Below are 72,089 nucleotides of genomic sequence, written 5' to 3'. Positions count from 1 at the left end.
GCCTTGGCTTAAATTGCGAAATTGCATTACTTGGAAACATCATAATCATTACAAGGAACAATAACTTATAAAAGATCAGGTAAAAATTCATCAACATGGTGACCAAGGATCTCTGTTGTTTGTTTTTTTTTTAAAAATAATTTTAGTATGATCGTAAAAGGAAAGATGTTAATGATAATAAATAGTTTGGTACACTAACATATAAAGTAAAGAGTAATCATACACACTTACTTGTTTGTTGCATAGAATAAGATGATAATAAACATAAAAAGAGTGAGTAGGATGAGATCTTGTTGAACATGATTTTTAAATGAAGACTCGAAAACTGCAATGAAGAACCTGCAAGAAAATTTGCATGGTTAATTAAAACTTGCAATCTGTGTGGAAAATACAGGTACTATGCAATATTTTCCGTTTAGGGAAACCCCAAAACAAAAAAAAAAAATTCTTGAACCCGCGCCCCAATTTCTGTAAAAGGGCCGTAAATCTTAAATGATTTAAAATTGTTGGTGATAAATGGAGAGTAAATAAAGCTAAAAATAATAATTTACATGTTTACACACTTGCAATCAAATATGAGTGAAGCAAATCAAGTTAATTTATTATTAAGTGCCCTTGAAATTCATATTTCTACAAAGGGAATCCACCTTTTTATCCCGGTTAGTCATAGTTAAAGGGACGAGAATGGTACCAACTAATCCATAAAGCGAAACAAATTTAATAATTCATAATTCAAATACATGTATTTCTGGCCTGGAATCTCCTTACTGGAGATTTTGACTGCATTGAAATTAAAAATAAGTATTCAACAAATAAAAAAAAATGCAGAAAAACAGCATGAAATATACTATAACAATTTAAGTTAGTATTTAAAGGGACGTAAAAAGTCGCTTGTTTTTAAAGTTCTGTTTGTAAACAAAGAACATGGAGCGGAAAGGTAAATAACAGGTTTTCAATATATACTCTGTTATGCTTACTGCACTTCATTTTCCAAATTTTAATCAACTTTGGTTAAAAGTCATGAAAATCAAATGTATATTACGACTTACCGTAAGAAAACGGACTCTCTTAAAGCTGAATTGAATTAAAAACTAAACGTATCAAAAACAAAACGAAAGTATACCTGGAGTTTGGGGGATCCCAAGGTTATAGGTAATCTAGTGTAATATAAAAGGTGAAGCTTACAAACAGTGTTATTATCAGTCTCACAAACCAGTAAGTAATACAAATCATAACAGGGCAAAAACACAGACCCATTTTAAAAATTTGTTGCTGTATCATATACGAGGGTTGATCAAAAGTTATGTCACAGTGTCCATATCTTTTATATTTGGCGTTCATTCAGTAATGTTTAACTGAATTTATTTTATAGATGTTTAAAACATAGAACATAGGGGGTGTCGCCGTGTCACAACCGAACATCACAGATTTAAGTGTACCTTTTTTTTTTTAAGAATTAAATGGACAAACACATTAAAAAACATCTTTTAAAAGACCTAATCAAAAAATATTAGATTGAAGATAAAAATTTACATTATTTTCTAGTTTTAAGTTGAAAATTATGTAGCAAAATTGCTATTTCTAATCAAAAACATCGTTGTTTTACTCCGGTGCATTAAAAAAAATCCAAAACAAACTGTCATGCATTTTGCTTTGTTCTTTTTGGGTCGATTCAGCGAGATGAGCTCAAATCGAAGAAATTGTATCCGTTTACTGTTCATTAAACGCGTGTTCACGACTGACAACCGCGTCAACATTTAGGAAAATCATCACTGTAGGGGACAGAGCCATGATACCGAAATAAATTAATGGTTTAGAGTTCAGAAGTAGGCGCTGAAGTGGGCGGGGGTATTTTTTCCAAGATGGGAGCTTGCGTCATGTATATAGGTGTGGTACGTCTTTTTTAAACGTGGTTTTTCTAGCCTGAAAGTGTCAGGATCTTTATTTTAACAACTTTTAAGTGTATTTAAAGAAGATTCAAGATTTTAAAATTTATTTTACATTTAACAAGCCCCTATGGTTTGACGTTATGAAAAAGACAGAATGCTAGACCGAAATGTGATATTATAAGGATAAATAATACAAACTAACTTTTTTCAGAAATCAGCATTATTTCTCATAGACTTACATTTAAATTGACAACCTGAATAAAGTTTACCAAGTAGAGTTGGAGAATTTTATAAGATTTTGTCATAAATGTAAAAAATTGTGAAAAATATTGTATGGAATTATATAGAAGGCAAAATAAAATCTCAAATCTAAGCACCAAGGAAAACCTACGATTTCTTTATATTTCAGGGATTTATTATTTATGTTAATACAAAACAAAATCAGTCAAAAAATATATATCAACCCGCGCATCCATTTTTATTTTTTGTTTGTGGTAAGTACCCTTAAGTTTGTCTTGTACTACTGTTCAATACGGAAGCCCGCTGGTGTCACGTAGGAAAAATATCTTATCTGGCGGCCGCCACTTATATATCTGGAGGCCGCCACTTAATATCTGGCGTGTGTTTTCGTCTATGAAAGATATGGAGAACAGCACTGAAGCATTAAACAAGGCAAAATTGGAGCAGAAAGAACACAGACCTCCAAAACACCAGACGTGGGATCAGGTGCCATGGAGGAGTGAGCATCTCCTTTCGACCTGTTACAACTGCCGTGTGTTCCTATTTATGATCTGGATATAACAGAAGCATCCATCAACAATTCAGTGTGTACACAATGGCTTAACAATTACTATACTTTGACATAGCATGCATTAAGGCTTTCATATTTCACCGATACATTCCTTGTTACAAGACTTTCCTTTGGATTTCAATATTGACCTTTTGACATTGATCTTGGAGTTTGACTTGCATTTGAGAAACTTCAGTCCTTGCCATAAACTGCCATACACGGGGATACGTGTTTCACAAACACTTAATTTAGATATAGATACATATAACTTTGTATATACATATTCTGGTATATTTATTTTATAATATTGAAAAGGAACTCTACGAGGGCTGTTCAATAAATAATGTCCTCGGTTCTCAGAAAGAAGCAAACGACGCTTTTCAATGATTAAGTCTTCATGATTTTATTTATTGATCTATTTTAATTTAAACTCATGTCCGTAACATTTTTTATCAAATTTCTGATTGTTTTTATAACTCATTTTTGGGTATGACCCTTAGTATACTGGAAAATGGCAGATCCAATGATTTCCTGGACTTGTTTTTCCTTCTGAAAGGTGTTTTTTTCAAGTTTGGAAATAGAAACAAGTCAAAAAGTCAAAGATCTGGCAAATAGTGTTAATGTGAAAAAACATTAACTTTCTGTTTATCTCGAAAACCCCTTTACTCTTCAGGGCATGCAGGTTTGGACGCTGTCATGAAGAAATTCAAAGCAGTGGACTCCTGATTCTGGGTCCTTCCTCTAATAAACCTTTCAATATTTTTTTGAAAAAAAATTGCTTTTTAGACTCCTCCAGATATTAAACTGTCTCACCGAATACGAATTTGAACAACAATACCACTAATATTTAAGAAAATTGCATATATATCTGTCTTTGTGCTCTTGCATAACTTTGCTTTTGTCAGACCTTCGCCGTTTTTATCAAGTACATCTTATGGTAAATTTTGTTTTGATGATTTTACGCAATAGATTCATGTTCCAATATCTGTTTGAATATAAAACAAATGTGGATAACAATTACTGATATTTTAAAATAGTTGTTAAGACTTTTGTACACACTGTCGTTTTCACTCATTTTTCAAAATATAAGGTGACCTTTGAGTACTAAGCTTTTTTTTACTGTCAAACGTTTCTTAAAAACAGTGTAAATTACTCCCGATATGATGTCTATCAAATTTGCTATGTGTCTTAAAGTCAATCATACATCATCAAATATTATTTGTTGAAATTTGGCAAACAGTACATAAATTGTTATAATTTTTGTTGGCAAGGAAGGTACCATTTTTGATGCCCATTATATAATTTTTTATTATTGAAATCCACCTGCTCATTTGTCTATAAAACGGGCATTAGTTGCTGTAAATGTATATAGTTATATACGGGTACTTATTTGATACGGGTACAGTTTTCATATTAGTTGATTTGAGATATACTTCGCTCAACAATTGTTTCAGGATTAGTTATATTATTATTTAGCTAATAAATAGTCTCTAATAAAATACTGCCAAAAATCCAGATAATGTTAGCGTTCAATATCTTGACGTTTTATTGAACGCTAACTTTGTATTACGTATATAAGTATGCCCGAAACATTCCGAAAACGAGCGTTCAATATCGAACGCCCCGTTGTAAACAAAAAAAACGTCGTCTTGTCAAATTGACACATGTGAAGTATGAAAGCCTAAGCACCAAGTTTGCAATAGCTGTGTTCAAGATTAATAAAGTCTGGTAATTTATTGCAAAAGTTGTTCAAAGCCCGAGGTCAAAATTGTGGTTTTCAAAGTAAGGTCTAGTCACAATGACATGAAGTATACTGGTGTCTCATTATATCGCGGTACTTAAAACTTTTGCATAAAAAATGTAATTCCAATTTTTTTACTTTAAATCTCATCAAATGATAATCATATACCAAACCATGGTCTAACTTTTTGATGTCAAATTATTTCCCAAGCCTGCCTCGTTTAATTTGTAGTCTATATTTAAAACAGGAAGTCTTATTTACCTCCTAAATTGGAGTATCTCATAGTATCGCGGTATATGGGAAAACATTGAAACTTGTGGTTGACATGGACTTCAATTCTTATTTTCAATTTTCGATGTAATTCTACATTAAAAAAATAAACAATTATACAAACTAAAGACTTTCAAAACATGAACTTTATTATGGATTTTACTAGATTATAAATTCAATGGTCTAAATACATGTATAATAAAAAACGGAAATGGAAATTTGTAAAATTACGTTTTATTTGAATAAAAATTTTTCCGACCCATGTTCCATCTCTTTAATTATCACAGAAATTTACATTCAGACGACAAGCAGATAGTTTTCTCCACAAAATTGATATGAGCTATGTAACTGATTTTTTGGAATATACCGCGATACAATGGAACCCGCGATATAATGAGAATCGAGTATACATAATTGAAATATGAAAGGCAAATCATGATGAGGTTTGACTTGTAAAATATTTTCCATTTTCTTTTTCTTTTAGAAAATATTTGTTAAGTTAGAGATAAAAAATAAAACAAAACAAGGATAACAATTGGTTTTATAATTATGAATGATTGCATATTTCTTTTATTTTGAACTATACTGAATGGTAGAAACGCAGGGTAACATAATAATATGCAATAATTTTTTTTTTTTGAAACACATAAGCAAAAATTACGAAAACTGACCGAATGAGAATCTTGGTTTAAAACTGACAGAAATCGATTGTGCGAGTTTGATTTTTGAGCTGGTCAACTTTACGTTTTCTTCTCACTGTCGCTTGCATGTGCGCACGTCGTTTGCCTATCTTTAGGCGTGTTTACCCACATCCCATTGTTGACAAGTTTAGTCAAGACTTCCTCGCACACAATCACATTTACCCACTCACCTAGTCTTCATAAACTCATATTTTTTCCTATTGAGCGTCTGTGGAATTATGTGGATGTTAGGGTTCGAAATACCCAAGCTGGTCTCATTCAATTTAGGACTGTCTAGTTGAAAGGGCTGAATAAAATTCGTATTTGAAGGATAAACATTCTGATGAACTTCATGCAAAGAAGAATCAAGGCTATGACAATTATACGCGAGGGAGAATTTGTGAGAATTTTCAATTTTCACTTTTTTGGGGGTATCGTCATATGAGTTTCAATAACTTATGAATTATAAGCAGGATCAAATGAAAGATCATTCTACATGCAATAAGATGGATTCTGACTAGGGAACTGTTAAGATCCTTTCGACCCTTCAACCAAAGGAATCTCATTGTAAATATCGCTGGTAACAGCAAATTCTGCTATAAAGGAATCTCATTGTAAATATCGCTGGTAACAGCAAATTCTGCTATCGATAGCAGAATTTGCTGTTACCAGCGATATTTACAATGAGATTCCTTTGGTTGAAGGGTCGAAAGGATCTCAACAGTTCCCTAGTGCTTTACCGTTTCAAAGCACCGCATTTTGGAACACTTGCTTCCCATTTTTATAATGGAAGAATTCTGAAGACGAAAATCTGCAATTCAGGTATTTTGAGGATAGATTTGTGAATGTGAAATCCAGATATGTAAGTGAAACAGCCACTATTGAGTACTTTCGGAAATCAAGAAGGATTATGATTGATTGATTGATTGTATACTGTTTAACGTCCCTCTCCAGAATATTTCACTGATATGGAGACGTCACCATTGCCGGTGAAGGGCTGCAAATTTGGGCCTATGCTCGGCACTCAGGGCCATTGAGCAGGGAGGGATCTTTATCGTGCCACACCTGCTGTGACACGGGGCCTCGGTTTATACGGTCTCATCCGAAGGACCGCCCCATTTAGTCGCCTTTTACGACAAGCAAGGGGGTAATGAGGACCTATTCTAACCCGGATCCCCACGGGAGAGAAGGATTATGAAGAAGGATTATGAAGGATGGAAGAAAATCTGCAAATATGGCCATGGCCATTCAACTTAAACGTGCATAGTTTCTAATTGGTTCAGTGTATTGGCATCTTAGGAAGTTGCCGCAATATTAAATATGATCTGGTTTAAATTATAACGGGCTATTTCTGTGATGATACAGTTTTCGCTTTTTGTGTTTATAAGAAATCCATCAAAAGGCAAGGGGGCTTTTTGGAGCGACTCATAGAAATAACGTAATCTGAAAATAAATACTAGTATTCAGCCATGCATACATCGATTTAAAAACTTGTAGTAACAAGAAAACATTGATGTAACCATCAATTGTTGCTTAGGAAATAAATAAAATTTAAACAATGGAAATGAGTCTTGATCATCAAACCGGTTCGATATGTGTGAAAAAAGGCATGCGTATAAATGATGGAGACGATAGTCGAGAATATTTTGAAAATTTATAGTCGGATGAAAATCGAACAAAAACGATACCCTTTTAAACTTTATCAATTCCTCAAGTAAATGTTGACTGCATAAAATATAACTTGAAACCAGACATTCAAAAATGTATTTCACTTTAAGAACATAAAACACGAACTGTGTAGAGTACGTTTTTATACGATAAATAAAATTCAATGTTCTTAAAAAGGGACCTGTCGTTTTTTCGATAGTAAATATTTAGTAATAAGCAACTTTAAATATTAAATATGCAAAACATGCATACTTTTACAGATTCACTTTCTGGAAGTAAATATATTGTATATCTCGTAATTTATAAAGGGAAAGAACATTCTGATCAACAATCTTTTAAATGTTTAGAAAACCTTCAATTCTAAATCACTTCTCCCACCTCAATCCCCATACACCAACACTTAAACATATATGTATAGAGCAGCCCGGTCCTCCGGGCTGCAATTAATGCAGTTTGAAGCTATAGTAAAGCCAGCGTCCGACTAAATCCCTTGTGACACCCAAGTAAACATTCACCATCGGACACTGGGATTTGCGAACAATATTACATGTACGAGGAGAGGTGCATGTATCAGCACAGATTGCGAGAGAAATGTAAGGATACCCCCTGATATTTTGGGAATCAGTAAGTGCAGATTGGCCGGAGCTGGGAAGATGAGACTGGCCTCGGGCCGGACCGTCATATACAGCGGGGATGAAGAAGTACATGAGGAAGGAGTTGCCATAGTGATCAGCAAGCAGGCAGTTAAGTCAATCATGGAATTGAGAACCATCAGCAAGAGAATAATAACAACATAATTTTATACAAGGTACAGGGGAGTGTCTGTGATCCAAGCATATACGCCACATAATGAAAATGTAACGGTTGATTTTGCGCATATATAAAGAACGCGAAACGCGCACCATACTTTATAAACCGATATTCTCTTTATTGAGTTTCTGTCTTTGTGCCAGTTATTTAGCCTTGTTTCGTCTACCCATGATGCTTCTCACTACTGTGCGGAGCATCATGGGTAGGCAGGAACCAGGCTAATCTACTCTCTGTGCTGACGCCCCTGTTATGAACTGAACGGAACATGTTCGATTGAGTTTGAGAGTGATGCATGTTACGGTAAGAATGTTTGTTAATCTTGTGTTTTATTAAACTTGAACTATACTAAATATTATATCTTTAATATAATAAATACCGGTATCTTGTTTATTTCAATGTAGAGACCACACGTACAGTTCTTAAAATTTCATGTATGAGTGACCGGGTGTGGCATCGCCATATTTTGGGGGTACGTGTTCAATTGGATTTAAATTCATATACTGATTAATTCTTTTATTTATGTTTGTGTGATCTATTGGTAATGTGTGTATATATTTTTGTTTGTTGTAGATCATTGCCAATTTGATAATTTAATTTCAATAAAGAACCATATTGGAAATTGACTTTTGTCGTTACAAAAAGGAAGAGGAGGAGGACCAATTCTATCACAGGAGACCTTCGATAAATGCATTAAGAATCAATGTCGTGGGGGATTCAATGCCAAGAGAGAGAGTGACAATAACAGGTATGAAAGATCTACGAGTATCCAATGATTGTGAGCATAAAACAAAAATGGAGAAAGACTGTGTGGATTTTGTGAGACAAAAGGACTTGTAATTACAGGAGCATTGTTCTCCAATACAATACATACACATACAACATGGGTGTCTGCTTCTGAAAAAGCGAAATACCAGAATCTTCACCTCATTAGTAGTCAGTGGAGGTCATCTGTTCTCAACACCAAGGTCTATAGGGGTGTGGCGAAATCAAAGAATACAGTATAATTTCTTAAACAAAAACTGCAGCTGGGCGAATTTAAAACAGGGCAAAATTAATTGTTTGCATGTGTGAAAAGAAAATAAAGCAGGGCGAAAATAACCCTGTATACTGTATGGAAGAAGGAGAAGGTGCACAGAGATTGATCTTCAAAATTTCCAAGAGAGGCAACTTACAGGATTGCAGCAACTGAAAGGGATGGCATCGCTGCTCCTAGCCACCAAAGCACTCAGCAGAATCCTCATCAACAGAATATAGGCTAGAGTTGACCACACATCCTTAGAAAAGAGCAGACAGAGTTCCGGAGAGGGAAAGGGGTTTTTAATCAGAACTTCATCTCTGGAAAAATTCTGGAGTAAGTCAACGAGTAGAATGCTATCCTGTATATTCATTTTGTGGACTTTGAAAAAGCTTTCGACTCGGTAAACAGAGACAGTATTTGGGTCATCATAAATAAATATAGAATTTCTAAAAAAAAAAAAAAAAAAACTCTTGAGAAAGGAGACGCAGAAAGCATCAATTGCGATTTGAGGAGGAGGAGATGGAATTGGATCAGACGTGTGTTGAGAAAGGATTCCACAAATGACTACATGTGTTGTGGCCCTCGGATGGACATCTGACGGGAGAAGGAAGCAAAGCGCATGATGAAGGTGGGGCAAAATAATGCAGGCTGGAACTCTTGGGGAAAATGGCAAGCCGTGTAGCCTCAGACCGGCCCCAGTGGAAGAGAGATGTTCAGGTCTTGTGTGTCTCCTGGCACGGAGAGAATTAAGGTTAAGGCAAAAAAAGATACTGACATAGTAAATGACCAACCGTTAACATACGTCTCATTGAACAAGGAGGACCCAGACCTGTGAACACCATAAAATTTGCTATAGGACGCAAAATATAAAAGTCGGTGACATTGTTCAAATCCTCGAAGAGAAACTTCAGATTATGTGGAATATAGGGACCTAGCTGTCGCGGAATAACTCATATGAGGGGGAGACGGATTTGTTAGAGCTAGCATTTTTTGGAAGGCTTACAATGGACTTACCAATAGACCAATTTTATATCCAAAACAAAAAATGAAAACGAACTTCAAATATACCGGTAATCCTCTCATCGATATCTGGTAATCACAAATTATTCTTAGGTTAAGGGGATTCCATTTTATTTAACTGAAAGGCCACGCTCTATTCCAGTGAAAAATTAATTTTAAAATTAATTTTAGTTTTTTCTTCTCAAGAACCACTGAACCAGGAAAGGTGTGACTCATGTGGAATCATCCTCAGGTAGAGTAGATTCAATTTGTTCCAAATCATGACCCCCGGGGCCACAATAGACGATAAAAAATTTACATAGGAATTAATAGGAAAAATCATTAATAATTAGATCAAAAGATATTACTGTTGTTAAAATGTCTTTTTTTGTAAAGTCAACCCATCGTTAGCTCGTTTCTACAATTACAAGAACTTAATTTGAATAAAACACTATTTGAGCATTGAGCTCACTAAATGATACTCCCCGCCTCTCATATGATTATAATGGCAAAGTCCATGTTTTGCTGTGGCCGGGAAACCCAAAATATGTGTCGAATCAAAAAGTAAAATAGGAGGTGCACAATGGCAATATGTAATAAAGATTCTGTGAAAGTTTAATAAAGTTTCACTCAGTGGTATAAGAGGAGTTGCGGATAAGAGATGGGTACTCCAAAGCGTAACGGACAGACGGACGGACGGACATACCGATTACAGTATATCCCCCTACTTTTCAAGCGGGGGGGGGGGTATAATAAAGCGGCTGCCTTCAAAATCAGAAAAAAAACACTAGAGGTACTGTGAGCAATGAGCTCACTAAATGATACCCCTGTCTCCCATATGGTTATAATGGCAAAGTCCATGTTTTGCTGTGGCCGGGAAACCCAAAATATGTGTCGGATCAGAATGTAAAATAGGAGATGCACAATGACAATATGTAATAAAGATTCTATGAAAGTTTCATTAAATTTCACTCAGTGGTATAAGAGGAGTTGTGGATAAGAGATGGGTACCGCAAAGCGTAACAGACAGACGGACGGACATACCGATTACAGTATACCCTCCCGATTTTCAAGCGTGGGTATAATAATGTACTAACAATTAGTATGAAAAACGTCCGTCAGCATTTGACTCAATGATAAATGTATTTGCTGACAAGGTATTTGTATCGAGTAGAGAACTTGCGATATGATGACTTTAAACTAGAGGTACTGTGAGCAATGGGCTCACTAAATGATACCCCCCGCCTCCCATATGTGTATAAATGGCAGTGTCCATGTTTTGCTATGAGAAACCCAAAATATGTGTCGGATCAAAAAGTAGAATAAGAGGTGCACAATGACAATATGTAATAAAGATTCTGTGAAAGTTTCATGAAATTTCATTCAGTGGTATAAGAGGAGTTGCGGATAAGAGATGGGTACCCCAAAGCGTAACAGACGGACGGACAGACATAACAATTACTATATACCCTCCCGCTTTTCAAGCGGGGGGGGGGTATAATGAGACTGTTGATATTCTTGTTTCATCGACTTGTTTGTCAATAATTTACCTCGTTTTAGAAATTGTACTTACGTAGAGCATGCTCCGTATGCAGGTAATGAAGGTATATTGTTGCATAAGTTAAAAAGGTTGACGTTTGAAAAGTTAAGATTATTACGTTTATCATAGAGCTTGGTTGTTTGTTAGATTGTAACGTTGGTTGTTGTTGGTTGAGTAAAAAACTGACTGACGTTTTTAATACTAATTGTAAGTCTATTATTTACATACTGAATTAACAACGGATTTTTCCGTTATTTCCCGATAATGACAAGGAGCACACGGCGGGTGTGACCGGTCAGCGAGGATGCTCACTTCTCCATGGCACCTGATCTAACCTCTGATGTTTCCGAGGTCCGTGTTTGCTCCTCCTATTTTGTATTGTTTCATGAACTTTGATATTGAATACTGTTAGTTATTTCCGTATCCTTCTTATAACATTTGGATAGTTATGCTAGGTTTTTCACATTTCACAGGTGTTTTTCTGGTGACAATTAAGATCACCCTTTTGAATATTTGACCTTGGTGTTGGTCTACTTTTGAAAAACTTCAGCCTTGGTCATATCCTTTGAATGCAATTATGTCTTCTATGTTTCACGGGTGTTTTCCTTGCGATAATTGTCGTCTTTTACTTTATTGATTGTCAATAGACGTTTGAACTATTTTCTTGGAAAAAAAAACCCTGTAACATTAGTGATTCCTTGTAAACGGTTGGTGCAAAGGCTTTTGTATTTCACAAATGCATGACTTGTGATAAGAACTACCGATGAGTATTAACAGTTTTGAGCTTTTGTTCTGGCTTTAGACTTGACCATGACCAATTTTTGAAACGCTTGGACCATTTTATAACTATTGAACGTTTAGTGTCATTAACTATCATGCAGATATATTTCTTTAAAAAAATTTTGTTCTCTTGTCCTTTGAGTTTCACTTGCATTTCAAATTAAATTTTCGCCTAAAGCTACGTGCAACTTTTTATTTCACTAAAGACCCCACATGGGATATGTTAGTACAACAAGAATTTAACAATTGAACAGGTAAACATGTGAACAGTTAACATGATGAACATGAAAAAGATCTTTGACATGAACAGAACTGATGGGTGTAAAATTTAAAAAAAAAAAAATAAAGTTTATATCGTGGGAAGTTCAGGCACTAAATGTTTTAAGAACAGTTTTACAAAACTTAGCTAAACCTATTAGTTCATATAGGTATATCAGAAGTATTCATCAAATCATAAAAAGATATTGTGTTTGGGTTTATGTAAATATTTTTAGGTATAAATTTCTGTCTTTCATTCTTAAAAAAAGGACACTTGAATAAATAATGAAACTCATCACCAAGTATATTGTTATTGCAGAGGCAGAGGTTAAATGTCTCTTAGATCTATCAATACAATAAAATCTGCCAGCTTCAATTGGCAAATTATGACTGACACAACGAAATTTACTTAAATATAATCTAAAATCATTTGGTAACACGCGAAGACATCAGTTTTTTCACACATTTTCTTATATTCCCCTTATTTACATACTGTTTGTATCTTTACATTATCGTTAAAGAGGCATCGATTGAACTGCAGTTAAAATGGATCCTCCCATCTGTAGTAGATTCTATTGTTTAGTATAAGACACGTTATTAATTTAAATAACAAGTACAGAGACATATGTTGAATATTACACTTATATATTTATTACATTGCGTCATGCTCTAATAATTAGTCCTTCAACTAGTATATATAGGTGTTTTTATCGCCATAAGAAATGGGGATTTCTTCAGTAAAATACCCAACTGGGTAGCAAAGCAAACTTGCCTACTCAATAGCTCTATACAAACTGAGACATTGAATTTGTATATTTTTTAAGCGTCTTATGTCATTAAATGAGGGTAATATTATAAATAGACATAGTCTCATTACCATTGTGGCTTTAATTTAAGGGGGGACCTATGTCCGAAAAGTCTTTGTGTGAAAGTTTCAAAACTTTGACATTTCTTTCATGGCCACTTGCTCTTAATTTTTAGGTATCAAAAACCATACCTTTATGCGCTTATTTTTACACAGGAGCGCGTGCAAAAACAGTTTGAAATGCTAAAAATAGATTATTTCAGACAGTGCTTTTCTACCATAAATATGCGCTAAAAAGAATCAAAAATGTCAAATTACATTCAAAATCATCAAGTATTTAAATCATTTGACTTGTATCTTTAAAGTGAAGGCAAAATCATTGTGATTCATCTCGCATGAAAAATTGAAAAGGAGCACAAAGTAAGTGTTACCCCATTTTTCTTGTCGTATTTTATACAATTCCGACATGCATAAAAGGTAATATCTTAAAAAGTCTTTGTGTGAAAATGTTGTAATTCATATTTTTCGAAAGGAATCAATTATCTCTTTATTTTAATAAAGAAAAAAGTATACCTTTATAATAAAATAAACGAGAAATATGAAGTTTTCGTTATTTTCATACTCTTGTGTCATAAATATTGACCTTTCTGCACTAAGACAAAGGTAAGTAAGCACTGACAAACACCTAAATATAAAACTATTTTGCAGAAAACAAGTATTTTGTTTAGATTAGTAACAATCTACACTGATTAAATCTTTTCTTTTTGATTCCAATCATTCTGTCCCCCCCCCCTCCCCACTCTTCCCGTCAACAACCAGCCCCTATAAGAATTAACCTAGGAATTACTTTATAAAATTATATATTAATGTACTAATCAATAAGCAAGTATAGGTACAAATACATTTCTTAATTTGTTTTTTAGTTTTATCGAGAAAATACATTCAATTAATGGTAAACATAAAATTAAACATACATTTCCTTGATTTTAAGCCGCTTTCTTTTATCTTTTTGCACTTATATCAGCATATTATCGAGGTATTTTCTCACAACTGAAATTGCTATGAATCCAAAGGAAGAGATTTCTAATATTAACAAACTCCATTAATCAAATAAAACTGCTATTAATGATGTATAAATTTTCTTTTTGTAAATTGTGTAAGTTATTAATTATTAACAATGTTATCACAGTTGCAAAAGTCAACAATTAAAAACAAACGTCGCTATTGTGACGTCACATAACGCTGCTTTGACGTAGAACGACATAGTTCCCCCCTTAAGAAATATGAACGTAAGTTTACTTAGACATGAAAGTAATATGTAAAGTAACTGTCCAAAATTAAATTGATTAGAGATGAGTCATCTTTATTATATTCATTTTACAAAGACTAGTACTGTTGCAATTTCTTACTATTTACTAGAAAAAAAGGACAATATCAATATAGAATGTTTGCATGACACATTTTTAATTTTTTTTTTAATTTTAAATGTATACATTAAAAAAAATAACAGTTTCAGAACCTAAGAAAATCAACTTTTTGGAGAAAGAGAACTGTCTGTCCCAAGACAAAAATTCGGAAGTACGAGGATTTTGTTAAGCATTCGAAAACGTCTGTCTGATCGTATTTCTTAATTTGCATTCTCCGATGCAATATAAAGTTTTATTTGACGTATCCTCTCCGATTTATTTCCCTTGATCGCAATTTTGTTGTTCAAAGTGGTAATTTCTCCTCTTTGTCTAACCAAATTTAAGAGGATGTAGCAAAAATATTCGATGGAAAATCTTAAGGAAATTAAAAAAATATGAAAAAAGAGGCTTTACAAAATGTTTATTTTTTATAAAAACAATGATTTCTATCCCACAATGGCTGGTAAAAAAATTGGATTCTTTGAATAATAAAGGAATGTGAGCATGTTGACCTCCAATGGCGGCGAACGGGAAAACTTTTAACTTGCTAATTTAGGCCTACTGAAAACTATAATGTTTCCTCTAAAAGAAAGGTTTGCCTGATCTTGACAAAGACGATATCAACGATGCAGTAGATACCCTTGTTGTCAAGCATTTACCGGGCAAATACATTTTTTTAAATATATTTTTCATCTTATCAAATTTCTAAATTGAAACGCAATAGTTTAACATTTCTTGTATTTTATAGGTATACCATACAAAAAGACAGACAGACGTTTGGGTAGGGCCAAAACTAGATATAACTATATCTTCTGTAACTGTATCATATAAAAGTGTTGGAGAATTAAAACCCACTGCCTGAAAATTGTAAAAGCAAATACCTATTTCATATTTCGGATAAATGTATAAATCAACATGTTTTGTCAAATTCTGATGCCAACGTATCTCATCTTATTGCAATGATTAAAGTTTCTCAAATTTAAGACTAAGAAAATTTCTGAGAAATGTAGATCTTGTCACAGAAAAAGCACAAGTGAGATATGAAGGCCCAGCACTTCCAATTCAAAGATAATGGCCAAGGCTTATAATTATCAAAAGTAGGTTAAACCCCGAGGTCAAACATAAAAAGTCAGTATTTCTGATTCCCTAAAGAAGCTCTTGTCACTAGTAAAGAAAAAAAACCATTAATGAAATAGAAAAGCCCTAGAACCAGCTGTTCAAAAGTAATGACCAAAGTTAAAATTGGTAAGAGTGGTAAAATTTTGCAAAAGTTGGTCAAACTCCAAGGTATGTTTATAAAGAAATGACTTGACACAAGGCACAAGAAATTCACGTGAAATATAAATTTCACAGATTCAATGGATCATGAGTTTTGGGCAAAGTAAAATTTTGTGGTCAAACAGAGAGACGGGTGGACAAATAGCAAAAAAAAAAATACCCCCGAATCTTCGACTATAAGAGTATGAGGGTGTGGGTTATACTCCCTGATGAACTTACAAAAATCAAAAGAAGAACTTTAAAATTTTAACAAAATTTAATAACAAAATTAATTAACAAAATAAACAGAAATTTTAACAAAGAAAATTAACCGAAAAATGTACAATATAAAATAAATTGAAAATGTCTTTGTTAGTTTGTCCTGGTCTACGCCAGTCAGTGAGCATGTCCCTTGGTATGAACTGGTCCCGTCTGCCCTGGTCCTTCCGTAAGTGCGGAAATCCTTTAAGAATAGAATTTTCCAGTTTCCTTTTTGTATGGCTGCACGGAACAATGTTAATGATAAAGAGCTGCATGGCACACTGGGTTCCTCTCAGGTTCCAGAGACAATGGTTCGACGCCAGGCTCAACACTTTACAATGTCTTTGAAAAGAAACTAAATATTCAGAATTATTTCCAATTTCACAATATTAATAATTCTCAAACTTTCACAATGTTTCCTTCAGATAATGACTTTAAATCTTATCATAAAAATGTTTCACGTGGGTCACTGCAGAATTTATAACTCACAGAACTGGTTTTAGAGATGTGTCGTATGGGCCGCCATAGTTCACTCACACACGCTACGGTCTCTGTCCCACACCATAACATGGAAATGGCTACTCTCTAATAAATAATTTCAGTACCCGACAGTTTACATACTCTGTAACATTCTGTAGAGAGACTTTAAGGCATGAAAACAATGCACAAGACCCATGGTGGTTTTCTATGGACAGGCCCCCTGGTAGCACTAGACGAACACGTCTATCGGCTGATGTTTTTCCCGGGTACTACCCAGAGCACGCTTTAAGGTTTCGTCAAAGGTCAACATGTCCAAAAATTTATTATTACAATAACTCCAAAACTATGTGAGGTATAAAGTTAAAACTTTTACACTTTATAAATTTTTCATCGATTAACAGATAGAAAGTATCACTTGATAAAAAAAATACTTAGAAAAAATATTAATTGAGAAAAATTCTTCTTAACAATACATATATTTTCAAAAAATACACCTAATTAATTCCGTGCTCTTAGTGAAAATCGAAAGAACTTTAAAATTTTAACAAAATTTAATAACAAAATTAAATAACAAAATAAACAGAAATTTTAACAAAGAAAATTAACCGAAAAATGTATAATATAAAATAAATTGAAAATGTCTTTGTTAGTTTGTCCTGGTCTACGTCAGTCAGTGAGCATGTCCCTTGGTATGAACTGGTCCCGTCTGCCCTGGTCCTTCCGTAAGTGCGGAAATCCTTTAAGAATAGAATTTTCCAGTTTCCTTTTTGTATGGCTGCACGGAACAATGTTAATGATAAAGAGCTGCGTGGCACACTGGGTTCCTCTCAGGTTCCAGAGACAATGGTCCGACGCCAGGCTCAACACTTTACAATGTCTCTGAAATGAATCTAAATATTCAGAATTATTTCCAAATTCACAATATACCTTTGACGAAACCTTAACTTTACTATTTAAAGTAAAACGAGGGGCTCCCCACAGGGCTGCTATGTTACCATTGGAACTAAAGGAATTTAGGGGCTCCCCACAGGATTATTAAACAAGTTACCAGAAGGGTGAACCAAGGGAATTTATTTACAATATAATGAAGAATTCCAGTTTGCTACAAGAGGCACTAAACTGAACACATAGATTGTTTTACTCTTATACATAACAATTATAATGGAGGGCAAAGTTTCATAATTTAAAATTACAGTAGACATCGCACACAACTTTCACTGGCTTGAAAGTAAGCCATTGAAAATCATGACTTTACCTCTGACTTGTAAAACACACACTCTTTAGACTTTTCAATGTAAAAAAAAAATGGAATATTCACTGAACAAAAAGAAGTTAACTCACATTTAACAACTATTCACTCCAATCGATTGTTCCATTGTGTTTTTCATGGGATATACACAGAGAACAATATAAATATATAATATCATAACAGTAACTTGATCCGAAGGGTCGTATCACGTCGAGTTGACAGATCTAACGAGACGCGAAGCGTCGAGTTTGATCTGATGATCCGCGCCTGTCAATGAGACGTGATACGGCTCTTCGGATCAAGTTACTGTTATAATGATAAATTTATTATATACCCCCTCATAATTAGCAAAATATAGCAAAAGGAAACTTTAGAGATCAATTGCATAACATTTATCCATAAAACAAAGCATAATAACAAGGGACTTTTTAACGCGCAAGAAAAATAACGTCATGTTTCTGCGTACTACGTCATCAGTTTCATAGCCTGGTCCCCTGCCTCACCCTTGCCAAGGCAGGAGACGCGGAGTATACGAAGCAAAACAGGGACAGGTAACCAGACTATCAGTTTCAGAGAGTGCTGATATGGATTCAGAGAACAACATGTTGGTGATCCGGAAAATCGGATCACGACGTCACATGATAGCGTAAATTCAGCAGTAAAAATTGGGTGATACACATTTGGTATATAATAAATCTACATATAAATCTCATAATTTGGAAATTCTTTGATACAAAAGTTTAATATGATAAAAGCGTTTGCATCACTTGTCAAGAAAAAAGCACATGTACATGTATCAAACTGACGCCAAGGATTAATATTATTAAATTCCTGTAAACCTAAATAGAAAAAGAAAAAACAAGAGGCCCATGGGCCACATCGCTCACCTGAGAAGCTTTGACCATTTTGTTCTTTACCAGATTTCCCCCTTGTAATATATATTCCAACCCCACCCTACCCCACTGATCATAATTTAGTCATTTTGAAATCTATACTACCCCAGAATGCTTCCATGTGCACATAAGTTTCAGCTTTTCTGGCCCAGTGGTTCTTGAGAAGAAGATTTTCAAATATTTTTCCTATATATTTCTATGTAAAACTTTGATTCCCAATTATGGCCCCGCCCTACCCCCAGGGTCATGACTTGAACAATTCAGAATCTGCACTACCCTAGGATGCTTCCACATAAGTTTCAGCTTTTCTGGCCAAGTGGTTCTTGAGAAGAAAATTTTCAAATATTTTTCCTATATATTTCTATGTAAAACTTTGATTCCCCATTGTGGCCCCGTCCTTCCCCCGGGGGTCATTATTTTTACAATTTAGAATCTACACTACCCTAGGATGTTTCCACATAAGTGTCAGCTTTTCTGGCCCAGTGGTTCTTGAGAAGAAGATTTTTTAATGACCCCAGCCTATTTTTGTCTTTTCTTGATTATCTCCCCTTGTGAAGGGACTTGGCCCTTTATTTTAACAATTTAAATTTCCCTTCCCCCAAGGATGCTTTGTACCAAGTTTGGTCAAAATTGGCCCATTGGTTCTTGAGAAGAAGTCGAAAATGTGAAAAGTTTACCGACGGACAGACAGACGGACGGACGACGGACAAAATGTGATCAGAAAAGCTCACTTGAGCCTTCGGCTCAGGTGAGCTAATAATGCAATTTTTGTCAATCACTAGACTAGCAAATTCATACAAATCCGAAGAAAATTTTAATCATACAAAATTACTTGAAGTCGGAATATCTGATATATTGAAGGCCCACCTTTTTATGAAGTATAAGTGAATGCATCTTCAAAACATACAACTGCCAAACCTTGTTCATTTCTCTTTGGTGTTGTTTTTTCTGCTCAGTTTTCCACCATTAAGAGCTGATTGTCTGAGCACTTTCATTTTAAGCTTTAGATTTCGAACAGTATCCAACATAGATTGATTCCATCTCAAAACCCGTTCGCGTTTAAGATTTTTGAAAATATATTTTTTAAAACTATTCTGAGACAGTTTGAATCATATTCTCTTTCATCCTAACTGGAACCAGTCATATTTTAAAAGGAAATTCAACATTATATTCATCTCGCCATGCTTATTTAGATATGTAGTTATCTTCAAAGTGTGAGCTACACAATAAATGAAAATATTTATTTTTAAAATGCTTCAACGTGATACAACGAAATTGTTATTGTGCGGTCTATCTAAAGTAGTTTTCCCAGTTTTCCCAGAATGCACGGCCGCGAAACCGAGCATGCGTATTCAAGGAATTTGGACTAACGTACTCGAGCACTAGCAAAAACCCATGACCAATATACACAACTTTATGATATATTTTCTGTAAGTCCAAAAAGCACTTTTTATTTGTGTTTAAAGCTTCCTTGAAATTTGACAATTTGAAAAAAATGTACTGTTTAATGCATAAGTAGACATTTTGATTAAAAGTTTCATTGGAATGTCTTCTGTAAAAAAAAAAAAAGCGTATTAGTGCTACTTGAAAACTTTCTACAATTGTATTTTCTAATTTCTTCACTCTAATCTGTAATTTTACACTTTTTACACATTAATCTGTACATTTTACACTTTATTTTAAACAATCTGTACTGTAATCTGTTATTTAATCAAACGGTTGTTTCGTGATATTAAACCTTTCACATCTGAAAATAAGTATAAAACTGAGATGTTCACAATTGTTTGCATAATTTTATTTTACTTGCACATGTATTTATGATAAATAAGGATGGGCGATTTATGCATGGGTCTCGTAATTTTCCCCAGCAAAATATCGGGAATCTACGGAAACGTATAACCGCCTCGTGTTGTTGTATTAGAACGCGATATTATGATATAAAAATGTCGTCAAATACAATAACTTCTAGGTTTGCGATTTAATTATGACGACAATCTCTGGTGAATAAACCTTTTCTACGGAAGCGTAAATGGCTCTACACTTGTTGTGTTATGACTTTGTATATTGTCTTTTATTTTATCGACTTATCAACATATAATGTGTTATACCTCCTTATTTATGCCCATATTTATGTTCCCCAAACGGAGTTTGGGAACATACTGTTTTTATTTGAATTGTATTGAGGTGTATTTACATAATTGGAGGCAACTTCTTTTTTTCAATAGATCTTATTGCTTTAACTTTTATCGACTGAAATATTATACTAATTTTCAAATATCGATCTTAACAAAATATTTATTCATGTCAATATAGTATTGTCGATATGAAGAAATAATTATGAAGTTATATCGATATATGAATATTTTCAAGAGAAGTCAGAAAAAGGTGTTTTTGAATTAACTTGGCGGGGGCGGGAATTCTAATGAATCTTCACTTCACTTGGAAAGCTTATGTACCATATATTTGCTATTTTGCACGATTATAGGCTGAAACAAAATTCAAAAATATTTGAAAAGTGGATATGGAGAGACATCAAAAGTTAAATTATATGCATTGTCATAGGAAATTATTATACCCATCATTTTGAAGAGGGAATCTGATATATTCTATCATGGTTCACTGCTTATATCTCTTGAGTTCAATGGGGATTGTAAATGCTAATGAAGCGAATTCGAAAGTACCTAACACTATTATAAAAGTAACACTGTTTATAAATGTACTTTGTAAATATTTGATGTTTTTCCACTCTATGGTATACATAGGATCTGACCCTCCACAGTCTTGAAACTCTCCCCCACCCCACCCCCTGCATAAAAATATAATAACACCAGATCTGATTGCTTTAAATAATATAAAATAATTTGTGATTTCAGCCAATCTGTATAAGCTTAGTCACAAAGTTTAAAGGAGGAAAGTATAGTGTCAGCCAAAATAAATTGATAACAAGAAAAACACCCCAGTGATTAAATAATCTAACTGCGAGAATTTTCTTAAATTTGGGGACATATCAGTGGATCTCTGCTGTACTCAGAGTTTTTGAGTTTTTTTATAGCTGGATGAGGGGCACAAAGATACTCCTGTCTCCCCCTCTTCTAAAGTGGTGATCGGTGCAACAGCCCACTATGGATTATAACTTTCAATTTGTCTCCATCTCCCTTTTTGATATACTTTTTAATTTGATTCAGCCTTTAATCGTACATGCTGACATGATACATACATGTAAGCTTTCACTGAATCCCGAGTGAAGTGAAGGTTCATTGGAATTCCCGCCCCCGCCAAAATAATTCAAAAACACTTTACTCTGACTTTTTTATCGCAAATATTCATAAATTAAAAGTGATATAACTATATATACATATCTTTATTTTATCATGTCAACAATATTATATAGATATGGTTAAAAATTTTGTTTTAATCAATATCTGAAAATCAATACAGTATATTATTTCAGTCGATAAAACTTCAAGCGATAAAATACAAAGTTATAACACAACAAGTGTAGAGCCATTTACGCTTCCGTAAAAAAGTGATATGTTTTAAACGACTAATACACTTTGATATTTCCAAGTTGAATTCCTAAATGTCGCACATAAGATAATGTGTAAACATTATGCCGCTTAAATTGAATATCGCAGACAATAATGCAATATAACATACTAGTCTAGTATATGAAGACTACGCTTAGACGACTCGATTTAATCAAAGAGAAAAATTTAACAAAATTCGAACAACTTGTAACATCAGATTTATACCAGATACAAAATTTTATCAGTCCACTTTGGGCGACTGGAGGAGAAAAAAAAGATTTACAAACAAAAGAAGGAGGGGGATCCAATTGATAAAACAAACATGATCTTACGTAATATAATGAGACTCGGAGCAGTTGATAAAAACGAATATAAGAGATATACTGAATATAAATGTATATTCACTATATGTTATAATTATTTTATACATGTAGTCAAGGGCAAGCAACTGGGAAAAAGTACATATATGCATATTAAAATATTTTCAATTAAGGTAGATTACGAAGGAATCTAGCAATTGATCTAAGGATGTCAGGGTCTTCATTAGTCATGACATGAGCCAATGAAATTGATTATCATAAGATAGCGAGTGAACAATTTTACATTAAATTTTACAAACATTTATGAGTTCAAGTCTTTGTACATTAAGATAAAAAACAAGAAAAAAATGAATTTCATCCTAAATATAACGTATTGCACTGAATTGATGTCTGATTTAAATAAAATAATTCAAAAAGTTATAGGATATCTTGCAGGCTCTTCTCTAAATAATAAATTTATTGAATGCTGCTTCAATGGACAGTCACTATATCTGGTAATACTTGTCCACTATTCAATGCAAACTATGAAAACGATACCTTTTATCATGTTCTTAGCTTGGAGAACATATACAGACATATAAGCATCAACTATTTTCGTCTGATGTGATGCCATGAATTAAATATGACCTCAAAATATTGTAAATTCAAAATTTCAAGAAAGTTATATGTTTTCTTTGATAATTCAATTGGAAAAAATCGAGCACACCTCTTCACATACTCTATTATATAATAATATTTTAACATTATGTGTAGATTGATAAAATAATATAATTATTTGCATTTTGTCCTCTTTCATTTAAAGATAACACACAAGCTCATTAGTTAGTGCTGTCACAGACACAATTTGTTTTCCCCAATCACGTTTTGATTTATTTGGTAAATTCAGATTCATGTTATAATTTATACAATCATATACATTCTATGAAGTTGCTCTTTGAGCTCATTTAAAAAAGCATATTCATAAAGAATTACATACTGCAAGTTTCTTTTTGTTTATTCTGAGAAAAAAGATTGCATGAAGTTTTAGATTTTTATTTTTAAAATCTTTTTTTCAAAATAATCTATTTCGGAGAATGAAAATCAGGCACGTAGCTACGGTTTTCAAAGAGTGTCCAGAGTCCTTAGAAAAGCTCACACTCAGAAAAAGAGGAAAGCATTGTCTAGACATGCACTACGGGCCTGCAAGTAGTGCTCTAACAATTTCAATTATTTTATTTAAATCAGACATCGATGCAATGCGATACGTTATTTTAATAAATCTGATGTTACAAGTCGTTCGACTTTTGCTGATTTGTCTCTTTGATTAAATCTTGTCGTCTTCGCGAAGTCTTCAAATATGTTATATTGCACTAATTTCTGCGATATTTTATTTTAGCGACTTAATATTTACACATTATTTAAGTGCAACATTTAGGAATTCAACTTAGAAATATCAAAGTGTATAAGGCGTCTAAAACATAGCAGAAAAGTATTATTCATCAAAGAAAGTCGTCATAATTAAATCGAAAAACCTTGAAGTAATTGTATTTGACATTTTTATATCATAATATCGCGTTCTAAAACAACAACACGAGGCGGTTATACGTTTCCGTAGGAATCCGCTCTCAATCCAGTATATTTATTTACTTCTACTATATTTTTTTTTCTAATTTGCAGTTCAGATTAATGCAAGTTTTTAGGTCTATAGATTATGATGATATAAGATATAACATTAAATCATTTTTTAACGTAGCAATAAAGAACCGTCATTGAATCAAAGGATACAATGCCCTGTTCGCACGGAGAGTTTAATTCGAATTAAACGTAAAGTTACTGCGAATTAGCTTCGCTTAGCGTTCAAACGGAGAATTTAATGCGAATGATGCCCTGTTCACACGGAGAGTTTAATTCGAATTAAACGTAAGTTTACTGCAAATTAGCTTCGCTTAGCGTTCACACCGACAATTTAATGCGAATTAGTTTAACTCGAATTAGTTTATGCCCTGTTCACACGGAGATTTTAATTCGCAGTAAATTAATGGGAAGTAAACTAATGCGAATAAAACTAATGCAAATTAAATTGCGTTCACACGACAGCTAATGCGAATTAAAATTTTACTTCTGCAGCCCGGCGTCAGCAGGGCTTTTATGACGTCATTTGCAAATCACGTCATCTTATGTTGAAGCAGATCCATTTGACATAATGGCAAATGTCTGTAATACGGAAACGTATAACCGCCTCGTGTTGTTGTATTAGAACACGATTTGATGATATAAAAATGTTGCCAAATACAATTACTTCAAGGTTTGGCGATTTAATTATGACAACAATCTCTGATGAATAATACTTTTCTGATATATTTTAGACGACTCATACACTTTGATATATCCAAGGTGAATTCCTAAATGTCGCACTAAAATAATGTGTAAAAATTGTGTCGATAAAATTAAATATCGCAGAAATTAGTGCAATATACTATATATGAATATTTCGCTTAGACGACTCGATTTAATCAAAGAGCAAAATTCAACAAAATTTGAACGACATGTAACATAAGATTTATACAAGACACAAGATTTTATCAGTCCAGTTTGGGCCCCTGAAGGAGCAAAAAAAATTTACAAGCAAAAGAAGGAGGAGGATCCAAATTATAGAACATTCATGATAATGTGAGCATTTAATAAAAATGTATGTAAGAGATATACTCAATATACATAAATGTATTGTATATGTTATAATAAAATTATAGTCAAAGGCAAGAAACTTGGAAAAAAGTACATTATACTAGCAAGTGATCTAAGGATGCCAGGGTCTTCATTAGTCATGAGCCAATAAAATTGATTATCATAAGATAAAGACTGAGTATTTTTACATTTAATTTTACGAATATTTATGAGTTCAAGTCTTTGTACATTAAGATGAGGACATACAAGGAGAAAATGAATTTCATCCTTAATATAACGTTATTGCACTGAATTGATGTCTGATTTAAATAAAATAATTCAAATAGTTATAGTATCCTTGCAGGCTCTTCCCTAAAAAATAAATCTCATGAATGTTGCTTCAAAGGACAGTCACTATACATTTGGTAATACTTGTACTATTCAAACTATGATAACGAAATCTTTAATTATGTTCTTAGCTTGGAGAACATATGCAGAAATATATGCATCAAATATTTTTGTCTGATGTGATGTCATGCATTGTTAAATATGACCTCAAACTATTAAAAATTCAAAATTAAAAGAGAAAGTTGTATATTTTCTTTGATAATTCAATTGGAAAAATCGAGCGTACGTCTGCACATACTCTTATGTACTTTTTAACATGATGTGTAGATTGATAAAATGAACGAAATGATTTGCATTTTGTCCTCTTTCTTTCTAAAGATAACACACAGGCTCATTAGTTAGTGCTGTCACAGGCACAATTTTCCCCCCAATCGTGCTTTGATTTATTTGATAAATTCAGGTTTATGTTATAATTTATACAAACATATATTATAAAGTTGTTGTTGTTCTTTGAGAACATTTAAAAAGCAAATATATAAACAATATATAAAAAATTATAACTGTAAAAACTGCTAATTTATTTTTAATTAATTCTGAGAAAAAAAATCATTGTGTCAGTGTTAAATTCTAGATTTTTTTAAAAATTAAATCAATTTCGGAGAATGAAAATCAGGCCCGTAGCTACGGTTTTCAAAGAGTGGCTCGGGTCCTTAAAAAAGCACACACTCATCGATTTAATACAATAGTTATTATTAATAAATCTGATGTTACAAGACGTTCTAATTTTGTTGAATTTTGCTCTTAATTTGATTAAATCGAGTCGTCTAAGCGAAATATTCATATATGTTATTTTGCACTAATTTCTGCGATATTTAATTTTAGCGATATAATTTTTACACATTATTTTAGTGCGACATTTAGGAATTCACCTTGGATATATCAAAGTGTACAAGTCTTCCAAAACATGTCGGAAAAGTATTATTCATCAGAGATTGTTGTCATAATTAAATCGCCAAACCTTGAAGTAATTGTATTTGACAACATTTCTATATCATAATATCGTGTTCTAATACAACAACACGAGGCGGTTATACGTTTCCGTATATGTATAGGCATTTTAATAATTTACAAACTTTTCCTTAGTTTTTCACTCAAAAATAGCATAAAGTACCTATAGGTGACCACTGACAAGTGGCATTTGACTAAATTTTGCCATTACGCATGCGTCAGAATTTAACTCGAATTAGCTTCGCTTAGCGTTCACACGGAGCTAATGCGAAGTAATTTAATGCGCAGTAAACTAATTCGAAGAAAACTAATTCGCATTAAATTCTCCGTGTCAACGCTAAGCGAAGCTAATTCGCAGTAAACTTACGTTTAATTCGAATTAAACTTTCCGTGTGAACAGGGCATTACTGCGCATTAAATTACTTCGCATTAGCTCCGTGTGAACTCCAAGCGAAGCTAATTCGAATTAGATTTTGAGGCATGCGTAATGGCAAAATTAGGTCAAATGCTACATGTCCGTGGTTAAATTGAAGTATTTGTGCTATTTTTGAGTGAAAAACTAAGGAAAATAGTGTTAATCACTAAAATGTGTGTACAGACACTGTAACATTATGTCAAATGCATCTGCTCCTGCATAAGGTGACGTGATTTGCAAATGACGTCATAATAGCAATAATGACGCCTGGCTGTAGAAGTAGATTTTTAATTCGCATTAGTTTACTTCGCATTAGCTGTCGTGTGAACGCAATTTAATTCGCATTAGTTAACTTGCTTATTATTTGCATTTATTGTTAAATACAAAATCAGAGTTAAATTTTATTAAGCATGATTCATAGGCGTCGGAAGCAAATTGAAAGGGGGGGGGGGCTAAATCCCCCCAAAAAACCAATTGTCAATGCATATATTTTGTATATATTTGCAATTAAAAAAAATAAGGGGGGGCTAAAGTGTAAATTTCACAGATTAAAGTGTAAAATTTACACTTTATTTTGTAAAATTTACACTTTAATCTGTAAAATTTACAGATTAATTTTACAATTTATTTATAAAAAGTACAGGTATGATATTTTACGGGGGATGTATTGTTTCTGTATGAAATCGGACTCTATATAGCTAATTCAAGAGAAGGTTTCTCTCCGGAAAATTAAATCTGGTGTGGGATTTCCATAGGAAAAAACTACTATGAAGTAATTTCAGTGGGGAAAAGTTATACAATATGTACAGTACTGTTAATGAAGGTCTAAGCACCAACTGTTCAAAATTTTTAAAGTTAAAATGAAAATAGGCCGGTTTTGTAAAATCAAATAAAAATTACCCGGTATTCATATCTTAACTTTCTAAGAACCTTACAATTCGTGCGATATAAATGGTTAAATGGAATACTTTTCCAATTTACAGCAGTTCGTATTCCCTAAGAAATAAAATGAATGAAAGAGTAGGTGTCAATGACTTGCCTCTTGATGTGTATTGAGGATTGGTCAGTCTGATGTCACCCTCTGGAGTTATCGCTGCATTCAACTCTGTGGTATTTATTTCTGTTTCTCTACAGATTGGCAATTCAGCTGCGAGAAAAAAATATATAAATTCTTCACTCTGTAATAATATATCAGTTTACCTTTGATCAATTGTTCTTAAATTCTAACATTGTATCTTTATTACCTTTTCCTCGTAGGATTGTCGCAGATTTTTTAGTACACTTGAAAGTATATCGTTTATTTTCACTGTAAGTAATGCAGTCCATTTTTGTTCTATCACAGTTCTGCAGGTAATTAAGAGACGATGCATTTTCATTTCTATCACAAATTCTTGTAACCTATAATATTATACGTATAATACTCCAGTGTGTGAAGAAAAAATACATATTATCTCTGATTTTATTTCAACGTCAGTTTTCAATTATAGGTACCTTTTCCATTTTATTTTCACAGAACATCCCCTCGAATCTAAGTGGACAATCACACCTGATATTTCAAACACACCTGCGTTTGAAACAGGCGAATTTAGACCAGCGATGCTAAGCATCTCGGTAACGAATTTCCTCTGTCATACTTGATGTTTGTTGTCACTTAATGTTAGGACTAAAAACGAAGGACGTTTTCATGAGAAAGTCATAACAAATCAAAGCATAGGAATCTTAGAAGCCTTTGAGATTAGCGTGATGCATGTGGATGAACCAATAAAGGAGGACTTGTTTATTTTCGATACGAAACGTGGCAAGTTGCACGGCAATTCCGATCAGAAGAAAGTCATTGACGCATTGTGCTGATGTGTGTTTCTCGCTTCACCACTACACTAAAATTTTAAGTGAGAATGGGAAAGAAAAAAGAAAAGACCTGAGAGTATCCTGTAAAGTATTATGCTATATGCAGTCCGAACAGGGAAGAAAAGTCACGGTGCATTGACCATGTCCAATGATGATGTTGACAGTTTGATTGTTGATAGTATTTTCATCAGGTAATTATTTAACTATTCATTTTACTGAAAGTTATGAATGATCTACTGACTACGGATTTAAAAACGATGAATAAACGGTACAAGGATGTCAGGATGTGACTAATATCCCAACATTGCCAAAAAATAAAAAAAATGCATTCATTCAAGAAATTATGAACAATAAAATCCTTGCATTTTAGGCCTCAGAACAGGTATTCAATTGTTCAAGTTACCTTTTTAAATGAGGTTTCATTTTAATTAATATCTCCTTTTCTAATTAATAAAAAAGAGATACAGATTGTGCATGACAAGAACATTAATTTTCTTGATCAAGCATTTGCATTTCACTAATTCAATCTGTAAATTTTACAATAATTTCATATTGATTCTTCATTCATTATATTGGAAATTTATTCATTTTATTGAGTGAATGAAACTCAGTGCAATTCCTTATGCTATTCAAAAAAAATGCAATTCCTTAAATGTTATTGTAAAAATGAACACATGTGATTTCAGATCATGGGTCATTAATTGGAATAGATAAGAACCAAAAAAAAGTACTTCAGTTTTTCCTTAAAAGATTTGTGCCATCAATCAAAGTAGAGGTCATCCCATATCAGCTCAAGAATATTAAAGAAAGTTGGATGGATCAAGCTAAGATGTTGAACCAGACATGGCAAAATCAATGGAGATTTGGAGAAGAACTTCTGACTTGTTATACCCAATGCATATTTTTATATGTATATAGATTATAGAAGAAAATTTAATGTTCAACAACATCCTATCTAGTATATACATGCTGTTTTCCATATATTTAGAAAAGATGTGTATGCGATGATTGCAGTTCATGCTCTGCTTGTCCATCTTTGAATTTGTTTTCAGTAAAATAAATGTATACATCATAGGTATTAATTGAAGGTTGCTTTTGTCATGTTTGTCTATACTTACATGTAACAAGTTTCTTAAAAGGGTTTGTAAAATTGCAAGGAAATTAATACATGAACAATTAAGATTAATATTTTTATTCATTAAATTTTGTTCTTACCAGGACCTAATATGCTCAGATAAGTATTTCTGAAAACTGACAAGTTTTGTATGTAAAGCTGCAGTGAACATGTATAATTATATATCTACTGTAACAGTTTCATGACACTTGGCAATTGTAAGGTTCTTAATTTAGTAGGAATGATAAGACCAATTTAGTAATCTAATAAAATTAAAAAAATTTCACAAATACATGTAGTTTATTTTAAAATTGTTTACATCTATAATCTTTTAATTTTTTTTTCTGTATTTTGATTTTAAAAAGCAGAAAATTTTGTTATATTTAAATTATTATTTCATGGATATCAAGGAAATATATCTATCACTGTAGCATTGTTTCTTTTTCCCTGTTCTTGACAAATATTTATCATAATGACATTGTTATGTCATTTTGCAGAATTTGCCTTTTCTCTGAAATCAGAAGTACTCTGTAAACTCATTAAAGTATGAATTGATGTCACTTAGAATTCATCTTTATTTTGTTCTGTCTGATATTTCAATTTAGATTCTAAGACTATCTAATCCAATGATTGAGCTAATGTCCATGAAGTGTAGAAATAGGCCATCTTTAAAAAATGTTTGGTTGTCGGCCTCTCCAGACCGACTGACTAAAATGACCAGACTGAAAAATTTTTTTTCAATGCAGGGCAGTATTTTTTTTCTTTTTATTCCTCTTATCCCCTTTAAAAAATGTTGTTGAAGATTTTCTCACCTACTGACCCAATAATTTTACCCTGAGTCAAGAGAGGGCAAACAAACATTACTTTAAAGATAGCATTTCTACTCTTCGAAGTAAAGAAATAATTTAATTATAAAAACAGCAGCTTCGTGGATGCAATGCTTACAACATTTCACTCAAAAAATGGCATACATGTATAATGACAGTCACCAACCATAACTGAATAAAAATATTTTGCTACAAAGATGTCTAGAAGTTACTACATGTTGGAATAACTAATCAGCATGAGGTCAAATTCATAGGCTTTTAATTGGTTTAGTTGCAACATGTTCTGATGTATGTTTATATACATATACATGTACTTCTAAAGGTGTTGCAATATAATTCATGGACAATTTCATCAAAATATTCAGATGTAAAGATTGCCATAAATACTAGAGTTCTTCCATGGAATAATTTTTTAGGCCATCATGTAGCACAGGAGGCGTTTTATTTTGAATATTTTTGGCCAATTTATGCCTAAAAACAATATCAAAAATAACATTTAGTCTTTAACATTCACCATGACAAGGTGATATCAATGTTGTCTTTAAAAGTGTAGAAAAAGCCTGATTTTTATGTTCCGAACCCATAATATAGCCCCTGTTTCCATGGAAATAATATTGGGGACATACATATTTTTTTAGTTCAAATTAATGAAAATGATCAAATTAATAACTTCATGGATTTTGATGGAATTGGTAGATATGTAAAACGTTGGTTTTTATATTTTTGTTGCCATGGCAACGGTTTCACTTTATCAAGGAAAATTGAAAAATCTTCTTTTTTACCCAAATTTTCACATTTTTGATAAAGGAAAATTAAAAGTTTAAATATTAGAAGCATGAATTATACTAATTCCGGTCATTTTGATTATAAAAGTTTGAAAATTTATTAAAAAAATCAATTTTTTCAATGAAAATAATATTCGAGGTGAAATGTGAAATACGTTAAATTTGGCGTCTTTTACTCAAAAAATGAGACGGGCAATATCTTTGAAAATCATATTGAATGATGAAGCTAATCTCCCTGAAAAAATTGATATATAGCATGTATGCATATTAAAAAAAATATGAGTTGGAGGGAGACGCAAACCTTACCTTAAATCTGTACACTTTCAAAGGGTCTTTCATTTCCCTGAACTTATCAATAATAGATCATCAAAGGAAGGTAACTTATCTCTCAACTCCAGAGCCTACCATTAGACACAATGTGGTTATGGAAACACTCTGTTACTTTGTATGAAATCCTTTCACACCTACCTCACAAAGTGGATGGTCAATCTCTGATTGACCTGACATTACATCAAACAGCGCACTGGACACCTGAAAGGAATTGTCATTAAATTAGCTCAAATGTGGAGAGTATATTCGTATATTTACATTTCCAATGTCTTTGATAAAAGATAAAATTACAAAATGTAAATGTATTTTATTTCTACATAAAATTCACTGGTTCATCGATAGGCATCGTTAAACAAGAGGCCCATGGGCCACATCGCTCACCTGAGCACTAAGGGTAGAAAAAAGTAGAAAATGGCTTTCTATTGTAAAGTTTAAATCCAAAAGTAGTCCCATGACCAATCATGGATTTGCTATTTTTAGAAAATGATTTTTAAAGAATTTTCCTATATATATCTTTAAAAGCCATTTTGACCCCGCCCTACCCCTGGGGGTCATGATTTGAACAAATTTGAATCTACACTACTTGACCATGCTTCCATATTTTAAATATGATGAATTATGGCTTTGTCATTCTTGAGAAGAAGATGTTTAAAGATATTTCCTCTTTCTATGTAAAACTTTGGTCGGCCATTTTGGCCCCGCCCTACCCCCAGGGGTCATGATTTGAACAAACTTGAATCTACACTACCTGAGCATGCTCCCATATAAATATGATGAATTATGGCTTTGTCATTCTTGAGAAGAAGATTTTTAAAGAATTTTCCTATATATTTCTATGTTAAACTTTGGTCGGCCATTTTGGCCCCGCCCTACCCCAGGGGGTCATGATTTGAACAAACTTGAAACTACGTACACTACCTGAGCATGCTTCCATATATATATGATGAATTATGGCTTTGTCATTCTTGAGAAGAAGATTTTTAAAGAATTTTCCAATATATTTCAATGTAAAACTTTGGTCGGCCATTTTGGCCCCGCCCTACCCCCGGGGGTCATGATTTGAACAAACTTGAAACTACACTACCTGAACATGCTTCCATATAAATATGATGAATTATGGCTTTGTCATTCTTGAGAAGAAGATTTTTAAAGAATTTTTCCTATATATTTCTATGTAAAACTTTGGTCGGCCATTTTGGCCCCGCACTACCCCCGGGGGACATGATTTTAACAAACTTGAATCTACACTACCTGAGTATGCTCCCATATAAATATGATGAAATATGGCTTTGTCATTCTTGAGAAGAAGATTTTTAAAGAACTTTCCTATATATTTCTATGTAAAACTTTGGTCGGCCATTTTGGCCCCGCCCTACCCCCGGGGGACATGATTTTAACAAACTTGAATCTACACTACCTGAGTATGCTCCCATATAAATATGATGAATTATGGCTTTGTCATTCTTGAGAAGAAGATTTTTAAAGAATTTTCCTATATATTTCTATGTAAAACTTTGGTCCGCTATTTTGGCCCCGCCCTACCCCCGGGGGTCATGATTTGAACAAACTTGAATCTACACTACCTAAGGATGTTTCCCCATAAGTTTCATCTTTCCTGGCACAGTCGTTCTTGAGAAGAAGATTTTTAAAATATGTCACCAAATTTTCATTAATTCCCAATTATCTCCCCTTGAATGCGGGCGTGGCCCTTCATTTGAACAAACTTGAATCCCCTTCACCCAAGGATACTTTGTACCAAGTTTAGTTGAAATTGGCCCAGCGGTTCTTGAGAAGAAGTCGAAAATGTGAAAAGTTTACAGACAGACAGACAGACGGACAGACGGACAGACGGACAGACGGACAGACGGACGCCGGACAAAATGTGATCAGAAAAGCTCACTTGAGCCTTCGGCTCAGGTGAGCTAAAAAACAAATCATGTGTGGGGCAGGAAAAAATAGAGACAGAAGTGGGGTTTAGAGCACTTGGATTGGCAGAATCAAGAACATGTAAATATAAGGAATATCTGTCAGATTTTTTGGTTTCATGACGATGATCAATCATTTTGATTGCTTGATAATTTTATGCAAAAATGCCTTCAGCGCTTTATGCAAATTATCAAGCAATTCATTGGATTGATCACATCATGAAACCAAAAAATTAGACAGTTATTCTTTAAGTACATGCAGTTGAAAAGCCCAATAAATATCTCTATAAGATCATTTCTTACTTACACGTATTCTATGACTAAGATTGTCCATGTTCCCAGGACTTGTTTCCCCCAAAAGGAGGAAATCACCCGCATCCTCATCCTGTTGTGGTGTACTGTAAAAAAAGATAAATATTATAAATATTCTTTCCCATTTGAAGCAAGTAAGCTTTGTTCTCTTTAATAAATTCTTTCTGGTAAGTTGAATGCTATACCTTGTTATGTCTCTTTTTGAAAAGTTTTCATCTACTTTAACTTCTTCCTACAAGGCAAATATCAAGCATATTAATTGTGGCTACTAATAATTGTCTCTATAGACCAATAAACTCACTTGCCTTGAATTATCTGCCATCAGACAAAAAAGCTAAACAGGCGAGCGTATTGGCCTATAGAGATGATTATTAAGGGCTGAGAGGTAAATAAAATGAGATTGAATAAAAAATGTGTCAAGAATTAGGGAGTGAGAGGTCCTTGATTAACAGATCCTGGAAAGTGGAGAAATTTTCCCCAACACTGCACAAAAAATCTTGCAATGTAAATTGCACTTCATTTCCTTACAGGACCTGTAGAGTTATGGTCACATAAAATCATGATGCTATAGTTCTGCAGCTACTACCCACTTAAATTTGGAATATTACTGGAAACACATAATTTTTTATTTGGTTTAAAAAATTATCAACAATGGAGGTATGAACTATATTTTTCTAAAATTTGTTTACTTTTAGCTTTCTAAACTGTCTATAATAACTAAAATGATGAGACACAGTAATCAGAAAAAAGTATACCGATACAGGTTTTGTGATAATATCCAGCTCATCTTCATTGGTATGCACAGCAGTGAAAGGTGCTTAAAAAAACATGAATAACTACAATTAATTCTATCAGTAAAAGAAAATATTTAGAGGCTTTGTTCTAAAAACTTAGACTTAAAGATACAAGGTTAAAAACAATGAGAAATGCACCTGGATTACAAATTTGAAATCTGAATCCCCCCTAAATACACATGTATTTATATTCTTCACAGTCACATGGGGTTGGGAGTAAACAAGGAATCATTCCTCCTTCAATTTATTTCATCCCTTATTTCATTCCTAATTTTTTGTTATATTTACATTTTTATTTGTTTTTTCTGTGATAACTCTTTGAAAGTTAGGCAACTTGATTTCTCAATGATTCAACTGAAATGTACATTTCACCAAGCAAAAGGTCAGAAGCTAAGGAGGCCTGCTAAGCATGTAAATTAATCTGGTACAGCTATCTGTGTCTGAATTCAGAGAGTGGGGACTGTTGAAATTGACATGGGAGGCCTAGTGTAATTCAAATCTGTTAGACGGCATTTTTAAATCTATATTTACAAATTTATTTCACAATTAAATGTAAATATGAGGAATCATCTCTAGTTGTGTTATGTATGCCAGGGAAATCAATGACAATACTATCTGGTGATTCCTTAAACCCATAACACAAACTTTTTGATAAGAAATTGATTTTTCTCACTTTAAAATACAGTTTTGTTGATTGTTTCTGAAGCTGAACTGGTGTTTCTTTCATCAGCAAATTATCAAAATGTATAAAATGAATTTTTTTTTTTAGATATAAATATTTTTTTTTCTTATTCGATAACTAAAATATTATCATAATGATATTTGAACCGGTACCTCGAATTACCGAAATGCCCCTGATTTACCGAAATGCCCCTGGAAATTACCGAAATGCCCCCTAAAACTACCAAAATGCCCCTTTAAAACTTAAATACGTTGGTTTTTATGAAAGATAGTGAGTTAATTATACATATTTTCAAAAAATCGAATTAAAAAAACATTTACAAATGTATTTTTTTCTTTCAAAAGGTTCGTTTATCTAATATCTAAGAGAGATAACTCTAGTAGTATTTGTATTCATATTACATGAGTAGCCTGCAGAAATATTTTTTTCTTGATGATGTCGATTTACATGCTGAATAATTTGAATTAATTAATTTAAAATTTTTAAGTTTAATATGCTATAGATTTGTTTATTTGGTTATAAATTTTACAACTCTGAACCCCAGGGGTTTACGTAGTCTCCCACTGCGTACCGTTATCCATTAAAAAATTTGCCGAGATTGCTATGAGAAAGAATACGAATTTTCAAAGCACTGGAGAGGTAAGTTTTTTTTATTTTGTAGTTGGTAGTAAGCCCTAAATATGTATAAAAACAAATAATTATTTTTAGCAGTTTGATTTTCCGTAATCTGCTTCTAATTCTTCTCTTAAAGCGATCAGACGAAATGATCATGATGATGGTTGATTTTATTTATTTGTAATCAACATTTTGATCAAAAGATAAGTACAAAATAATTTAAATCAATATGATATCTTACATTAGCCATGAGCTCCAATTACTGTGTAGGACCAGTATTCAGACGTGCCGTAATTATTCTTAAGCATAATTGCATTTTTAAAAAAATATTTTTTACCTATAGAACTCTGCATGCTCGCTTAACATGAAATTGGAATAATTAATATTTCTTGTATTACGATGAACCTATCTTCAATATTGTTGACAAATTTAGTAATATGATTATTGATACTTCAAATTCCGAGTTTTGTTATTTTTATGTAAAATTAAATATATTTCAGGATTTAGAGTGCTCTTTACTCCGACCCAAAGGACTTACCAATGGCAGTTTCATCAGAATCCTATCTGCTAGAGACGTACGGAGAAAACTAATTATCAGGGTCGAAAACCTGACTAATGATACCGGCGAACATTCTTAATACTTCTTTTACCAATTTGTCAAGGATGTTTGTTTTTTTTTTTTTTTTATACAATTTTCATTAGAAAAATAAAAGTATATAAAAGTATTAAAATTGTTATAACTCACCTTTTCCGTAGCACAATATTAATATTTTATCACAGTCAGTAGTTAAGTTTGTAGTTTCCTGTATACTTTGGCCGACCTTGTCTACTGCTTTTTATTTATTTACAGCTTGTGATTACCCAGAAGTGGAATTTTAAAAATCTCTCTTTTTTAACATTGCGTTTTGTATACTTATATGAGATGTAAATAAAACTGTGTATACTTACTTGTATTTCTGCCATGTTTCAACTTCTTCTTTTTAAATATTTAACAAGACATGCAGTATAAAATTTGTTCAACAAAATAAAGGAGAGCGGGAGAGAGAGAAAGAGAGAGAGATCATAAAATAACGGACAGTAAATGCTTCCCGCTGACACAATGTTGCAAGAGTTATCGCTCTTAGAGGTCACAATATTTTAGCCAGTTAAATATTTTTTAACATTTGTGTTCAAAATGCACAGTTTTGTTAGTAATATTTATCATAAATTAACATAAAATGACTATAAGAATATAATTCAAGGGGCATTTCGGTAGTTTTATGGGGCATTTCGGTAATTCCCTGGGGCATTTCGGTAAATCAGGGGCATTTCGGTAATTCGGGTTAGTTTTTACGAAGACAATGAAATTTTTCCTAGACTGAAAGTCTGTTTCATTTTCTTACAACTTGTTAAAAGTTTGACAAATAGAGAAAATTGGTCGAAAGAAAGTTGTGTCGTGAAAAATGAGATAATTTAAAGCACAATATTAATATAGCTGGCCATTTTAACTGATGAAGAAACATTAGTAATTCAATATGAGAAAAAAAATGCTGTCAATATTGATGCAGTGTTCTTTAAATTACGATCATAATTTAATTATAATCTCCCTTCTAGACAGTTCATAACAAAGTTTTATTATCCTGAAGAATCTAAGTTATCAATTACATAGAGTAGAAAATAGTGATTTTAACCTCTTATGTTCCCCTACTCAGCTCTGATCCCATACTTTCAAAATCAAAACAAAAGCATGTTATTAATTAAATCAGGGGCTTGTTCAACGACTGCTTCTGCATGCAAAAGTTGTATTATGGGAGTAATGAGTGTTTTCTGGCGATCGTTTGTGACAATTATTTCTACATTTTTAGTCTTCATGAAAATTCATGAACATTCATTACCTTGAACTATTAAGGTTTTTTCTTTAAACTGAAAATTACCAATATTCATATTTGTTCATCATTTGTTCATGAACTATGAATTATGAATGTTTTCATGAATTTTATTCATGAACTACTTTTATGAACCTGTTAAGAATCCTTTAAGAACCATTCATGAACAATTATGAACAACTCATAAAGGTTCTTAAAATCATGAATATCATTTCGCAGGGGTGGATATGCTTTCTCTAAGGTCTATATATCGAGGGATTGTACCGAATCAAAAGGCTACAATTGTTTTATTATTTTTTATCAGTAAATAAGAAATGTATTTAAATCCTTCTTTCTAATACTTCGGTACCTTCTCATACAAGGCATTGTTATGTCATTTGCATTATGACGTCACAGTAATGAAAACCAGCTGCAGTATCTGTTTTTAGAAACATCCAGGTTATAAAGACTATTGTGATCAGCACTATTGTTGCTTCACAGAAAAACGTTTCCAATTTTAGAAACAGCAGGTTTATAATTTTTTAACATAGAAACATCCAGTCTGTAAGAACTTTTATGCTTGATCATGTGATCCAGTTTGAGCCAGTCAGATAGTTGGAACAATAAAGAAAAATAATAATTATATATATCCAAGACTATTTAAAAATATTATGATTCTTAAAAGTCCGATTTTAATGGAAAACATCGTCTAACCCCCCCCCCCCACCCCATATTTCAATAGCTGGAAATAGGAATTATTTGCTAATTAGCGATGGTATTGAAATAATTAATCAATTACTATTAAATTGTACTTTGTATAAAGAATTTAGGGCTAAATTGCCATTAGTTATTGAATTAAATGGGTGCAAAATGTAGGCGGGAATCAGGATTAGGTTTTTTTTTGTTTGAATGGAACGTTTGGTGCTGTCTTTAGAACGCTTACTGTCATGGTACATCCATAAATTTAGAGAGGATTGATTGATTGTATGTTGTTTAAAGTTTTAATAAAGGTCAACATGTCCAAATACTTTTACAATAGCTCCAACACAATGTGGCTTAAAAAGTTAAAACTTTTTTAAAGGTTATAAATATATAATTGATTAACAGATAGAAAGTATCACTTGATATCAAATTCTTAAAAATATTTATCGAAAAAAATTGTTTGAAAAAATACATACATTTTAACAATTTCACTTATTATTCCGTACTTTAGTGAAAGCCGTTATTGCAGAAAAAATTCAATATGTGATTATCAATGAAGGGCTAGTTGGACTACGATAGCCTCTGAAAAGTTGTTTACCCTGTTTATTTTGTCCTAGTGTTAAGATTTGAACCCCCCAAAAACATTGCAACTGGCTAATTTTATAGGGGTCTTGTCTTTATAAGTGTCATGCTTTCAATAACAGCCTTTCAGAAACCATTCACGCCCAACTTGCTTTCATTGATAAACATAATATTATTTCTGCAATTATCTGATTATGGTTTCCACTAAAAGTACAGAATTAAGAAGATGCACTTTCTTTTAAATATGCAAATTCCTCGATATATGTTTTTTTCTCAAAATTAAATATATATATATATATATATATATATATATATATATATATATATATATATATATATATATATATATATATATATATATATATATGTGTGTGTGTGTGTGTGTGTGTGTGTGTGTGTGTGTGTGTGTTTTAATATTTGTTGTCAAGTGATACTCTCTATCTGTTAATCAATTATATATTTATAAATTGTAAAATTTTTACATTATTAATCACATAGTTTAGGAGGTATTGTAAAAGTAAATTTTTAGACATCCTGACCTTCGGCAAAACCTTAACGTCCCTCTCGAGAATTTTTCACTCATATATAGACGCCACCACTTGCCGATGGAGAGCTGAAAATTTTTGTCTTTTACTCGGCACTTAGAACCATTGAGCAGTGAGGGATCTTTTTCGTGCCAACAATTACTTTGACACGGGAATCATTCATTACTACGAGTGTGGGATAGTGAAATTCCACCGAGGGGAAAAGATTCACAGTCTAGGACAAGGCTTTGCCGAGTCCTAGACCGTGAATCTTGGCCCTAGGGTGGAATTTCACTATTTAACTATCCCACACGAGTATGTAATGATGATTCTTTTTCTCGCATTATTTTATCTAAAATAACGGTCTGTCAATGACGTCGCCAAAAGGCAAAAAATATATATTTTTTTAACTTTACATCTAATTAAAAATCTGAATATAACATCGGAAAAAGCGTAGCTAAAATGGTTTACACATAGTTTAAACTGATAAAATGAATTTCGGGCCATATAAAGTAATTTGATAGATAAAAACTGGGGAAAAACATGTCTGTCTATGACATGCCAAATTCACAAAAATGAGCTAAATATAGTTTCACAGTCGATAAACTAGGTTTATCGGTTTTAAAATATAGTTTACGAACTGTAAACTTTATTTAACAACATTAATCTATATTTTACATCTGTAAACCATATTTGCGCTTGCAAAACATATATTATCTGATAAATACAGTTTCACGATTTGTAAACTATGGTTTACAATTTAACTATAGTAAAGGTAAGAATCTTCTTACATTTCTTGTATTTAAAAATTAATGTAATTTTCATAGAATCAAGAGGACAATATTACTAAGTGATGGTATCAGTGATATTAAATTTGACCGTTTAATATTAGAGGCAAGGTCAGGTCAAGGTCATTACCTTTTTCCTGGACATTAAGAATAAAAAAATTTTGTTTCCAATCATGCGATCCCTACTTGTAATTCAAAAGATTGAATGTTTTTCCTTTTACATAAAAAGATACTACCATATAGGGCCTATAAGCTGATAATACCAAATTGACATGGATAAATTAAATAAAATAGATATTTGCTAATCTGAATTTCCTCTACTTTTGTTAATTTTTTAGAATTTATTAGTTATTTATATATGCTTCCTATTTTTAACTTTTTCTAATTTTCACATATAGTAAAGTTGTCACATAAAGGTACAAAATGACACAAAATCTTAAAGTTTTGATAGTTTACTAAGAGAGAAATAACACTTTTTACGGGTTTTTGGGTCAAATCTGTACTTAGATTTGAAGGATTTTAAAGCCAACATAGTTCTAGTATGCGTGAAAAATCTTATTTATTTGATATATTTTGAAACTGTAGTCCCTCATTAGTAATTTAACTTACATTTGAAAATTTCGTCTAGTCTTTGATTGCGTAAAACTTATAACTTAATTCAATGTTATATAATAATTTTGAGAGGCAGAAAAGAAGATATGTTCATACGCCACCATTCTGCCAAAATATAGTCCCTGCTAGTTTTCAAACGCAGTTTACCATTTCTATTTCAAGTTGTATAATTGTGATGAGGAAAGAAAAATATGGTCTTTTCAATCTCTTACATCTAAATATATAAGACATATCAACAAATATACTTTGAATATTCCATCTAGTCAGAAACCAGAGAAGAATCCTACCTTAACTATAGTTCACGATTGTAAATTATAATTTATTTTAATTATAAATCTATGTTAATTAACAAAATATATTGTTAACGTTTTATTACAGACAGATAAACTTAGATTAGCATTCATAAACTATAGTTAACAACCGTTACATATAGCTTTACAGATGAAAACTACAGTCAACGAATTGTTAACTATAGTTCACGATTTGTAAACAATAGGTTACAGTCGATAAACCTAGTTTATGTTTAGCTCATATTTGGGAATTTGGCGTTCCATATCTATCCGATAGCGTACAAATTCATTTTAGAAGACTCCTTACGCGATCTAAACATAGTGCCACTTAAAAAGTGAAAATATGACAATATTTACAATTTTATGAAATCAAGTTTATCGTAACAAGTTAAGGTATGTCACTCCTGAATTTTTTTAAATCAAGGATTTTTTGAGAAGTATATTTTGGATAAGTACTCATAAAGTGTAACTCAAAATCGCAAAGAAAATAGGGGGTCAGTGTGCATCCTACTGATCTTCGATACATTTAAGTTGACCTTTTTGCACTTAAATTTCATCTCTTTGGTTAATTACTTTATTATTATATTTTATCAGATGTAAGCATGGCAATAAATATAATCTTATTTTACGTAAAATAGTTTGAATAATATTTATCATTAAACGAATCTTGTAAATTAATGCGGTTAAATTATTGTGTGACCTTTTTGCACTAAAAAATAACATATTTAGGGTATTAAAAAATGTAATAGGCAATAAAAAATTTTCTTATATCAAACTTTTTACGACTTAAGTGCTGATCAGTTACAAGTATCGAGTAGTTTAAAATAATGAAACAAAAAGGTGGGGTCAGTGATGTTAATTTTGAAATATTTGTCAAATTATGTGATTTTTAGGCAAAAAATGGTGTAAATTTGATCTTAACTTCTTTAATATTTTTTTCATTTTTTGGAAAAGTTTGTTCAGGGAAGGTGTAAAACTTAGTCTAAAAATATAAATTAAGACCTCTATTAAATATTTTAGCAATATCAAAACGGAAAATATTCTCCGAGTAAAATTATGTGAGGCTAAATTTCCATTACATTAAATTTTATAAATGTGCAGATTTGCAGAATTTTCTGCTAAATATACATTGTTGAATTTAAATATGTTATAAAAATTGAATTTTAATAAGTAGTTTTGAAGTAAAAGCTTCTGCGTAAACTTTTCTAAAAAGCTGACGAGTGACATACCTTAAATAACAAAATTGTCATATGACAACCAACGTTTTAAAAAGAGCCTAAAACATTTCATAGAAACGAAAAAATTACCACTTCAATGCAACTTCATTGTAGCAAATGACTAAATTTCATCGTGGACCTAATGGTATTCTGAATTAACTTACAACTTGAAGATGTGAAATAACTTACATCTCAATAATCTAACATTGTCTGACTTCACTTCACCAGGACAAGAGGAATGATCATGATACATTGCTTCCCATACATTGTGAAAGGAGCATACACATTCTGGTTTAATGGAAACACCTGTGTTGCCACAACGTAAAGCTTTGCTACCTGGAAAAACAGCAATATAAGTATGTTGAATGATAGAACAATGCATGTGATTTTTCAAAAGAGATATATAATTTTTTCTCATTTGATGCCTTCTCCCCTGAAATTAATTTTTCCTTGTATTATTTTAGCTTTATTATGTATACCCCTCTCTCGAAAATTATGAAGAGTATGTAGTGATCGTTATGTCCATCCGTCCGTCTGTTACGCTTTGGGGTATACATACCCATCTCGTATCCGCAACTCCTTTTATACAACTGAATAAGATTAAATGAATCTTTCACAGAATATCATTGTGCCATTGTGCACTCTCCATTTAACTTTTTTATTGGGCACATATTTTGGATTTCCCATTACAAAACATGGACATTCCCATTCTTTCTACAATACGAGTATTGAAGGGTACTCATCTCTTATCCACAACTCTCCCTCTGCCATTGATAAATTAAACTGAATGATACTTTCACAGATTCTTTATTGCATAATGTCATTGTGCATCTCCAATATACTTTTTGATCTGACACGGGTCTCCCAGAGCAAAACATGGACTTCGACGTTATAATCATATGGGAGGCTGGGGTATCATTTAGTGAGCTCAGTGCTCACAATACCCTTAGTTGTTTAAAGCTGAAATAATTACTTGAATTCCTTATTTGGCACATTTCCTTGTTTCTGCTTTTCAAAAACTCCGGTACCCCTATAAAAGATATGACATACAAACATAAAGACATACAAACACAATGTCTATGATTTGTCATTGTGTAATTCTTAAAGAAAAAAATATCTGATCGTTAAAAAAAAGCTTGATTTTTTAAATTATTATCTATTTTTTAAATCAAAATCACTATTCTATGTTCATTTAAAAAGAAAAGGAACACGCGGTATAAAACTGAACATGCATCTGTCGACATGTATACTAGTAATATATAAATGGTGCCTGTTTTGGAGGGTAACAGTTGAAATTGACACCCCAAGGAAAACCATTGTCAACCGACGCGTCAGGTTTTCCGAGGGGTGTCAATCTCAACTGTTACCCTCCAAAACAGGCACCATTTATTTTATTATACAGAATGTCTTCTTGATTTACTATGTCAGCAATACAAATCGTTGATCGCCTTTGCGTTCACGTTTAGAAAACTTTCAAACTCCCCGCTACTTCGAAAAAGATTTACTGACCTCTTTATTGTTTATTTGATACTCTACGAGTCCTTTATCATCTAAAGTTTCGTTATTTCTGCACTCGCAAGCATGTTTCGTCTGTCGTTTGTTGTTTTCAAGTAAGCTACATCGGACGCAAGCTTTTATTGACGTCAAGTTTATTTCGGTTCTTTCAAACGCGCAACTGACGTTTTGAGAATTCTACGGTGAACCGTACACGCATAATTTCCACGCATTTGGCATTACCGTTGTGTTACCCGTTGTCACGTGTGTTACTAAGGCTGAGGGTAATAAAACAGATTGTTAACTGCGTCTAAACCAATCAGATTTTAGTATTTAACATGAAAGTATAATAATAAATTTTGTCTACTCCAGAAAAATATAGAAGCACTCACTGTGTGGATATTTAAGTCCTTGTTTGTCCTGGATAATCATACACTGACGAGGCTCGTCTGAAATCATATAGAGCAAGTCTTTCACGAAAAGAATAATGTATATGTTACAGTAAATATGTGTAATCAGGAATTTCATGTATTTCCTGAATTCTAGGAAATACATGAAATGAATACACGTATTTACTAATTTCAGTTAGGAAATACACGTATTTACTGAACTTTTCAATACTTTTTACACATATTTTACTGACTGTATTTTGGTGGGATAATTTAAAATATAAATCATAAAATATAAACAGATGAACAGTGCATTCAATGTTGATATCAGTTAGCATACATGTAATTATCATACGTGAATAAATAATATTTGAAATAAACTTTTAATTACTTATGAATTTTAAAAATTGCATTATTTGTAAATATTAACCAAAAAACTTAACGATATTCTGCTTTCAATTTCTGGAATGTGTTTTCTATATCACAACATACTTTCACTAACTTTCAGTTATTTAATCTAAAAAACTAAAATCGCTTACTGGCATTTCTTTTTTTTTTTAAATTAGATATTCATAAAATGCTACATGTATTGAGAGTAAATTAAAAAACCTAAAGCATCTTGTTTGCAAATAAAACAATTCTTACGCGGTCTCCTCAAAAACTGCAAAAAAAAAAAAAATCAAGTAAAATTCACATTATTTAACGATATTGAAGTCAGTAATTCAAGATGAAACTTTATTAAAAGAGATTTTCCACCCTCATATTTTAATAGTTCAAAATAGAAAAAAAACCATTTATTTTTGCTTAATAAGTTTGAATTAACTAATATTTTCAAATCATATCTCGTATGTTACCATAATTTTAAAGATGCAAGACTCAAATAAACAGCAGTACCGAGTATATCAACATTTAAAAATCGTATATTTTTTTTTTTATAAATTTTAAAATAAAAATTATGTAAAAACTAGTACAAATACATCATTCTAATGTAAAAGCTCCAAATTAATAACTTTTTTACAAATATATGTGAATATCAGGGAATCCATTTAACATTAGCAGTACAAAAAAGAATTCAAACTTAATGCATAACGTCAGATTTGTAAACAGTTCTTATCAATTAAATGCTGTTTAAAAAAAAAAAAATAGTATTTGTATACTTACCAAATGTTTTAAAGGATATGTATATTCATCCAGCTTAGTTCAGTAAAAAAGTGTAAATTTTGCTAAATTTTTCAGTAAATACATGAATTTCCTAGCAATTCAGAAATTACACGTATTTCCTAAAATGGCCAGTAAATACATGTATTTACTGAATGGTTTAGGAAATACATGAAATTCCTGATTTCACATATTTACTGTAACATATACATGTAGTTTTCATTATCAAGGGTTTTTGATAAATGTATAGACATTTGCACTTGAAGAGGAAGTAAAAGAATATGTTCCAGATCAGTTTAATGTGTCTTTAGAAGATGCAAATAAAACAAGGCTTTGTCCCTACCGATTTGACGGCTCATTGTTACTTACATGTATGATATATAATGACCTAATAAGTTGAAGAAAATTCAAAGACATATATAAAATACGTGTGTGATTTAAAACTGCGATAATTTAAACATGTCTTTCTTATCAATACTGTACATGTACAAGTAATTTTAAATTGAATATTACATTAAATCAAAATAATTAAGTACGATTACTTTTATTAGAAATTATAAAACGCAGATCTCTGCTTAACACAAGAACTTTCTTTTGTGATCATTATTATTGTCTTTAAAAAGTAGATAGTCATGACATTCTACTTCTTAAAGCGACTTTAAAAATAAAATGTAAGACTTAGTAAAGAAACTTACCATTTTGTTTCATGGAAAAGGATGAAATGTTATGTAGCAAGAAGTACAACAGCACTTTCTTTCTTAACATGATTTCTAGTCAAAAACACAAGATGCCAATTAAGAACCCGCAAAGAAGATTTTGAAAGCTGTATGTATTGTTTATTACCAAGAACCATACAGTTTGTAGGTTAATAATATTAATTTATACTCAAACGTTTCAAATGCTTCTTTAGAAAGGTTCACGATGGGTAAAACCAGTAGTGATTAAAAGATGAGTGGACAAAAACAAAGAAATATGTAACTGCAAAAATTTAACACATTAACACTGCATACACACTTGCCGATAAAATTTTTCGCGTTCAGTCAAGTTGCAATTACTACAATATTTGATAGGAAATTGAAGATTTGAACTAAACAGTTTCAGACAATTAAGCAGCTATGCTAAGCTACATGTACCTCTGATTATAAATATTCACTTCGAGCTCAGAAAATTTTGAACTTTTAATCACTGCTTGTAAGAAATTTGTTTTAATCTTTGTCTTATTTTTACCTTCATGTAACATTACTAAATTCATTTGAAAGTTTGATACATTGTAATCTTTGAATGCAAAAGATATAACTGTTGTCCCCTTTCGTACTCCATGATTGGAACAAGGAATGCACCTCTGAAATTTAAAAGCCCAATCACCAATTGTTCCAATGTTAAAGCCAAGGTTTTATTTTGCAAAATGTTGCAAAATGACTCCAAAGTCAAGTTCAAAAGGTTAAAATGATGGTACCTATGTAAAAGTCCTGCCACCAGGAATGAACATGTAAACGCTGCACTTCCAACCAATTGAACATTATGGGCGAGGGTATGTTTTTTGCGGACAAACAGACAGACGAATGGTCAGAGCAAAACTTTTAAACCCCGAATCTTTTGTTTCAGGAACATGAAAACCCTATTTTCCAGAACTCCTCATATTTTACACAAAACCCAATTATCTTCTAAAAGATATTTGATGGTGCCCTTTGGTTTAGCAAAATGTTTCTGAATGACGGTTTTATACCCCCGTAATCGAGGATTCGGGGCATATGGTTTTTCCCTGACCTTCTGTCTGTTTATTTGTTAGATATTTTTTTTTTGTATAAAAAACGTAATTTTCCCCAAAACCTTTGGATGGTTGTTAATTGGACATTCATATATGTCTATTCCTTGCGACAAGATCTTTCTTAGGGTGCCAGAATATTTGATCTTTTTATTTCGACTCGGAGTTTAACCGCCTTTTATTAGTTTGTTGTCTAACGTCTCTCTCGAAAATTTTTACTCACCGCTTTTAAATACGCCACCACTTGCCAGTGGAGAGCTACAAATTTTGATCTATACTAGGCACTCAGCGTCATTGGGCATTGATTTATCTTTTTTCGTGCAAGCATCTACTGCGACATGAGACCTCGCTTATTACGGTCTCTTCAGAAAGACCGACCTCCATGAAACAGTTGGATTTGCACCAATGGTGTTAGGATTTGACCTTTGGCAATTTTTTTAACCTTGGCCTTACTTAAGCACAGTAAGAGTTAAGGCTTTTATATTTCACATATGTTTTCCGTGTAAGCGAATTTTTCTTAGGGTTTTTGAACTTTACGTTGAAGATTGATATTCTTTTGAAAAAAAATTACATTGGCCGTAACGTTTGACCGCTTTGAGCTAAGACTCATTTTTCACTTATTTTTCTTGTGATAAGATCTCTCCTTTGGTACCAGTAAATTTTGATCTAATGACATTGGTGTTAACGAAGGACTTTGTTTTGAAGATTGTTAGTCTTGACCTTAATTATACCCCCCCCCCCCCGCTTGAAAAGCGGGAGGGTATATAGTAATCGATATGTCCGTCTGTCCATCTGTCTGTTACGCTTTGGGGTACCCATCTCTTGTGCGCAACTTCACTCATGCCACTGAATGAAAATTGATGAAACTTTCACAGAATCTTTATTAGGTATTGCCATTGTGCAACTCCTATTTTACTTTTTGATCTGACACATATTTTGGGTTTCTCACAACCAAACATGCACACTCCCATTATATTCATATGGAAGGCGGAGGGTATCATTTAGTGAGCTCATTGCTCACAGTACCTCTAGTTTAAGAATGGTTTTTATGAAGACTTTAATATGCCACGTGCATTTCAAGTAATCGGACCTTTCTTTGGGTACCAATATTTCTATACTTTTATCTTCATCTTTCAATTTGGCCTTCATTTAAAAAAAATAATCATAGTCTTGCAATGCCATACGGGGCATCAGTGTTTCACATCTTGTTTCTACAAAAATAACCCTTCTTCCCTGAATTCTTTAATTTTTCACAGGAGCCAAATTATCTTTGAGAATGTTTATTAAATAGATGATTATATTATGTAGATATGTAATAAGATTTCAAATTTTTATTTTCAACTTTGAGCTTAAGCAGGGGTAAAAAAATTTACTTTTTCTAACCGGAAAAAGCTTGTTAGAACTCCTTTTACATTTTACGCAGTAAACAGATCACCATTTCTCGTTCTCTTAAGCATTTAATTAATTATTATGTTTTTCTCTTTATTTAAAAAATACATTATTTCATTTCCATTTTTTAAAGATTCTTAGAATTTAAAGTAGTACTTACACTTTGTAATTTATTTTCCTATCGCTTTTTAAAAATAATTTTGAAGATTGACTTTACACCGTTTTTATATAGACAACCCTTAATCTGATTGGATAAGAGAAAAAAATCTGACAGAAAAAAACACTCCTCTTCATTCCTGCATAAAATCGATGATGATCATATACTCAAAGCATCGGAAAGCACTTCAACAATTGATTTTATTATACCCCCCGCTTGAAAAGTGGAAGGGTATATAGTAATCGGTATGTCCGTCTGTCCGTCTGTTACGCTTTGGGGTACCCATCTCTTATCCGCAACTCCTCTCATACCACTGAAGTGAATTTAATGAAACTTTCACAGAATCTTTATTACATACTGCCATTGTGCACCTCCTATTTTACCTTTTGATCTGATATATATTTTGGATTTTCCAGAGCGAAACAAGGATGATGTCATTATATTCATATAGGAAGCGGGGGGGGGGGGGGGGTATTATTTAGTAAGCTCATTGCTCACAGTACCTCTAGTTGATTTAAAAATACAATGAATTAAATTCGTTAGAATTTCTTCAAAATGTGATTAAAATATCTTTTGATCTTAAAATCTTAATAAATACAATAATGACACCCCTTGATATTACTGAGTATCATATTTTCTTTTGAAAATGAAGTTGAGACATACAGTTCTATTTTAAAATGCAATAAAATGTTTATGTTTGCTCTTGACAGGATGCATTCGAGTTAACAACATGGGAAACAAATAATAAGTCTACATAAAGAGTGTTAGCTTTGCTTTCTTGCGTTTCATTTTAGATACTTGAACCAGATTTTTGAACAACTGTTTATGACTTCCTCTTCGTACATAACGTAAGTGATATTAAAATAAGATTGATTGACTGTAAACTGTTGCACGTCGCGTTCGATAATTTTCACTCAAATAGAGACGTCACAATATACCGTTAATGGGCTATAAATTTGTACCTTTACTTATCACTCAGAGTCATTTTACAGTGAGGGATCCATTTCTTGTCAGCCATGACAGGAGAAATCGGTATTTAAGGTCTCAACCGAAGGACCCGCAACTTTCAATTAAAAGTTCCGTGCGCTTTACGAAGGAACAATTGCCGCCTATTTTTAATCAAACTGGAATATTTTCTTTTTCCCTCAACCCTTAAATTGATTATTTGATTCTATGTTGTTTAACGTCCCTCACAAGAATTGTTCACTCATATGGAGATGCCACCACTTGCCGGTGGAGACCTGCAAATTTTGTTCCATACTCGGCACCTACGGCCATTGAATAGTGAGGGGTCTTTTCGTGCCAGAACTAACTGCGACACGGGACCTCGTTTTATACTGTCTCATTAGAAGGACCGGTCTCCACGTAAAATTTGATAAATGTTCCTTCACAAAAGTACTGTATTTGCAATGGTATATTCTAACACTCAGTTTGAAATCAACTACAATGATAAAACAGTCCTTTCCACGCACACTTAAATGCGCACTATTAACGTACTAGTATATAGTGTTTCATATACATGTATATTAAACAAAGCTTTAATTTATTCATTTAAAAGATTCAATCAAAATGTAAAATATGACTGTGTATAAACACTGGAGGTACTGTGAGCATTAAACTCACTAAATGATACCTCCCGCCTCCCATATGGTTATAACTGCTGTGTCCGTGTTTTGCTCAGGGAGACACGAAATACATATCAGATCAAAAAGTAAAATAGGTGCACAATGGCATTATGTAATAAAGAATCTGTGAAAGTATCATCAAATTATGTGGATTTGCGGATAAGAGATGGGTGCCCTTCAGTATTATAGAAAGAATGGCCGTGTCCATGATTTGCTATGGGAAACCCGAAAGATGTGCCTGATCAAAAAGTAAAATAAGAGGTCACAATGGCATTTTGTAACAAAGATTCTTTGACAGAATCATTAAAATTCATTCGGTAGTATAAGAGGAGTTGCGGATAAGAGATGGGTACCACAAAGCGTAACGAACGTACAGACATACGGACGGACATTCTGATCAATATATACTCTCTCACTTTTCAAGTGGGAGATATAATAAGAGGTGCACAATGGTCCTATGTACCAAAGATTCTGTGAAAGTCTCATTAAATTTCATTCAGTGTTAAAAGAGGAGTTGTGGATAAGAAATAGGTACTCCAAAGCATAACAGACAGACGGCCGTATCTCTCTCTCTCTCTCTCTCTGCATCTTGAAATGAAACTTTTTTTTAATTAATAAGGGAAATGAGATTTTTTTAATGATTATGCACTTTAATCTGAAACTATATCCTATGATACGAATATTTCCGTGTATGAAGGAAGCGAACAGTGATCATGGCTCGACCACTTGTCCATTTAGACACTACAAGTTCAAATCAGAGCCAACACGGATGGCGGGGTCAAGTACCACGTGGGAGTAAGCATTCCCTCTTGACTGCTCCCTGAAACAATTTAGAGTGATAATAATGACCAAACAAAAAAAAAAAAATAAAATTCTATTTAATAACAGATTGTATTGTATTTGCAGAGAAGGTCATTGTTTTGACCATAGAACCTGTAAAATGATGACTTTAAACGAGAGTTTGATATCCTTGTATTATTAACTTATTTGTCAATACTTTGCATCGTATTACAATTAGTTTATGTGTAGAATGTACTCTTGCGTATATCAAATCAACCAGAGGGGAGGGGCTATACAGGTGATAAGGTATATACTCGTACATGTAACCAAAAAAAGGGAGGTGAAAGTTAATATGTAAATCATAAAGTGACTTAGCATTTTGTCGTTAATGATTCTCTATAGAACAGCCAAATATGAAAATATGTGTCAAACTCTTTTTTTTAAATTTCAGTTTCCTTTGAATGGGGTGTACGGTTGATTTCAAGTGAACATTGTTTATAAAAAACGAAGGCGATGTCGAATTCCCTTGACGATATATGAAGTGACTTCTTTTTTTCTTCAAGAAGTTTTAAAATAAATATTGCATCATGTGAATATAAAATAAAGTCTGCTTATAATGAAGTTAAAAACATTGACAAATTTGAAGAACAAAATGCAAAATTTTGTCATGTTTAAACCTTTAATTGATACAATTACATGTAGATATATAAATGATAATTATATGTCATGCTTTCCGGCTTTTTTAATCTGATCACGATTGATTAATTATTGTTTAGATTACATTATGTCGTTTTTATGTTTCCTGTTGTAACACATGGTGACACCTCAGATAACCATCTTTATTTGTAATTCGTGATATCCAAAATGTGATGAAGAGGAAAATTGGCGATGCCACCTTGTGTCAGATATACGAGGGGTGATCAAAAAGTTTGCGAACTATCTTTATAATTACAAAACTACGATTCTTATCAGAATGAAGCCACGCAAATATTCTATAAATAGCATATGAAAAGTAATGATGTTCTCTGTAATTGTGACGTCACAATTTGAAAATGACGTCTGTTGCGGAAACCAAGCACTTATGTTAGGGAGTGTGTTTGTGGAGGGGGGTGTGTGTTAAAGTACTATGGACTACATGGGCATTACTATAATGCAAAGACATTAAGCTTCCTTTGTAATCAGTCAATAGGGCACGCTTACTACTTCATAACTTTGTTTTAGAGGTCCATGTTGGCTCTATTCCCGATTTGTATTGTTGCTCTGAGCTTTTTACTGTTCATTTTTTCCAGATTTCATTAGGTATAAGATAACATATATAGAGTGAGTAAATGTATCAAGCATATAATGGCTCATTAATAGAAATTCAGAGCCCTGTGGTAACATGTACTTGCATGTTTTAGACCCTGGACTGTCGAAATCGAAGTAGCGATTGTATGCTGAATATGCAATTTTATTTTTTATAGTATTCTTTAATTCCTGAATCTGACACATTGATACTAAATTGTACACAGCTAAAATTATAGCTTCTTCTCTTGCTGACAAAGAAGAGCCTACACATTTGAGTTAGTTCATTTTAAATTACAACTGAATAAACATTTGTAACATATTAGCTAAATGTCAAGGCTTCTCGCATCGTCGCAAACCACGGCCAAAATGTACGATCCTCTCCCATTCTGGCTGTGGTTGATCGAGGCGAGAATTCTTCGTAGCTCATTAAAATATTGACCAATGCGAGTAAAGCATAGTCGGATGATGAACTTTATCGCTACCTTTCAATATCAAATCGCAGTATACGAAATATTTCTTGTATACTGTTGATGTCAATTGTTGATTTCAATCGCGATGGAAACATAACTTGCCACTGACTGAATATGACGTCACAATAGAGAGGCATAAATATTTAAGGAATGTTTTTAAGTTTTGTGTGAGTTATTGGTGTGTGAATCACACAGACTTGTCACGTAGGCATATTTCATGAAGCGCGCTAGCGCTTCATGAATATGCCTATGTGCAAGTCTGTGTGATTCACACACCAATAATTCACACTAAACTGAAAAACATTCCTTATATTTACATTTTACCTCTTTGGAGGCAACTAAAATATATCCAATATTTGAATTTCTCGCTGTCCTATATTATTGCATTTTACTAACGTCGCTGCAGTCTCATTGTGACATCACGTTAACGCACGTTTCTCCGTGTATATCTCTACGCGTGAGTATACACGAAAATATTTTTCAAATCAATTTCACAGTAAGCTTACTAGAAAAACACAGCGAATGATTACGACACTTTTTGTGTTCAAGCAGCCACGGGTAGGAGAGAGCTATATGCGGACTCCGGACCGTGGCATGAAACGATGCGCTTCTCGCCTTTTAAAACTGTCTAAACGTCTGTGCTTAAAGAATATTAATATTATTTTATACGCATATGCTCTTCTATCTTGAAGCCGTCAGGATACTGGGCAATGAGTTCCGAAATACTAAATTACCTAACATCTAATTCTAACTATCTCGTTGTGAGGATGGCAGTATTTGTAAATGCATCAAAATTTTGTCACGATACAAGATAAATCTCATTTTGTCGACGGAGATAATTACCGCAAACATATGATAGCTTATCTTGACTGGACAAGATAAAATGTAGGTGTTTGTCGACAAAACAGAAAATTATCATGAGTTGACGAGATAGTTATCTTGACTTGACATGATAAACTATGTTGACAAAAATTATGCTGATGGCATAAATATGCTACCATAGAGAAGTGATACCAATCAGATGTGGATACATGTACTAGTAAAATAGAAAATTTGAAATACAAAATTTTATCAAAATCAATGACACCAAAATGTACGACTTTTGATCACCCCATTATAAATTAAAGTCCAGCTTTTTTGGTACATCTTAGACACTTGCTTTTTTTAAATATAAAAATGGAATTCGTAAATTAATTTGCCTTTTCATTGGTCATTTGAAAAATTATTTGTTAAAAAATATTCTGGTTGTATACTCTAGAGTTCATTTTAAATATACGCTTGAGTTTCTGGTTGGCAATATCTATAATATCTATATAGCTGGAAATCAGGTCTTTTAGCAATCTGACGGAATCCCATTGGTACCCGCTATAAGAGGACCTATCTGTACACTCTTATAAAGCATGAACGGTGTTGCCGTGGTTACTAAAAAAAGAAATGTCTGTGAAATACTTTCAAAATACTACTCTTCCCACAGTTTTGGTCTGATTCAATATAGCTTGGCACACAAGTAGACTATACTAAAATACATAATTCTGTACGTCGGTTTTTCTATTCGAAAAACATTGTTGCCATAGTTACTAAAAATAGAAATTTTGTAAAATACTCTCAAAATACTTGTTTCCAAACACAATTTTAGTCTGATTTGAATATAATATGGCATGCAAGTAACTACACTGAGATGCATTATTTTCTTTATTGGTTAAAAAAATATTTTAAGGAATATTGTTGCCATGGTAGCTAAAATTAAAAATACTGTAAAATTTTAATAAAAGCTATTCATACAGTTGTAGTCTTATTGGAATATCTTCCCACAAAAAGAGACATAATCAAGGATCATTATTCTATTTATTGCTGTTGTAAAGTTTCAAGTTCCACGCTACTTTTCTCTTCCTATGTTACATGTATAAGTAAAACTAGTAAAGCTTCAGTCTCGACAGAGACTTCTGGTTAAATACGTTTTTCTAAAATTGTTCTAGCTCTGGGACTTCTCTCCATGATTTTGAAACGTTATTTGTGTGCATTTTAATTCAAAGAAACGATTAAACATTTGTAAAAAAAAATGATGAGAAGACCCAGAGACGATTTAAAAAAAATCAACTGTGTAAATGTGTTGCTTCTTTGTCCTTTCAAAATCCTCTATATGTATAGCGGTGATAGCTCAGTAATATGGGATTCATGTTCACCGCATAAAAAGTAATTATTTTGTCACTTTCATTTTATGTACTGATTTGTTAAATTTTTGAATTAGATAAATTTTGGTTCAGTTGCACCGAGAGCGAAATCAATTCCAATCTTCTATTTTGCTTCAACTTTGATGTACATGTACTCTTATCATCTATGCCTTGTATCTTATGTGTTTATTTTTGTGAAGCATTACTATGTTATTGTACCTCCTAAGAAAAAAGGTCTTTGCCTGACGTCACGGCGTCAGGCACTACTAAGAAACGATATTTCCTAGGTGCGAAGCTAAGAGGTCACAGTTAGCCAGCAAAATTTTGTGCATGCTGATTATCATCGGATTTTGTTACCTGCGTTTCAACAACAACAGTTAGCGGAAAAATAACCATATTACTTATACAATATATTGATGTATTTATTTCCTTTAGTTTTGTGCATGCAGCTATTTATTTCATGCGAGTTCCTATACGGACATGTCCGTTTGACCTTTTTTCTGCATTTCTATACTACTGGATTAGTCCATTTGTCTTCTAGGTAAGGGGTGACACGATCATTTCGCGCCAAAATGTCACGTGTAAGTTGTTGCGCCCTTTTCCTGGACTATTCTATTGAATGGAATTGAAAACTGCATGAATTATGTAACGTCTGGCCTGGGGGCCATAAAAGTTAGATGAGCTCACTTTTGATCTCAGTCTCACTTTTCCACTTTTGTTGGAATCTTGATCGAGCTTTGGAAATAAAAACATCGGTGATATTGTGAAGTGAGTTAAGAAGTCACATCATTTAAAGTAATAAAAACGAAACGAACAAATACTTCTAAAGAGGATGAACTGGTCAAATATACATCTGATACCCTCTTCCCTCCAGGGCTTTCCTCCTACAAAAACAGAATACATGTATAGGAAAGTGTCCCGTCACATTTCAGGATTGAGGAAGTTTATTACTTTTTTTTTGCTCATACAAATATTTTGGATATGGACCCCTCATCCCTGGCAAAACTTCCTGTATCCGCGCCTATCGTCATTTATATATACTCACCGTCAATAGAAACGCAACACCCTAATTTTAGGGTGAAAATCATATACAGGTTATAACTATGTACCAAAAAAGTTAGGACATCTTTTACACTTTGCCAAATCAGTTATTTAACGGTTGAATGAATTTCTTTCCATTACCGGTAGTTGCTTTTTAGCCCTCTTAACAGAATTCAAAACTTTCCATTTTTAATAAAATTTTAACAATATTTTGGGTTTCCAAGGTTTTGAAACTGTTAGTCATAAGTATTGTAATAAAAGGCCGGGAAAAAATCCTTCTTTCTTTACCGGATGTGATGCCCATATTTCCTCAAAATGACTGATAGCAAGAAGGGGGGATGTTTTAAGAGTTATGTGTTACCTTCTAAAGTTTAATGATAACATTAAAAATGAATATATTTAGGTAAAAAGTAAATTTACCAAAAACTAATGCTCCATTTAAACATTAAATGTTATTTATAGACCTTAGAAAGAAACAAATACCCGTTAAATCTTAAAACATCCCCCCTTCCGACCATTTAATGAAAACGTACCAGTCCGCCATATACAACAAATGCAGCCCGATTTCTACCAGGCATTAAGTTTATTAATGTCTTAATCTGAGCGAAATTAATATTCTTGGGCATTTTTAAATACATGTTTTTCAGATATTGCGGTCGAATTTTCTCTAACCTGGCGTAGTGTAGCAACTTTTTGACTTCCGGTCAAGAAACTGCCATTTATGCTATTGAAACACATGAGCCTGATGAGTCGTTATATAGTGTACATTTGCATCTGCAGCTCTTTTTTTCTTTATTTTGAGAATTTCCAGCATAAGCAATGAAAATCAGTAATTTTGAGGAAATATAGGCATCACATCCGGTAAAGAAAGAAGGATTTTTTCCCGGCCTTTTAGAACAATACTTATGATTAACAGTTTCAAAACCTTGGAAACCCAAAATATTGTTAAAACTTGATTAAAAATGGAAAAAATTTGAATTCTGTTAAGAGGGCTAAAAAGCAACTTCCGGTAATGGAAAGAAATTCATTCAACCGTTAAATAACTGATTTGGCAAAGTAAAAAATGTCCTAACTTTTTTGGTACATAGTTATGACCTGTATATAATTTTCACCCTAAAATTAGGGTGTTGCGTTTCTATTGACGGTGAGTATATATCGCCGTCAAGTTTGTTGGGTCATTTATGCATAAGGGGTTTTAATTATCCCACGCTTCTAACAATCGTTGATCCTCTGGCGTACCCAAGAAACTATTAAGCATATTTTGTTTGTCAGTCATAACCATTACGATTCCCAATATCTTGTAGTTATATTTTCAGCTGTCTTCGTCATAGACTATGCTATATGCAATTGAATCAAATTTATGTAATCTTTACATAGCCTCGGCTTTCCAGCAGAAATCAATTACATTAGTTTAATTTATTTCCTTTATTTACTTCATCCTCTAAAACCATTTTAGAGTGAGGTGTACAGCTTTACGTCGCTGGTTTGAATCCACAACATCGCCCGCGTGGCGCAGTGGTTAGAGCGTCTGCTCTAGAGTCGCGAAGTAAGGAGTCAATCCTTACGTCGCGGGTTCGAATCCCTCTGTGGGACGTGGAGACCGGTTCTACGGATGAGACCGTATAAACCGAGGTCCCCTGTGGCAGTAGGTACTGGAACAAAAATTATCCCTCCCTGTTCAATGGCCCTGAGTGCCGAGTATAGGACAAAATTTGCAGCTCTCCACTGGCAAGTGGTGGCGTCTCCATATGAGTTAAAAATTCTCGAGAGGGATGTTAAACAATATGAAACAATATGTAAACGTTTATGACTTATCAAGCTTATAGGTCCTATGGATATTGATGACATTAGTCAGGCAAGCTTTTTGAAAAGCTGTTACTTGTAAATGAAAAATTCTCATGGCTGTTTGTTAAATCTGACCAGCTATGGTCAGCCAACCAAATCATGGACATTTAAACCATAGATGTTTCGTACTAATGATTCCTGCAGATCACACGCCAAATACGCCCATCTTCTTTGAATGAATGACGTAACGTATACGTTTTAAGACTGTGAAAATTATTAAGGTGCGGCGACAAGCACAATCGAACTCTGTATATCAAACGATATTTTCATTTTAAACTAGAGGTACTGTGAGCAATGAGCTCACTAAATGATACCCCCGCCTCCCATAATGTCCATGTGTTGCTATATATTGTTTTACGGTAATGTGAAAAGAGGAATAACTAGTCCTATCAAATGTTATCCAGCAGCTTCTATATATCACGTCATAGGTAAACATATAATGGCAATGTCCATGTTTTGCTATGGGAAACTTAAAATACGTGTCGAATAAAAAGTAAAATAAGAAGTGCACAATGACACTATGTAATAAAGATTCTGTGAAAATTTCATTAAGTTTCACTCAGTAGTATAAGAGGAGTTGCGGATAAGAGATAAAGTGTAACAGACGGACGGAAATACCGATTACTATATACCCTCCCACTTTTCAAGAGGGGGTATAAAAATAACTAGAGGTACTGTGAGCAATAAGCTCACTAAATGATACCCCCGCCTCCCATAATGTCCATGTGTTGCTATATATTGTTTTACGGTAATGTGTAAAGAGGAATAACTCGTCCTATCAAATGTTATCCAGCAGCTTCTATATATCACGTCATAGGTAAACATGTAATGGCAATGTCCATGTTTTGCTATGGGAAACCTTAAAATACGTGTCGAATAAAAAAGTAAAATAAAAGGTGCACAATGGCAATATGTAATAAAGATTCTGTGAAAGTTTCATTAAATTTCACTCAGTAGTATAAGAGGAGTTGCGGATAAGAGATAAAGCGTAACAGACGGACAGACGGACGGACGGAAATACCGATTACTATATACCCTCCCACTTTTCAAGCGGGGGGTATAAAAACTATGTTGAATAGAAACTTTCAGATCTAATTTGAAACTAGAGGTACTATGAGCAATGAGCTCACTAAATGATACCCCCCGCCTCCCATAATATTTTCGACATACCCAATTTACAACAGACTGGGGGATCTTTTTCGTGGGGCCTCTGTTTATAGGTCTCATCCAAAGGGCCCAGATCGGTTGATAGTGTGTTGTTTTAGTCCCCGCTCGAAAATTCTAATTGTCATAAGAAATACTCAATGCCATGGATAAATAGCAGTAGTTTGTTTGATTGTTGTTTAACATCCCTCATAAAAATCTTTCAATACTGTGGAGACGCCACCATGCACTTGCAAGTGGAGAGCTGCAAATTTTGTCCTTTACTCGGACCTCGGTTTATAGGTCTCATCTAAAGGACCCAGATTGTTTGATTGTGTGATGTTTTACGCGCCGCTTGAGAACTTTTTACTTAAAATAAAAACTTCACCATATACCGAAGGGCTTCAAATTTACTTTTACACGGTGCTTAGGGCCATTGAGCAGTGAGGGTTCTTCATCATGCCAACAACTACATGTAACATGAAACGTCACATCCCGAAGACCTGCAACGTTTACTTCAAAGTGCCAGAGCTTAATTAATAATGTGATATCCCCCCCCCCCACCACACACCAATTACAAGATAAATCCGAAAAAATATAAAAACTAGCAATGAACATTATATTGAATAGAGTGAGAAGCAATTCGGATACTATATTGAGGTTAACATTTAGGAGAGGAACCAGTTCTAATTTCATGATAATCATTAATGCATTTTTAGGGATTCCATGGCCTCTTCAGCGGATTTTATTGTTTTTTTTCTTTTATATCTTTAAGTTAACGTTTCAAATAAAAGCAGTGAGGGGTTCTGGCTTTTAACACTTATATAACATATTTCGAATGAATGTCGCATGCATAATTGCATATGCATTGCTCTAACGGTAGATATGTCGGAGAGAGCCCCTCCCTCTGAATTTTTTAGAATTAAAAGGTTCTTCCGATATGTAATGTCCATGAACCCATTCCCTAAAATTAAAATGTTAAGAAGTCATATACCTTATAAAAATAGACCACGCCATCCCCTGAAAGAGGTTTTGAAGTTTGAGGTAAGAAAGAGGGCGTATAAGGCGTGTACCATCCCTCGCTCTGAGACAAAATGTTTCTCAATTTTCAAAATTCAAAAACAAGTTATATTTTTCTAAAATCATGTTCTCAGTAATGTCATCTTCAAAACATTTTATTATTTTATTTTACTGAACGACTTATCATTTGATAATCTTTATTTCGAAGTTGACAGTTAAGGTCAGACGAGACGTTCCTCAATACCTGTTTTGTATATCTTTGTAATGTATAAAAATATTCAAAATTTCAATAACATTCTGATTTCTAAAACAATTTCTAAACGTTTTTAGAAAATTCAAACACTTAAACATTTGAATTTGAAAAATTATTTTTCTTCCCAAAAGGATTATATAAGAAAAACTACCCCTGGTATCTTGCAGAAATGCCTGGTAAGGTACCTCAATTTTTTTTAAGTAGCAATACTTCAATGACAAACTCTTGGAAAATTTTATCTATTATTAAGAAACGTCTAGTCTGTCCTTAAGTATATTTAGTGGAAAATGGGTTTAATAGATCTATAAACAAGAGGTCCATGGGCCACATCGCTCACCCGAGCATTGTGGCTATAGGAAAAAGTAGAAATTGGTTTACTATTGAAAAGTTTAAATTCAAAAGTTTGACCCCGCCCTACCCCCGGGGGTCATGATTTGGACAAATATACACTACCTGAGGATGCTTCCATATAAATATGAGCAATTATGGCTTTGCTATTCTTGAGAAGAAGATTTTTAAAGAATTTTCCTATATATTTTTATATAAAACTTTGGTCGGCCATTGTGGCCCCGCCCTACCCCCGGGGGTCATGATTTGAACAAAATTTGAATCTACACTACCTGGGGATGCTTCCATATAAATATGAGCAATTATGGCTTTGCTGTTCTTAAGAAGAAGTTTTTTTAAAGAATTTTCCTATATATTTCTATGTAAAATTTTGCTCGGCCATTGTGGCCCCACCCTACCCCCGGGGGGTCATGATTTGAACATACTTGAATCTACACTACCTGGGATGCTTCCATATAAATATGAGCAATTATGGCTTTGCTGTTCTTGAGAAGATTTTTAAAGAATTTTAATTTTCCTATATATTTTTATATAAAATTTTGATATTATTTTAAAGCATTGTGGCCACCCTAGAAATTTTCTTTCATTACCAAAGCAGAAATGAATTATGATTTTTTAAGAACAAAATTAAATATACACTATCCTGGGATGTTCATGTAAAATAGCAATTATGGCTTTGCTGTTCTTGAGAAGAAGATTTTTAAAGAATTTTCCTATACATTTCTATATAAAATTTTGGTCGGCCATTGTGGTCCCGCCCTAACCCCGGGGGTCATGATTTGAACAAAATTTGAATATACACTATCTGGGGATGCTTCCATATAAATATGAGCAATTATGGCTTTGCTATTCTTAAGAAGAAGATTTTTAAAGAATTTTCCTATATATTTCTATATAAAATTTTGGTCGGCCATTGTGGCCCCGCCCTACCCCCGGGGGACATGATTTGAACAAACTCAAATCTACACTACCTGAGGATGTTTCACCATAAGTATCATCTTTCCTGACACAGTGATTCTTGAGAAGAAGATTTTTAAAACATACCACCAAAATTTCACTAATTCTCAAATCTCCCATTGTTGAGGGCGTATTTATTTGATAAAATTGAATCCCCTTCACCCAGAATGCTTTGTGGCAAGTTTGATTGAAATTGGTCCAGTGGTTCTTGAGAAGAAGTTGAAAATATGAAAAGTTTACAGACTGACAGACGGACAGACAGACGGACGCCGGACGAAATGTGATCAGACAAGAGGCCCAAGGGCCACATCGCTCACCTGAGCAATTTGCTAGGAAAAAGCACATATAAGATCAGAACTGAAAGTTTACTAAGTTGGGGGGGGGAAGAAGATTTTTAAAACTAACTTTTCAATCTCCTAGGGGGTCATGGTTTGAACAAACTAGAATCTACACTACCTGAGGATGATTCCATATAAATATCACTAAGCATGAATTTGAAGTACTTGAAAAGAAGATTTTAAAAGGTTATTTATTCCTATGTAAAACTTTTATCTGCCATTTTGGCCCCACCCTACTCCCGGGGGTCATGATTTGAACAAACATTTGAATTTACACTACCTGATGGTTAGATGATTCCACATGAGTTTCATCAATTCCTGGCTTTGTGTTCTTAAGAAGAAGATTTTTAAAGAATTATTCCTATATAAAGAATTTGATATAAACCATAAAATTTTAAAAACTTTGATTGGCCATTTTGGCCCCACCCTACCCCCGGGGGTCATGATTTGAACCAATTTAAATCTACACTACCTGGTGATGATTCCACTTTAGTTTCATCTTTCCTGGCCCAGTGGTTCTTGAGAAGAAGATTTTTATGGATTATTCCTATATATTCCTATGTAAAACTTTGATTGGCCATTTTGGCCCCACCCTACCCCCAGGGGTCATGATTTGAACAAATTTGAATCTACACTACCTAGTGATGATTCCACATGAATTTCATCTTTCCTGGCCCAGTGGTTCTTGAGAAGATTTTTAAAGATTTTTCCTATATATTCCTATGTAAAACTTTGATTCCCCCATTTTGGCCCCACCTACCCCCGGGGGTCATGATTTGAACAAACTTATATTTCTATCTACACTACCTGGTAATGATTCCACAAGAGTTTCCACATCTTTCCTGGCCCAGTGGTTCTTGAGAAGAAGATTTTTAAAGATTTTTCCTATATATTCCTATGTAAAACTTTGATCGGCCATTTTGGCCCCACCCTACCCTCGGGGGTCATGATTTGAACAATTTAGAATCTACACTTTACCAGGATGCTACCACATAAGTTTCAGCTTTTCTGGCCCAGTGGTTCTAAGTTTTTCAAAGATTTTTCCTATATATTTCTATGTAAAACTTTGATTCCCCAGAAGATTTTCAAAGATTTTTCCTATATATATCTATATCTATATAAAACTTTGATTCCCCATTGGGGTCATGATTAGAACAATTTAGAAATCTACACTACCTTAGGATGCTTCCACATAAGTTTCAGCTTTTCTGACCCAGTGGTTCTTGAGAAGAAGATTTTTTAATGACTCCACCCTATTTTTGTCTTTTCTTGATTATCTCCCATTGTGAGGAGACTTGGCCCTTTATTTTAACAACTTAAATTTCCCTTTACCCAAGGATGCTTTGTACCAAGTTTGGTCAAAATTGGCCCAGTGGTTTTTGAGAAGAAGTCGAAAAGTGAAAAGTTTACAGACGTACACAGAGACGGACGGACGACGGACAAAATGTGATCAGAAAAGCTCACTTGAGCCTTCAGCTCAGGTGAGCTAAAAATACTGCTTTTAGAATTGAGAAATGTCTTTTTTCAGAGCGGGGGATTGTCCTCGCCTTGTACGTCTCCATTCTTTATATAGGGATGAGTATCGCCAAAAATTCCGTATCACGGTATATCACGATTTTCCCCCTAAAATATCACGATAATATCATGATAATATCATGATATTTTTACAAGCAAATCTTACTTTGGATGACATTATTTTTAAAAATATCCTAGAAAAACAAATTTTTACTTTTATGAAATTTTTATCTTCATAAAATTGATCATGTTTGGATGGTAAGGTGCCGTTTTTTCATCTTTTACAATTTTTTTAGGCTTTCCTTAATTCTTATTTGAAAGGTTATATAAATAAACAGGAGGCCCATGGGTCACATCGCTCACCTGAGCACTAAGGGTAGGAAAAAGTAGAAAATGGCTTTTTATTGTAAAGTTTAAATCCAAAAGTAGTCCCATGACCAATCATGGATTTGCTATTTTTTAGAAAATGATTTTTAAAGAATTTTCCTATATATATCTTTAAAAATTTGGTCGGCCATTTTGGCCCCGCCCTACCCCCAGGGGTCATGATTTGAACAAACTTGGATCTACACCACCTGAACATGCTTCCATATAAATATGAAGAATTATGGCTTTGTCATTCTTCAGAAGAAGATTTTTAAAGATTTTTCCTATATATTTCTATATAAAACTTTGGTCGGCCATTTTGGCCCCGCCCTACCCCCGGGGGTCATGATTTGAACAAACTTGAATCTACACTACCTGAGTATGCTTCCATATAAATATAATGAAGTATGGCTTTGACATTCTTGAGAAGAAGATTTTTTCTTAAAGATTTTTCCTATATATTTCTATGTAAAATTTAGGTCGGCCATTTTGGCCCCGCCCTACCTCCGGGGGTTACGATTTGAACAAACTTGAATCTACACTACCTGAGGATTGTTCTCCATACGTTTCATCTTTCCTGGCACAGTGGTTCTTGAGAAGAAGATTTTTAAAATATGCCACCAAATTTTCATTAATTCCCAATTATCTCCCCTTGAATGAGGGCGTGGCCCTTCATTTCAACAAACTTGAATCCCCTTCACCCAAGGATACTTTGTGGCAAGTTTGGTTGAAATTGGCCCAGCGGTTCTTGAGAAGAAGTCAAAAATGTGAAAAGTTTACAGACAGACGGACGCCGGACAAAATGTGATCAGAAAAGCTCACTTGAGCTTTCAGCTCAGGTGAGCTAATAACTTTTTTCTGGACTTTGTGATATGTACCTAAATACCGGTATTTAGGTTTCCGCATCACAATACGTACAGTGTATTACCTCCTCCCCCCCCCCCCCCAAAAAAAACAAAAAAACAAAATTGAGATATACCGGATTATCGATAAAATCACATATCCTTAAATTTGTAATAAATTTATTTTTATTGTTTATTTTAGATTTTTATTACTTGTTTGGTGTTTGTTTATTTACTTTTGCTTGTCAAAAAATTATGAGACTTATGCCCCCCCCCCCCCCCTACTGTGAGATTTGATGCCCCCCCCCCCCTTAAAAAAAAATATTGGGTGTATGTGCTTACATAATCCCCTATACCTTTTTAAAAATTATCATAGGTCCTCACTCATAAATTAATACTATACTAATTCATTCCTACTATAGCTACATATTTTTGTCCCAGCTGCAAAAAGCCATACTAAGGAATTGGAAAGGTTTTATTTTTCTATTATTTCTGTTGCCATGGGAACAGGAATCCATAGCAACTAATGAAATAATCACCGGTTTCAGTTTGCAGACACATTTATGCATGACTTTCAGAAAATTTCAAGATAATATTCTTGGCAAAACTATTTTAAGCATAAATGGAATGTCTATTCAAAAGGAGATTTACTGGCATTTTTGAACAAATATTGGGTTTGTTGAAAATCGGAAAAAAAATGATGTTTGGACAAATATATTTTACTAGAGTTTTGATATATCAAAAGGCACATTATAAATAACAATATTCCACTTGAATAATTTCTGTTGCAATTTGTTTGAGGTTTGGGTGTTTTTGAGCTAGATTGACTGGACTATTGGGTTATTTTGACCGTAGTTTTAAACAAATTTCAGGCAACTGCAAGTCCTTATTTTGAGAGATATCAATGTTAAATTTTATGACTTGAATGTAGATCTGCAGCTATTTTGGGAGATTATTTTATTGCAACCTAATTTGTAACATTTACAGGTTGTTATAGTTAATTCATTTTGTTTTCCGCTTGATTTCTGGTACTTAGTTTTTTCCAGTTAGCCCCCCTCTTCTCTTTTAAATTCTTTTTCAAAGTCATTTTTAATTTCTCCCTCTAATCTTGAAAGTTAACATTCCTTAAGGTCAAGATCTAGTAAATGAATTTAGAATGAATTTTCAGTGCTAAATCCATTATGACGTTATAATCACTTTCCACTTTCTTTTTCCTGTACTTTACGTCTCTAATAGAATTATATAGAAAATAAAGTATTTTCATGGAATTCAATTTAAAATCACATGAAAAGTAGTCCCGATGCCTATTAAATTTAACAATATTTTAAAGTAGATACTAAAAACATACATATAACCGTTTTCTGAAAAACTGTAGGCAATCTGGATACATTTTCTTTGCCTGATATGGAATAAACCCATTTTCAATACTTGTTTTCTTAATTTTTCATTGAAAATGACAGTTTAAAATATGGTTTTTCATCTTGTTTTTCAGAGGACAGCCTAGGTCCACAACTTGGTATTTATTTATATTATTACATATTTTTGAGAACTGTAAATATTTTGGTAAATTTTTATAAATTTACTTGAGTTTATATGAATATGGTGAAATAAGAGTTATTTCCCTTTGATAATATTCATGAAGTCATAATGAGTAAATTAATAGAAATATCAGTGTAATATAGATTTTATGCTAATGGAATAATTTGTGATAAATATATATCTATGTTAATGTTATGAAATATTTATTATGTTTACATGTTTTGTAGGGTTGTTTATCCACCTATAATTATACTTTCACATATTAAAAAGAACCCTCAACAACACAACCTGAGTTTTTGGAAATTTGGGAAAACCCGGTTACAAATCTACAGTGGAAGAAACAATTCAAGTATACATGTACACACACTCAACTAATTAATGCAATGCAAAGGTGATTGATGTACCAGATACACTGGACTGTGAATCTGTGATGATACTTATATTCAATGTCTGGTTTTCCAAACGATTAAAAGATAATTTTCTATGCTTTTCTATGATTTGTAGTCTTTTGGGTTCATGTCCACGAGAAGCTCCGACCGAGTTTCCGTATTTTTGTACACATGCATAGAACTATGCCAGGTTTCGAAGCAGTATGAAACAAAAAGAAATTTATTAATGTCAATGACCAACATTACATCATTGTAAAACAATACAAAGGTATAAGTAAACTATTTTTAGTTTATTACCGCGTGCGCGTCGTCTGCTTTGTAAAATGTTTAAATCCAATCTAATCCGTCATAATTAATGCATATCAATAGTAAAAACAGCGTTAAAATGGTTAAGAACAATGCATAAATCGAAAATCATACGATTTTGAAAGTTACAAAACAACATTTTATGTATTTTATTGCAAGCAGTTGTTATGCGTCTTTCCCTTCGAAAGGTTCAGGAGAAAGAAATGTGAAGAACAAACCCGACCTTTTATATACTACACTTGATATGTCAATCAAACCCGACCCTTAAAAGCCAACGTTCAAATAATAAATACTTGGGACCTATAAACTAGTATATAGGTCCCTTCAAATATACTTTTCTCGTAAAATAAAGGCATCTATTTTGTATAAACAAATAGATGCTAATATGTTGACGGTGCGACCGTTAGAGCGAGCGCAAACTCTTCTATTGTTTTAATTTAGATCGGGCTCGTCAAACCGCACGTAACATTTGGTGCGTCTAGACTCTGACGTCACATGACGTCGTATGTAAGTTACAAATACCAAGAAAAAACTGAACAGTGCTGAAAGTTAATGAAAAAAGTTACGTTTGCTATTTATCTTCAATATGTATCCAACTAATCAAGGCAAGTAAACTTTTTGTTGAACATTTGCCGTCATTCTCGCGAGAACGCAACTTTACTAAGTGATGCATTGTGGGTCAAAATTACTGCGGCAAAAATTTCTAAAGAATGAATGTGCAGTAGTCCGAATTTTTTCTTCGCCCAGGCGTTGTCGTTAGAGCTCGCAGTTACCCCCCGTTCACACATAGACGCCGCTTCTACTACGATCAAAGTGTGGTCAAAAGCGTGGCCGATCGTGACAAATCGCAGGAGGAACGTCGTGGGGTCGTCAGAAGCGTAGTATGATCGCAGTAGAGTCTTCATGATTGGAGGGCTCTACGCTCTCACCACGCTTATTTTGAACATGTTCAAAACAAGCTTAGCGGGATCGTGGCCAACAAGAATCGGGGTGAAGTCGTAAAAAGGGCGTAGTAGAAGCGCCGTAATCGTACAAGCAGCGCGGAAGCATCGTAGAGAGATCTTATCGTAGTAAAAGCGCTGTGAGAGCGTAGGAACATACCAAGCACGCTAATACAACGCTCCCTCTACGTTCGTACTACGTTCTCACTACGATATCTCTACGTGCCTGAAGATCCTACGAAGACCTACAATGACCTTACGCCGATCATATCACGACCTATCAGACTAGAGTTTGTTCTTATACCGCTAATATTTGACCAATCATCATCTGTTAACTACATGTAAAGGGTGACACTATACTTAATGATCATTTACATTTGAGCATTTTCACATCTTGTTACAGTTATAATAATTGAAAATGCCCTAAACCATGTGGTAAAAACTGCGGTCGCAAAATATGTATCATCGTTAAAATTATACTACAAAAATCTGCAGTTTCAAGATATATTTACATCATCATCAAAATCGTATTAGAAGCGTAATGCAATCGTAATATGATCGGCACCACCGTAGCGACATCGCGGTACAGTCATCTAGGTCTGTGTAGCGTCGTAGTATGGTCTTCAATGTCGTAGTGGCAGCGTAGCGTAAACGCACTAAACACGGCTGCTTGTCGGCAACGGTCTGCGTAACATCGTAGTAGAAGCTTGTTAGCAGCGCGTTTGAGGTAGGGACATCGTAGTACGGTCGTAACGAAGACCATAATTTGCCAAATTGCTCTGTTTTGACGCCGATCGGCTGCTATCTGCCCCGACCTAAAAAATTTTCAGATCGTGGCTTGATCGGGATGATCGCCGTAGAGTCGCAGCTCTGTGTGAACGGGGGTTTACGAGCGTCGCTATTAATAGCAACCATTGATTATTTTAGTTTATTTTGAGTCGATAAAACGTTTAAGCAAGAGAAAAAAAAATGAATTTTTTTTAAAAGATTAGAGCTACCTGCATTCGACTCAAAGCTATTGAAAACATTGATTATGCACCGACTTTCTCTAGTGTGAAAACACAGTTACAACTTGGAATGCAGCTTTCATAATGAGAAAATGTTGTTAGAAATCAATTTGAAGCTCTTTTCATTTTGCGAAATAGAAAAAAAAAACGATAAACAATAATGTTAATAAATGGTTTAATCGGTCGGTGAATACTCCGAATAAACAGAACAACAAAACGCATTTACAAACTTTCCAAATCTCATCTTTGAGAAACTGTATAGAAAACTGTGATCATTCAAGAGAAAAAGATGCAATAACATGATAACAGTTTTATCAATATCAATAGTTTATAATTAGCCATATATCACTATTGCCTTAAAATGCTTGTTATATTCTCCCTCACTTCGTGCGTCCAAATATAAATTAATGAAGTGCTAAATGAATAAAACACAACACATGTTAAGTAGGAACGCTGCTCGCTAGTGCTTTTATTCAATTCTAATACATAACCACTTTATGAAACCAACTGTATTGCCCAACTTCATTACACTCCATTGCATTACTATCCTCCATATGTCTTACAATCTTTAAATCATAGCGAGCAAGCTTAGGGTGCCGTGCTACCGCATGGCCTTACTATTTATACCTTATATAACCACGTGATTTCAGAAGAAAGCTTTTCGAACACATACCTCACATAATTTTAAGTTTCTTAATAAGCAAAAAATATAGTAATTTTATAACTTCTGCCAATCTAGGCTAACAATATAATAATATAACAATAACTTATTTACAAATTAACAACAAAATTAAATTGAAACTCGAGCTGTTTTGATGTAGAAGTACATGAGATATCAGTTTATATTAATGGCGCACAGTAGACATAGGATAAACGACAGACAAGAAGTAAGAACACAACCATGATGTGACAGAACATTTCCTAAAAATCTCCATGAATGAAGCATCAAATTCACAATTCTACGTCTTTGGCACTTGTACAAAATGCCAAAGCAAAAGGCAACAGTTTCAAATGGAAAACAAGGATACCAAACCAGTACCAATTTCCACCCAGCATGGCCCAATCCCCATAGTATAGGTCATTATAACATACAAGTGAAATAAAAGAGATAATCTAATAACAAATGAATCTTGGCAAAAATCCCTGGATAAGAAATCCTGCGGCACTATATAATATGTATGATTTAATTCAGTGACAATGGATATATGCAAAGTAAAACGTTCCACAAAATATGGAATAACATTTGAGCAATATTTACAAAGTTATGGCAAACACTTATTAGCTTTCAACAAAAGCTATTCATTAAATAAATGAATACTGATTAATAATGAGATCATATTTGTTAAAACTGACATAAAACATACATTTACACCAGAACATTTGAGCTTTGACTCGCTATAATTAGAATTGGCAGGGAATATTGGAGTTCTCCGGTTCCTGATATCAACTGAACTCCTACTGGTTTCAGGTCATTGCTAGGCAAAGTTGAATTTGTTGTAGCCGTCGAAGTGGGGACTACTGTCACAATGTGTTCTGTTTTACCACACAAAGGCAGGTTTGTAGAGCCTGAAATAAACAGTACTCCTTCCTAATTTTCCTTATTATTCTTTGTACCTTTGATCAAATTAGTGAATTAAAGTTATGGGGTTTTTAGTAGATTGATAGCTACTTTTAATTTAATAATCAAAGTCCATGCCTTTTACATTGTAGTTGGTAATGAAATGTAAATCATTGGTTTCACTAGCAGTTAAAGTTAAAACAGTCCAATAAGTTTTTCGAATTCTCTTTCACTTAAAATTGAGTGTGTCAAAAATATGTTTTAAAACTAATTTGATGAAAACATATACATGTATACGAATTAAGATACGCCAGGAAAGATTTCTATACGAGAAACACCAATACATGACATTTATTTTAAATATTCATTTTGAATTCGACGTGAAATACGTACCAAAATTCTCAGAGTTTACTGCATCCTTACTACATTTGTAGGCATACTGCTTATTTTCACTATAAGTGACGCATTCCATTTTTGTCCTGTCACAGTCTTGTAAAGCAGTAAAAATTGTGGCATTTTGTACTCTATCACATATTCTCACCATCTATGTGTAACATTAGAAAAAAAATTCTTTTTTAAAATTATTTATTTTACTTTAAATTATTAAAAGAATGTAAAATAATGCTAAGAAAAAAAAATTTTTTTAAAGTAAATTTAGTGCCTTTTGCATGTGATTCTCACAAAACATTCCGGTATAACCAGGTAGACAATCACACTGTATATTGGGAGCCATCACATTTCCTGTTATGTTACAATTTAAACCGCCACCATTGATACACGGTCCCTTGTTGTTAAGGCTGTGTTTCTCACAATCTGAACCTGGTTATATATAACTAAGTTACATGTACAGCTCAACGCACTTTTTAAACTCACATGGTTTTTCGCACAAATTAAAGTCACATTTTTCTTGCAATAAAATTTAAAATTATCGACCTTCAGTACGATACATAACCCTTATATTATTAAGTATATTATGTTAAAGGCGCATATTCTCTAAAATCATTATCTTAAGTTTCTAAAAACTCAATCTTTAAAAATGGAATTTGTTTATAAATTGTGTGATGTTACATGTGTATGATTCTACTGTAGGTGTTTACAAATGAATTAATCAAGCTTTCTTGTTACTATTTATTTGAAATGCTCAAATTGA

At 33.1% G+C, this 72,089-nt stretch overlaps 3 protein-coding genes and 1 long non-coding RNA gene across 4 annotated transcripts in view; all 4 read right to left on the bottom strand.

Annotated features, from left to right (window-relative positions):
- The window catches only part of LOC134258713 (uncharacterized), a 7,020-nt gene extending 5,907 nt beyond the window's left edge, over positions 1-1,113 (bottom strand). Inside the window, exons 1-2 of the mRNA XM_062741249.1 lie at positions 1,050-1,113; positions 232-339 (exon numbers count right to left, since the gene is read on the bottom strand). Coding sequence (XP_062597233.1) covers positions 232-301 — 70 coding nt within the window. The 5' untranslated portion in view covers positions 302-339; positions 1,050-1,113. The remainder of the gene's footprint in view (positions 1-231; positions 340-1,049) is intronic.
- Positions 1,114-28,032: 26,919 nt separating this feature from the next.
- On the bottom strand, positions 28,033-43,409 carry LOC134258781 (uncharacterized). Its single transcript, XM_062741371.1, has 9 exons — positions 43,406-43,409; positions 43,036-43,182; positions 34,952-35,013; positions 34,382-34,428; positions 34,192-34,282; positions 32,098-32,160; positions 28,547-28,606; positions 28,300-28,453; positions 28,033-28,202 (listed from the first exon to the last, which is right to left on the bottom strand). Exons 1-9 carry the CDS (start codon positions 43,407-43,409, stop codon positions 28,033-28,035), a joined length of 798 nt encoding a protein of 265 aa, XP_062597355.1.
- On the bottom strand, positions 32,013-35,040 carry LOC134258711 (uncharacterized). The gene is made up of 4 exons (XR_009990212.1): positions 34,952-35,040; positions 34,382-34,428; positions 34,192-34,282; positions 32,013-32,160 (listed from the first exon to the last, which is right to left on the bottom strand). It is a non-coding gene; the product is annotated as an uncharacterized LOC134258711 (long non-coding RNA).
- A 26,666-nt stretch (positions 43,410-70,075) lies between the features above and the next one.
- On the bottom strand, positions 70,076-71,718 carry LOC134258670 (uncharacterized). The gene is made up of 3 exons (XM_062741214.1): positions 71,601-71,718; positions 71,333-71,483; positions 70,076-70,947 (listed from the first exon to the last, which is right to left on the bottom strand). The coding sequence occupies exons 1-3, from the start codon at positions 71,670-71,672 to the stop codon at positions 70,748-70,750; spliced, it is 423 nt and encodes a 140-aa protein (XP_062597198.1). The 5' UTR covers positions 71,673-71,718; the 3' UTR covers positions 70,076-70,747.
- Positions 71,719-72,089: the final 371 nt, after the last annotated feature.

Source organism: Saccostrea cucullata, unplaced genomic scaffold (genome assembly GCF_032062105.1).
Source record: "Saccostrea cucullata isolate Sc308-1 unplaced genomic scaffold, CSIRO_AGI_Scuc_v1 ctg27, whole genome shotgun sequence".
In the NCBI taxonomy this organism is placed as follows: domain Eukaryota; kingdom Metazoa; phylum Mollusca; class Bivalvia; order Ostreida; family Ostreidae; genus Saccostrea; species Saccostrea cuccullata.
Note: the sequence above shows the minus strand (reverse complement) of the source record. Positions and strands in the feature narration are given on the sequence as shown.

Bases quoted from the DNA above. Each gene is read 5' to 3' on its own strand.
- LOC134258781 (XM_062741371.1), bottom strand. The intron at 34,429-34,951 runs GTATACTTTTTT...TTTGCCTTGTAG, and splicing joins TTATCACAAAACCTGTATCG to GAAGAAGTTAAAGTAGATGA. The intron at 32,161-34,191 runs GTAAGTAAGAAA...AATTCCTTTCAG, and splicing joins ATCTTAGTCATAGAATACGT to GTGTCCAGTGCGCTGTTTGA.
- LOC134258670 (XM_062741214.1), bottom strand. From the start codon at position 71,672: ATGGCTCCCAATATACAGTGTGATTGTCTACCTGGTTATACCGGAATG. The intron at 71,484-71,600 runs GCACTAAATTTA...TGTTACACATAG, and splicing joins GTGAGAATCACATGCAAAAG to ATGGTGAGAATATGTGATAG. The intron at 70,948-71,332 runs GTACGTATTTCA...TGTTTATTTCAG, and splicing joins AGTAAACTCTGAGAATTTTG to GCTCTACAAACCTGCCTTTG.